Source organism: Rutidosis leptorrhynchoides, chromosome 2 (assembly GCF_046630445.1).
Source record: "Rutidosis leptorrhynchoides isolate AG116_Rl617_1_P2 chromosome 2, CSIRO_AGI_Rlap_v1, whole genome shotgun sequence".
Lineage (NCBI taxonomy): Eukaryota > Viridiplantae > Streptophyta > Magnoliopsida > Asterales > Asteraceae > Rutidosis > Rutidosis leptorrhynchoides.
Window position 1 is genome coordinate 13,827,715 of NC_092334.1, and position 72,089 is coordinate 13,899,803.

The 72,089-nt window shown below is 33.7% G+C and overlaps 2 protein-coding genes and 1 long non-coding RNA gene across 7 annotated transcripts; 1 reads left to right on the top strand and 2 right to left on the bottom strand.

Annotated features, from left to right (window-relative positions):
• Nucleotides 1-12,304: 12,304 nt before the first annotated feature.
• Nucleotides 12,305-16,030, top strand: LOC139890570 (uncharacterized). 3 transcript variants are annotated; one of them, XM_071873451.1, is made up of 8 exons: nt 12,305-12,458; nt 13,015-13,118; nt 13,750-13,876; nt 13,967-14,080; nt 14,360-14,558; nt 15,182-15,227; nt 15,378-15,453; nt 15,590-16,030. In XM_071873451.1, exons 2-8 carry the CDS (start codon nt 13,062-13,064, stop codon nt 15,856-15,858), a joined length of 888 nt encoding a protein of 295 aa, XP_071729552.1. In that variant the 5' UTR covers nt 12,305-12,458; nt 13,015-13,061; the 3' UTR covers nt 15,859-16,030. The 3 variants fall into 3 exon arrangements, with proteins under 3 accessions (XP_071729552.1, XP_071729551.1, XP_071729553.1); XM_071873450.1 differs by having other exon boundaries at nt 12,306-12,458; nt 15,545-16,030; XM_071873452.1 differs by lacking the exons at nt 12,305-12,458; nt 13,015-13,118 and adding an exon at nt 13,156-13,256 and having other exon boundaries at nt 15,545-16,030.
• Nucleotides 16,031-32,591: 16,561 nt separating this feature from the next.
• On the bottom strand, nt 32,592-36,180 carry LOC139890571 (uncharacterized). 3 transcript variants are annotated; one of them, XR_011773372.1, is made up of 4 exons: nt 36,106-36,180; nt 35,814-35,992; nt 35,195-35,305; nt 32,592-32,774 (listed from the first exon to the last, which is right to left on the bottom strand). It is a non-coding gene; the product is annotated as an uncharacterized lncRNA (long non-coding RNA). The 3 variants fall into 3 exon arrangements; XR_011773371.1 differs by lacking the exon at nt 32,592-32,774 and having other exon boundaries at nt 34,153-35,305; XR_011773373.1 differs by lacking the exon at nt 32,592-32,774 and having other exon boundaries at nt 34,153-35,315.
• Nucleotides 36,181-67,920: 31,740 nt separating this feature from the next.
• On the bottom strand, nt 67,921-68,544 carry LOC139887617 (uncharacterized). Its single transcript, XM_071870694.1, has one exon. It carries the CDS (start codon nt 68,542-68,544, stop codon nt 67,921-67,923), a length of 624 nt encoding a protein of 207 aa, XP_071726795.1.
• Between the last annotated feature and the right edge of the window lie 3,545 nt (nt 68,545-72,089).

Consider the following 72,089-nt stretch of genomic DNA (forward strand, 5'->3'; position numbering starts at 1 on the left):
GGCACCGACTACTCGACACACAGTGAATATGAATGAAGAGGAATTCCGTACTTTTCTAGCTTCAAACATAGCCGCAGTACAGGCTGCGCTACATACCAACAATAACCTTGGATCTAGCAGTACAGGAAATCGTGTAGGATGCACCTACAAAGAATTCACTGCCTGCAAACCTTTGGAATTTGATGGAACCGAAGGACCGATCGGATTGAAACGGTGGACCGAGAAGGTCGAATCGGTGTTTGCCATAAGTAAGTGTACTGAAGAGGACAAAGTGAAGTACGCTACGCATACCTTCACAGGTTCTGCGTTAACATGGTGGAATACCTATCTAGAGCAAGTGGGACAAGACGATGCGTATGCACTACCGTGGTCAGCATTCAAGCACTTGATGAACGAGAAGTACCGTCCCAGAACCGAGGTCAATAAGCTCAAGACAGAACTTAGAGGGTTACGAACCCAAGGATTTGATATTACCACGTACGAAAGACGATTCACAGAATTGTGCCTATTGTGTCTGGGAGCATTCGAAGATGAGGAAGAGAAGATCGACGCGTTTGTGAAAGGATTACCGGAAAGAATCCAAGAAGATATAAGTTCACACGAGCCCGCCTCCATACAACAGGCATGTAGAATGGCTCACAAACTAGTGAACCAGATTGAAGAAAGAATTAAATAACAGACTGCTGAAGAGGCCAATGTGAAGCAAGTCAAAAGAAACTGGGAGGAAAATGGTGATAAGAATCACCAATACAACAACAACAGCAATCGCAACAATTATCCCAACAATCGCAACATCAATCGCAACTACAACAAACGGCCCAACAACAACAACAACAACAACAACAACAACTACAACAATCATCCCAATAACAATAATAACCGTAACAACAACAACAATCAGAAGCAGCTATGCCAAAGGTGTGAAAAGTATCACTCGGGGTTCTGCACCAAATTTTGCAACAAGTGTAAAAGAAATGGTCATAGCGCGGCGAAGTGTGAGGTCTACGGACCAGGGGTTAATAGAACGAAAGGAACAAATGGTGTCGGAACGAGTAATGGCGGAGCAAGTAGTGTCGGAGCAAGCTATGCCAATGTAGTTTGTTATAAATGTGGAAAACCGGGCCACATTATTAGAAATTGCCCGAACCAGGAGAACACGAATGGACAAGGCCACGGAAGAGTTTTCAATATTAATGCGGCAGAGGCACAGGAAGACCCGGAGCTTGTTACGGGTACGTTTCTTATTGATAATAAATCTGCTTACGTTTTATTTGATTCGGGTGCGGATAGAAGCTATATGAGTAGAGATTTTTGTGCTAAATTAAGTTGCCCATTGACGCCTTTGGATAGTAAATTTTTACTCGAATTAGCAAATGGTAAATTAATTTCAGCAGATAATATATGTCGGAATCGAGAAATTAAACTGGTTAGCGAAACATTTAAGATTGATTTGATACCAGTAGAGTTAGGGAGTTTTGATGTGATAATCGGTATGGACTGGTTGAAAGAAGTGAAAGCAGAGATCGTTTGTTACAAAAATGCAATTCGCATTATACGAGAAAAAGGAAAACCCTTAATGGTGTACGGAGAAAAGGGCAACACGAAGCTACATCTTATTAGTAATTTGAAGGCACAAAAACTAATAAGAAAAGGTTGCTATGCTGTTCTAGCACACGTCGAGAAAGTACAAACTGAAGAAAAGAGCATCAATGATGTTCCCATTGCAAAAGAATTTCCCGATGTATTTCCGAAAGAATTACCGGGATTACCCCCACATCGATCCGTTGAATTTCAAATAGATCTTGTACCAGGAGCTGCACCAATAGCTCGTGCTCCTTACAGACTCGCACCCAGCGAGATGAAAGAACTGCAAAGCCAATTACAAGAACTTTTAGAGCGTGGTTTCATTCGACCAAGCACATCACCGTGGGGAGCTCCTGTTTTGTTTGTCAAGAAGAAAGATGGTACATTCAGGTTGTGTATCGACTACCGAGAGTTGAACAAACTTACCATCAAGAACCGCTACCCACTACCGAGAATCGACGACTTATTTGATCAACTACAAGGCTCGTCTGTTTATTCAAAGATTGACTTACGTTCCGGGTATCATCAAATGCGGGTGAAAGAAGATGATATTCCAAATACTGCTTTCAGAACACGTTACGGTCATTACGAGTTTATGGTCATGCCGTTTGGTTTAACTAATGCACCAGCTGTGTTCATGGACCTTATGAACCGAGTGTGTGGACCATACCTTGACAAGTTTGTCATTGTTTTCATTGATGACATACTTATTTACTCAAAGAATGACCAAGAACACGGTGAACATTTGAGAAAGGTGTTAGAAGTATTGAGGAAGGAAGAATTGTACGCTAAGTTTTCAAAGTGTGCATTTTGGTTGGAAGAAGTTCAATTCCTCGGTCACATAGTGAACAAAGAAGGTATTAAGGTGGATCCGGCAAAGATAGAAACTGTTGAAAAGTGGGAAACCCCGAAAACTCCGAAACACATACGCCAGTTTTTAGGACTAGCTGGTTACTACAGAAGGTTCATCCAAGACTTTTCCAGAATAGCAAAACCCTTGACTGCATTAACGCATAAAGGGAAGAAATTTGAATGGAATGATGAACAAGAGAAAGCGTTTCAGTTATTGAAGAAAAAGCTAACTACGGCACCTATATTGTCATTGCCTGAAGGGAATGATGATTTTGTGATTTATTGTGATGCATCAAAGCAAGGTCTCGGTTGTGTATTAATGCAACGAACGAAGGTGATTGCTTATACGTCTAGACAATTGAAGATTCACGAACAAAATTATACGACGCATGATTTGGAATTAGGCGCGGTTGTTTTTGCATTAAAGACTTGGAGGCACTACTTATATGGGGTCAAAAGTATTATATATACCGACCACAAAAGTCTTCAACACATATTTAATCAGAAACAACTGAATATGAGGCAGCGTAGGTGGATTGAATTATTGAATGATTACGACTTTGAGATTCGTTACCACCCGGGGAAGGCAAATGTGGTAGCCGATGCCTTGAGCAGGAAGGACAGAGAACCCATTCGAGTAAAATCTATGAATATAATGATTCATAATAACATTACTACTCAAATAAAGGAGGCACAACAAGGAGTTTTAAAAGAGGGAAATTTAAAGGATGAAATACCCAAAGGATCGGAGAAGCATCTTAATATTCGGGAAGACGGAACCCGGTATAGGGCTGAAAGGATTTGGGTACCAAAATTTGGAGATATGAGAGAAATGGTACTTAGAGAAGCTCATAAAACCAGATACTCAATACATCCTGGAACGGGGAAGATGTACAAGGATCTCAAGAAACATTTTTGGTGGCCGGGTATGAAAGCCGATGTTGCTAAATACGTAGGAGAATGTTTGACGTGTTCTAAGGTCAAAGCTGAGCATCAGAAACCATCAGGTCTACTTCAACAACCCAAAATCCCGGAATGGAAATGGGAAAACATTACCATGGATTTCATCACTAAATTGCCAATGACTGCAAGTGTTTTTGATACTATTTGGGTAATAGTTGATCGTCTCACCAAATCCGCACACTTCCTACCAATAAGAGAAGATGACAAGATGGAGAAGTTAGCACGACTGTATTTGAAGGAAGTCGTCTCCAGACATGGAATACCAATCTCTATTATCTCTGATAGGGATGGCAGATTTATTTCAAGATTCTGGCAGACATTACAGCAAGCATTAGGAACTCGTCTAGACATGAGTACTGCCTATCATCCACAAACTGATGGGCAGAGCGAAAGGACGATACAAACGCTTGAAGACATGCTACGAGCATGTGTTATTGATTTCGGAAACAGTTGGGATCGACATCTACCGTTAGCAGAATTTTCCTACAACAACAGCTACCATTCAAGCATTGAGATGGCGCCGTTTGAAGCACTTTATGGTAGAAAGTGCAGGTCTCCGATTTGTTGGAGTGAAGTGGGGGATAGACAGATTACGGGTCCGGAGATTATACAAGAAACTACCGAGAAGATCATCCAAATTCAACAACGGTTGAAAACCGCCCAAAGTCGACAAAAGAGCTACGCTGACATTAAAAGAAAAGATATAGAATTTGAAATTGGAGAGATGGTCATGCTTAAAGTTGCACCTTGGAAAGGCGTTGTTCGATTTGGTAAACGAGGGAAATTAAATCCAAGGTATATTGGACCATTCAAGATTATTGATCGTGTCGGACCAGTAGCTTACCGACTTGAGTTACCTCAACAACTCGCGGCTGTACATAACACTTTCCACGTCTCGAATTTGAAGAAATGTTTTGCTAAAGAAGATCTCACTATTCCGTTAGATGAAATCCAAATCAACGAAAAACTTCAATTCATCGAAGAACCCGTCGAAATAATGGATCGTGAGGTTAAAAGACTTAAGCAAAACAAGATACCAATTGTTAAGGTTCGATGGAATGCTCGTAGAGGACCCGAGTTCACCTGGGAGCGTGAAGATCAGATGAAGAAGAAATACCCGCATCTATTTCCAGAAGATTCATCAACACCTTCAACAGCTTAAAATTTCGGGACGAAATTTATTTAACGGGTAGGTACTGTAGTGACCCGAACTTTTCCATGTTTATATATATTAATTGAGATTGATATTTACATGATTAAATGTTTCCAACATGTTAAGCAATCAAACTTGTTAAGACTTGATTAATTGAAATATGTTTCATATAGACAATTGACCACCCAAGTTGACCGGTGATTCACGAACGTTAAAACTTGTAAAAACTATATGATGACATATATATGGATATATATATATAGTTAACATGATACTATGATAAGTAAACATATCATTAAGTATATTAACAATGAACTACATATGTAAAAACAAGACTACTAACTTAATGATTTTTAAACGAGACATATATGTAACGATTATCGTTGTAAAGACATTTAATGTATATATATCATATTAAGAGATATTCATACATGATAATATCATGATAATATAATAATTTAAAATCTCATTTGATATTATAAATATTGGGTTAACAACATTTAACAAGATCGTTAACCTAAAAATTTCAAAACAACACTTACATGTAACGACTAACGATGACTTAACGACTCAGTTAAAATGTATATACATGTAGTGTTTTAATATGTATTTATACACTTTTGAAAGACTTCAATACACTTATCAAAATACTTCTACTTAACAAAAATGCTTACAATTACATCCTCGTTCAGTTTCATCAACAATTCTACTCGTATGCACCCGTATTCGTACTCGTACAATACACAGCTTTTAGATGTATGTACTATTGGTATATACACTCCAATGATCAGCTCTTAGCAGCCCATGTGAGTCACCTAACACATGTGGGAACCATCATTTGGCAACTAGCATGAAATATCTCATAAAATTACAAAAATATGAGTAATCATTCATGACTTATTTACATGAAAACAAAATTACATATCCTTTATATCTAATTCATACACCAACGACCAAAAACACCTACAAACACTTTCATTCTTCAATTTTCTTCATCTAATTGATCTCTCTCAAGTTCTATCTTCAAGTTCTAAGTGTTCTTCATATATTCTACAAGTTCTAGTTACATAAAATCAAGAATACTTTCAAGTTTGCTAGCTCACTTCCAATCTTGTAAGGTGATCATCCAACCTCAAGAAATCTTTGTTTCTTACAGTAGGTTATCATTCTAATACAAGGTAATAATCATATTCAAACTTTGGTTCAATTTCTATAACTATAACAATTTTATTTCAAGTGATGATCTTACTTGAACTTGTTTTCGTGTCATGATTCTGCTTCAAGAACTTCGAGCCATCCAAGGATCCGTTGAAGCTAGATCCATTTTTCTCTTTTCCAGTAGGTTTATCCAAGGAACTTAAGGTAGTAATGATGTTCATAACATCATTCAATTCATACATATAAAGCTATCTTATTCGAAGGTTTAAACTTGTAATCACTAGAACATAGTTTAGTTAATTCTAAACTTGTTCGCAAACAAAAGTTAATCCTTCTAACTTGACTTTTAAAATCAACTAAACACATGTTCTATATCTATATGATATGCTAACTTAATGATTTAAAACCTGGAAACACGAAAAACACCGTAAAACCGGATTTACGCTGTCGTAGTAACACCGCGGGCTGTTTTGGGTTAGTTAATTAAAAACTATGATAAACTTTGATTTAAAAGTTGTTATTCTGAGAAAATGATTTTTATTATGAACATGAAACTATATCCAAAAATTATGGTTAAACTCAAAGTGGAAGTATGTTTTCTAAAATGGTCATCTAGACGTCGTTCTTTCGACTGAAATGACTACCTTTACAAAAATGACTTGTAACTTATTTTTCCGACTATAAACCTATAATTTTTCTGTTTATATTCATAATATAGAGTTCAATATGAAACCATAGCAATTTGATTCACTCAAAACGGATTTAAAATGAAGAAGTTATGGGTAAAACAAGATTGGATAATTTTTCTCATTTTAGCTACGTGAAAATTGGTAACAAATATATTCCAACCATAACTTAATCAACTTGTATTGTATATTATGTAATCTTGAGATACCATAGACACGTATACAATGTTTCGACCTATCATGTCGACACATCTATATATATTTCGGAACAACCATAGACACTCTATATGTGAATGTTGGAGTTAGCTATACAGGGTTGAGGTTAATTCCAAAATATGTATAGTTTGAGTTGTGATCAATACTGAGATACGTATACACTGGGTCGTGGATTGATTCAAGATAATATTTATCGATTTATTTCTGTATATCTAACTGTGGACAACTAGTTGTAGGTTACTAACGAGGACAGCTGACTTAATAAAATTAAAACATCAAAATATATTAAAAGTGTTGTAAATATATTTTGAACATACTTTGATATATATGTATATATTGTTATAGGTTCGTGAATCAACCAGTGGCCAAGTCTTACTTCCCGACGAAGTAAAAATCTGTGAAAGTGAGTTATAGTCCCACTTTTAAAATCTAATATTTTTGGGATGAGAATACATGCAGGTTTTATAAATGATTTACAAAATAGACACAAGTACGTGAAATTACATTCTATGGTTGAATTATCGAAATCGAATATGCCCCTTTTTATTAAGTCTGGTAATCTAAGAATTAGGGAACAGACACCCTAATTGACGCGAATCCTAAAGATAGATCTATTGGGCCTAACAAACCCCATCCAAAGTACCGGATGCTTTAGTACTTCGAAATTTATATCATATCCGAAGGGTGTCCCGGAATGATGGGGATATTCTTATATATATGCATCTTGTTAATGTCGGTTACCAGGTGTTCACCATATGAATGATTTTTATCTCTATGTATGGGATGTGTATTGAAATATGAAATCTTGTGGTCTATTGTTACGATTTGATATATATAGGTTAAACCTATAACTCACCAACATTTTTGTTGACGTTTTAAGCATGTTTATTCTCTGGTGATTATTAAGAGTTTCCGCTGTCGCATACTTAAATAAGGACGAGATTTGGAGTCCATGCTTGTATGATATTGTGTAAAAACTGCATTCAAGAAACTTATTTTGTTGTAACATATTTGTATTGTAAACCATTATGTAATGGTCGTGTGTAAACAGGATATTTTAGATTATCATTATTTGATAATCTACGTAAAGCTTTTTAAACCTTTATTGATGAAATAAAGGTTATGGTTTGTTTTAAAATGAATGCAGTCTTTGAAAAACGTCTCATATAGAGGTCAAAACCTCGCAACGAAATCAATTAATATGGAACGTTTTTAATCAATAAGAACGGGACATTTCACCCGGTAACAACAGATCATCAGAGTGACTTATCTGTTAGCAACGAGGTTTGGGCAAGTTGTACAATGTCTTTGTGAAGGATTACAACCCGAATATACTAAAACTAGAAACTTACTATAAGTGGAAGCTTTCCATAAATAGTAGGCTTCCAAAAATAGAAACTTCTGAGAAATAGTAACTTTTCTCGAAAATCGTCACTGTTAATATAGTTGCTATATTAATAAACAAACTTTATGTCTGTTAGACATTAACTAATCAAAGGTTATATCTCTAGGTTGAGATCTCCGATTACATACTCCGTTCATACTTCTTGCGTGGATAAACTTACTTGCTACTAAGGTGAACTTCATAGCCCCACTTTTTAACTTTCTCTATTTACTTATTTTAAACTTTGGGGTGAGACACATGCTTGCTTTTAAAACTATTTTACGCTTAGACACAAGTACCCGAAACTGTTTAACTGTGCTGCCATGCTTTGTTTCATGCTAAATCCCTGCCATGATATCGTTAATTAATACATTGAAACGCAAACTTAGTTATTGTGAGTAGGCCTATTGAAAGTGACGTCTCTAACCAGTTGACCGTTGGTCTTTGGTTACATAATAATGATTTCAACGACACTGACAGTTCAAGGTGTCATGGGGTAACTTTGTTTAGTTCGATATCATAACTTCAGCACTACTTTTGAACGATGTTGCTACATCAAACTTGACAACTAAATCTTGTGGTCTAAAAACTATATTAAACCTATGTTGTTCACTCAACCATTTTTGGTTGACACTTTAAGCATGTTTTGTCTCATGTGAAGACTGCTTGAGGTTGTTTGCTGCTTGGATTTTGCTGCTTTTGGAGTCCGCATTTTAGATTCATATTATTGCGTTAAAACATTTAAGTTTACATTAACATTTTGGATTTACATATGTAATGACTATTTATTTCCGCTGCTTTAAATACATTGGTTTTTTTTTAATAAAAACGTCTCATTTAGAGTCGTTCTCGCTTTACACTTGTGTTATGATATTGGTTAGTCACATATGACCCCCGGTCCCATTTAGGGGGTGTGACAGATGTAGTTTCTCTCGTATAGTAGGCTTGTAATTATCGTGACCGATGTAGTGTAGCTACTTTGGCTACCTCACTATGTACATAACTTTCATTTATATATAATATACCACAGTTGCTTTTCAAAAAAAAAAATTTACTTCATATAGTACATCATAAATTCTACATTATTAGGTTATACTGTATACCTAAATAATGCATATGTCTAGTTGGATGTAGTCATTTGAATGGTTAATATATGTTATTACCCAACAAATAATTCAAAGTTATTAATTATAAGTATGATAATGTATAGTTAAATATAAATATAGAGTTTAACAGGTGACTCACGAGTTGTTTAGCGGGTAAAATATATCCATGACCCTGCCCGATTATAGGTAGAAAAATATAACCTACCCGCATCTATGGGTATATTTTTTTACATTTAACTGGCGTAATAAAGAATATTTTAATCGATATATAATAGTTATACTAGCAAAAAGACCCGTGAAATCACGGGTTGATTAAATGACAAACTTTTAAATAGAATAGTAAAATATTTAGATGTACAATTCCAATTGAGAGATGAAAAATATTAGTTTCACATAATTTATGACATGTCTAGTAAAAATACCCGTGAAATCACGGGCTGATTAAATGACAAACTTTTAAATAGAATAGTAAAATATTTAGATGTACAATTCCAATTGAGAGATGAAAAATATTAGTTTCACATAATTTATGGCACGTCTACTAAAATCAATTTATTTTGCTAACCTGGAAGGAGTACATCCAATTAACCATATTAACGAATATAAGTACCAAGTAAACGTGACTTGCTTGACCTTTTAGATCTTTCAACCTCAGTGGGTTTGAAACAATCGATATCTCCTTAGCTGACCTTTAAGATCCAATCTTGCTTGACCTTTAAGATCTTTCAACCTATCATCTTTATCGTTATCTACGTCTTTAGAAGCTTTTTCTCATTCCTCCTTAATTGATTCCTTTAATTAGGAAAAAATGACTTGGTTCAAAATTTTATTTTAGTAAATAAAAGGAATTAGACATATACATACATGAAATCTGTTATCTTCTTCCAGTACTTCCATCGATAAGCAACAATCGAAGACTGAAGAAATAAAATAAGCATTTAGGATTAGACTTCCAGATCGCCATTAAGCCATTGGTCTAAGAGGCAAGCAGTAACTCCAACATATGCTAGACACCAAACTGATTACAACACCAGATAACATACTTCAAAAAATACTAAAAGTTCACAACTTGTTATAAAATCAAGTAACTAACATCTCAAATAAATAAATAAATATAAATAAAACAATAAAACTTATAAAGCCCGATAACAAAAATATCACTTTTCCAACAGAGCTCTGCTTTTTATCTCATGAATTTCTTTTCTTGAAGGTGGGTCAGCTACATAAATTGTCTTTCATTCACTTGTAATTAGCTGATGAATATCAAAAGCACTACTTTTAAAAGATAATACATTCATATTTAAATAATAATAATAATAATAATAATAATAATAATAATAATAATAATAATAATAATAATAATAATAATAGTAACAATTTAAATGACAAATTTTATGGAAAAAAGGTAATGGTCACATACGACAATGGAAAAGTTTTGAATTCTGAATAGATGTTGCACCATAGTTGTCCTACTTCCACTTCTATATATCATATGCATATTATGAAACCTGGAACAAAAGTAGAAGGAGAAATTTTGAACGCACATAAACTACACACGAAGACATCCAAAGTAAGTGATTCGATTTACAATTATCTGTTTAACTTCATTATATAATATATAGATGTAGGCCTAGTTTTACCTTATCGCAAAGCTTTTGCAGCTTAGTCATTTTAGCAGCTCACATAAATCCAAATGAGTAAACTCCCATAATTTAAATCGGAAAAGATCTAACCTTTATACCATTGACCAACAGTAGATGATACCTATATATATTTTATATCTGTAAAGTAACTTTCATCAAATAAACCAAAAAAGAACGAAGATATTCTACCTCACGAATGATGAATGATGAATAGGCATGCCATTTTTTGCAAAGTGACACCCACTTTTCTTGCTTTTTAGATTCACGAACTGTAAAGGAGACATAGAGAACTGAGTTGTTCGATCATAATGCTACAAATCCAAAAAATAAAAACAAAGCAAGTTTGCAAGCCGATTGCAAATATACACAAATAATCAAAAAGACTAAAAACAAAGTGTACAAAATTTACCTTGAACACAAACAATGGTCCAGGTTTAAATTGATGCCTGCAAGACAAAACATGATTTGATCAATGTAAAAAACCTTAAAGTTATACCAAAAGAAAACACTTAAAGATCACCTAACAAAAAAAAAAAAAAAAAAAAAAAAAAAAAAAAAAAACTATTCATTTGACATTTACCAAATACAAATCAAAAACACAAATCTTTGATATAGTTCATCAAACGTTCATTGATTAGGCGTAGCTTCATCTACTGAATGAGACATAATCACAAACACCTGGTGTGCAAAACAAACTTCAAAAGTAATGAAAAGTAAGCCTAAATGAAGACAATTTATGTAAACGATACATGATACATAATTGAAAACTACATACCAATTATTTGTTATATGCACTTACAATGTTCTTTGAGAACGAAGAGTTAAACAGATCATTCATCACCCTCAAACACCATTTTAAAAATCCCATTATATAATCATATCCGACCTTCATGTACCAAAATCAAAAACAAATCATAATCTACAAACACAAACACAAACCTCATCCCTCATACTTACAAAATCAAAAATCCGTGAGCTTCAAATCGTTTAATATGGATAGCGAGAGAAATAAAAGGTAAATAGAATCAAATAGAACATTTGATATGAAGCAATCTGCAAAAAAAAAAAAAAAAAAAAAAAAAAAAAAAACGATCGATGTGATGTTAGAGATAAGAAAAGTAGATGAAAATAAGTGGCCGGAGAAGCGTACGGAAAGTTTAGTTTTATGTTTATGAGCATGCATAAAGAAACCCTAATTTGGAACAAATACAGAGTATAATGTTTTAATTGTGAGTTTAAATTTTTTAAATAAAATTAATTAGTGTTTATGACATCATCAAAATATTCTCAGATTTTTTCTTTTTATATTTATTTTTTTTAATGAAAGGAAAATGCATATTTATGATGTATCATTTTAGCAATATAATAGAAACTATAGATAGATAGATGTATATCTTATACGTGAATTCTGACTTCACCTCTATATCTATTAGCCGCATGTGACTTGTCAACGGTTAAAAAAAGAATTCACAAGGTCAATTATACAAAAAGATGATTCAGCAAGTGAATTTGGCAAAAAAAGAGAATTTTTAGGATGAATTTCGATTTCGAATGAAATTGATTTCTCGGGGTAAATTCGGAAAATAGGTAAAAAAAATTCCTTCCCTGCGCAAACTTTGGTAAAAAAGTTGCTGCTGTATTTCATGAAAAAGGGGTTTTAGGTTGCCTGCTGTCTCCGGCGACGATTGCATAAGTCTAAATTTTCAAAATTTTGATAGGTTTTACTATCTATCCATCTTCTTATTTTCTGCGTTTGTTTACACTTTTATTTTTTAAAAGGATCACGTACTAGTTCGATGTCGTTGATATTAATCTATACGCTGCATAATTTGTCTATCGAGTCTGGTAGAACTAAATTGGTCAAAATTGATTGTAATTAAGGGGGAACTTTTATATAGTTTATATAGATATATAGATGCCTATTATTTAGCTGGATTCTGTTAATTTTTTGCTCTTGTAGTGTATACATAAGTTCTAGGTTTTGTGGAGTGGCTGTTATATTGATAATGAACACTAATAATAACCAATTGTTGTTTCTTGATTTCAACAGCTAGAGAAAACATTATCAATGAACAATGCTAATATTAGTCACAAGACATGAAATTCTAAAATCGGAAGTTAAATGTATAATTCTTCCTTGAATCGGTGATGCTTTTGGTTAAGCATTAATAGTTGAATGAGAACATCAACTTTCAACGATACTTATTATAGTTCATATGTAATTTGGTCGTTTTGTAATGTTATTCTTATTAGTGGATTTTGATTATCAGGTGACTTATGATGTACGTGTGAGGAAACTATTAAGTTTTTGGTACTATGGATCTGAACCCCTTTAAACTTGACATCGATGAGCTTATCGGCGAGTTTGCAGAGGTAGTCACGCCTTTTTCTATTTTAATTACTGTCTCTTTCGTTTTGTTATTTGTTAGTAGAAGTGAAAAAATTGGCAGGTAAAGCAGCAGTGGCGGAACTTGAACCCGACCGGAGATGGGGCGAAATTAATGAAAGGGGGTAAACACTTAAAAAAAAACTAAATTTTAGTAAATTTTTCTTTTTTTAGAGTAAATTTTTTTTCCCCGAAAATCGAGCCGGGGCGGATACCCCCTTTTGCCTCCACAATGTTCCACCTCTGTAAAGCAGGTTGGTTAACTGGGCAAATGGTTTTTTTTTTTTTTTGTTTTGTTTGGGTGGCGCTGATTGATGTCGGCTGCCAATTATATATACTACTCTGTTAATAATCCATTTTTTGATAAGATATTTTACAAGGTTTTATGCATTATTAATATGTTTTGGGAACCGTTGTCCTTTGTGGCTCATTTCTTTTTTGGCTATTTGGAATAAATTTTGCTTGTTTGACTCATTAAGCGATAAAACATAACTTGAATTGACCCATTTTTAGTAAACGGGACGATTTCTACCACTTATGTAGTAATAGTTGTACTATTTTGATGAACTTTTTCATTGCATATTTTTGATGTCATTGATTTTATTGGAATTATTTCAGGATGAAATGACTACATTAGCCCACATGAAGAGGATATGGCTTTCTAAAAAGTTCACTTGTATCTTTGAAGCTAAGCCTAACACAAAATTGGGATTTTTTATGCAATCTCTGTATGGTCATTGCATAGGTATACACTCTAAACTTCTACTTAGATCAATATTGGCTGTTCATAATTTTTTTTGTAATGAATGATAGTAATATATATGTTCTTCTGCAGGTTACATGACGTCTTCTGGTTCTATATCACACAGGCTTGGTGGTCTTTATTGCCTATACTGCCTACATGAAACACAACCATTCAACCCTCCCTTCAGAATTTATATTTCCATACGTAAGTTATCACATCAGGTTTCGTTGCTTCATACTGAAGGTGGCTAAATGGGCAGGTCTAGGCTGATTCGGCACGGGTTGAAACAATAAAATGGGAACTGGGAGTATGGGCTGAAACTGACAGGTGTGGTTGGGCTGACACAAATTAGTAAACTACTTTTTACAAAATTATTTGAATGAATGATTTTAGAGGTTTTATGCAACTAACTTTTACTGTCATTGACCTTCGACCCATTTTCTTTTATATCAAGAATAACATAATTAACATCCGATTTAGCAGAGGAATTGAAGAGACTTAAGGAACTTGTTCGTGATGCAAAGAAAGTGAATATAAAAGATGTTCCTCTTTTAGTCAATAATATGCTAAAAAGAAATTTTTTTCTTTACGGGGCTATCGACTTGAAGGAAGGATCTGTAGAAGAAAGGCTAAATGAACTAACGTCTCTACAGAATGCTCGCGTTCAACATGCCAATAAAAAGTAAACTATATTTTTACCAAACTTTCAATTTCATTGTTGTTTTGCATATACAACCACTAAAGGTTTCTTCTATTTGAGTTGGAGATTAGAGGTGGCAATCTCAACCCATTAAACGGACAATTCTGATTTTTTTATGTTCGATAACGGATTCAATGGATAAGATATAAAATAAGTAGTTAAATATGAAAATGGCCAAATGGGTCAAACGCATTAGAGGGTCAACACTTGTCTAATGTGTATTCGAATACTTACAACATTCTAACTTACATTTATTAAAAGAAATTATATCACTATATTAGTAGGATTTCTGTAGTTATATTTACCATTAGTTATTTCAAATTTTAATGGGCAAAAAAGTGTTGGTGGGTCCACCTGATCCGAATCTATTCATTTGGGCCTGAACTCAGTTAAACCCAATACTAAACCTTTTTTGGCTTGCTTTTTTTGCCACCTCTTTTAAAAAACCATAAACTTGGGTCATGTATATGATTTTTGTAAACTCAAGGAACTTGGTGCACCAAGTTGCTTCAAGGAACTTGGTGCACCAAGTTGCTTTTGCTTAACATGTGTTATAATACAAACCATAATTAGATTTACGTATGTTCCTATTTTGGGTGATATAGGTTATTTGCAGATACACAAATTGAGCATTACATCCATATGGACATGGTGAGTATACAAACTCACTTTATTTTTGCAGTGTCTTGGGGGTGTTTGGTTATACATTTTTAAGTGATTATAGCTATTTAAAGTACCGGAACAATGAACTATTTATACGTGTGTTTACGATGTCTTTATTATTACGTGTTTGTGATCCAGGGAAAAGAACTTGATGTCGATTCACTGAAGAAAATTTCAAGAGAATATGCCATGGCCAAAGAGCTAGCCATCAAAGGTTCTATTTTATACGGATTATGAATTTACTTCTCTAAACCTTAGTCAACTATTTAATTATTGATCCAAAAAAAAAATTTCCTTGATAAAAGAGGCTGAAAAGGTGGTGAGCACTCAAGATATAAAGCACATTGCAGTTAACCAGGCATTGATTGGAGATGTGATTGAGAAAACGACTCAAGATTGGAACAATCATAAAGAAGCGTTTTATCAGCAAACGGGACTTAACCAACATCAGCATTTCATTGAAAAGCCGAGCTCTGAGCAACCAAGTATCAATGAAAACGCTGAAGCAGATGACTTCATTGAGAATTCAGGAATGCAAGACGGAGGAGCATATGCAGAAAATGATGACAACTTTTGTGATGAACTAGAGCAACAACTACTATCTTTGGAAGAATTGTAGTTGTACAATTTGCATGGTTGGTTGTACTTTCGGGTGAAGGGTAGTTTAGTCTTATAACGTTTATGTGATATTGCTTGATAAGCACAACTCGTGGTATTTGGACGTGTGTTTCTTGAAAACATATTTCATGGCCCTAAAATATAGTTGGATTTATTATACAAACGAGGATATATGTGACTTGTCATAAATGTTTTGATGCGTAGAAGCATGATTTCTGCATTCAATTCTAGCTATTTCTTCACCTTTTGATCGACATGAACAACATATATATGCATTTTGATCATTTGATGCAATATCCATATGTGTGATTGGTTGTTAACGAAAATAAAAGAAAAAAAAAAAAAAAAAACAGAAAATGACCATAAAAACCAATTGCTACGCTAACCACCTTTTATCTTTTAGAATATTTGATTAAGATTAATTTTAAGTACTATTCAGAACAAAACGCTTATTTTAAGTGGACAAAATTAGGCGAACAGTCCTTTTGGTTTCTCAATTTTCACGTTCAGAAACCTTTTTTGCTTGAGTCTTTGTGATTTGCTCGTTTTGCGCGAATCATCCGTGACGTTAAAAAGTTCGTTAAATTGCATCATGTATATTCGTCATTTTCGTTTTTCATTTAACTCACTCCATTTCAACTTCACATTCCTCAAAGTTTATAACCCCTAAATTTGACCGAATCAAAACACGCGAGGAACACACAAAATTTGAAATCCAAAATTTGTAAGTGTCTTTTAGTGAAAACTGTGATTTTCACAAGGTTTTATAGTTGACCCAAATGCTTTTAAAATACTTTGCAACTCAGGTTAAAGAAAAGGAAAAGAAAAAAATTGGTAGTTAATATTGCTCTTTTATACATATTTATATTTGCAATATCATTTCTTCTGTCGTTGTATTTGAACATGTTTTGGATTCGTTATCACTTGTTTTTCATGGAGATTGTTTCAGGTATATATGTGGATTATAAAAGTTTTTGTAAAGAAACAGGCGTTAAATTGCGATTTTTATGAGGCTTGACTGCACTATCTCTCCTAAAAAAGATAGTGTACGCGTCACCCACCTTACTCTTCTACTTTGTAATGTTTTTCATTAAGCATCGCTCAACGTCCGGAGGCATATGTTCCGAGGATGAATGGAAATCCTACGAATTCACAAGGTATTCTGTAGTTCACGTGTTATTCATTTTATACGGAGGTTGCATAGCATGGTCAGAAACCAGACTATGTGCCAGACTAAAACCACTAGGGCATGTATGCACTATTTCTCCTTACAAGAAGTGTATGCGCCCAACCACCTCACGCAACTAATATGCATGTCACCGAGACATTGCCTTAACGCTCACATATATAATCTTAAGTTATTACAATAACCTGAGCGGAAATGGTATTCTAAATAGGTCACTCGAATTATATTCAAGTGTTAACAATTTCTTGTTTATCGCTTTCCTTTGCACCCAGGAAAGTAGTTTACCGAGCACGTTAACAGGTTAGTGTCATTATCCAATACCAGGTTAGCAGTAGTTGACACATACATTTCATTATTACAATTGCTTGCTCAACGCTTTACTTTTTGCTCGGAAAGTTGTTAACTGAGTAAGTTAATCGTCTTGTGTCGTGTAGTGACCCGTCCTAATCCATCTGGACGAATACATTACATTTGGTTACATCGCGAGGTACTTGACCTCTATATGATACATTTTACAAACATTACATTCGTTTTTAAAAGACAAACTTTCATTATATCGAAAGTTGATGGCATGCATACCATTTCATAATATATCCAACTAAAATTGACTTAGTAATAATCTTGATGAACTCGACGACTCGAATGCAACGTCTTTTTGAAATATGTCATGAATGACTCCAAGTAATATCTCTAATATGAGCAAATGCACAGCGGAAGATTTCTTTCATACCTGAGAATAAACATGCTTTCAAGTGTCAACTAAAAGGTTGGTGAGTTCATAAGTTTATCATAAACAATAAAAATTCATCATTTTGATAGACCACAAGATTTAAATGTTGCATGGTACAAATGGGCCCGAATCCTATACCCACCTGTAATGTACATGCGATATCTTTTAAATACAGTACACCTTTCTTGTGTACGAAACCATTTTTCATAATCTTAGTAACCGTACACATATCTCGTGTACAAAATCTCTTACACATAACCTGTGTATAAAATCATTCTCTCGATACATAACATTCATATTTCTTTCATAGCTTGGCTTGGTAACCGACCTTAACATATAATGCGCATCAATAATATCCCCAAAAAAAAAGAACATCTCGTCTGTATAATATCATATAAACTTCGAAGTACTAAACACCACGCCCACTAGCCCTTCCGTCTAGTGAACATTCTGGGTGAGGGTGTTAAACCCGGTAGCTACCTTTAGGATTCGCGTCAATTAGGCGTGCTCTAATTCTCAAAATTAGTGATGTTCCCTAATTCTTAGGTTACCAAGCAATAATAATCAGGGGAAAAAATATTCATATCAATTGTGGCAATTATCACGTCCACATAATTCAATGGTGGCAATTATCACGTCCACATAATTCATTCGAGGAATGTTTTACTTGTGTCTATCTCGTCAAACATTTATAAAAGCATTTCATGTATTCGCAGTTAAAAATGTATTTCAAAAGCATTTAATAAAGCAGTTGTAAAAGTAGCGCATGTATTCTCAGTCCCAAAAATGTAAAGAGTAAAAGGGAGCAAATGAACTCACAGTAACGTATTTTGTAGTAAAAATACATATGACGGTATTGAACAACTGAACAATGCAGGGTTGGCCTCGAATTCACGAACCTATATCAAGTATATATATATTAAAACATATAATCGTAATTAATTAATTTATATGTATTTATTATGCATTAATATTAGTATCCTTATATAGGTAATTTTGTTAATATTTATAATATGTTATAATACTTATTTGATATATAATTTAATTAACGTTATATTAGTGTAAATAATATTAGTTAAAACATATAATCAATTAGTATTGGTATACTTATGTAAATAATACATTTTCATATAAATTTCATTTGTTTGCAAAATAATAGTTAATAATATTACAAAAATAAGGATAATAATAATAATTATAATGCTAATAATAATAATGATAGTAATAATAATGTATTTTGATGAAATGATAATAATGATAAGATAAAATGATAGTTTTCATAAAAATAATATTTTTTAATAATAACGGTAGTTTTAATAATAATAGTTTTAATAATAATGTCAGAAATCATATTGATAGTATTAATGTTTAAATGATAATTCCAACAATGATGTTTAATAATACTTGTAATGATCTGATAACATTAATAATAATGATATTAATAATGATAATACTAGTATTTATTGACAATAATAAATCGTAATATGATAGTAATAATAATACTTAACTTAACAACAATAATAATAATGTTCATTTTTGTAATTATATTCATAATCATAAATTATATTTATTTCATGTATTAGTACTAATAATAATAACCATAACAATGATAATAATAATAAAAATTCTAATTGTAATTATAATACCTATGCTAATGATAACGATAAGGATAATATTCTTAATTTAATTAATAATAATGATATTTCTACTTATTAGAGGTGATAACAATCATCATTATCATAATCATAATAATAATAAAAATGACGATATTAATAATATTAGATATGTTAATGATAATAATACTCATAATCTTAATATTAGTGATAAGAATAATTATCATAATAATAATAACATAAATACTAATAATAACAATAATATGATAATAATAATAATAATAATAATAATAATAATAATAATAATAATAATAATAATAATAATAATAATAATAATAATAATAATAATAATAATAATAATAATAATAATAAAAGTAAAAGTGTATACCCAAAAAAAAAATGTTTCTAAAAAGATTTGCACGAGACCGGGCTTGAACCCGTGACCTTCCGTTAACCGACCCAACACCCAAACCATCCAAGCTACACTGTCTTTCTGTTATTATACGACCCAGAATTTATTATAACCCGAATATAATTTGTTCCCTTTTCTTGTTCTTCCTTCAAACTAAACGAATTCAACTCAAACCCAAAACTATAACCGCGAATTTCAAAGTTGATTTAGGACTTAAAATTAGTTAACCAGTGTTGGATTCTTCCATAAAATCAAACAAACAAATAAAAAAAATATAGAAACAGAAAAAAATACACATCTGTTGTCGCAGCTTTTTTAAAAAAAATATATTGATTTTCGATTTTAAGGCTGTTTAGTACAAAAGTTCCTACAAGAATTATATTTTAAATTGTTCCTAGAAACTCTATGAATCATCATTTTATCCTAAAACATAAGAACAAACACGAATTTTACCATGAACCAAACTGTTGACTTTTGACTTGAAAAGCTTTGACTTGAAAATTAAAGTTCGTTATTAAGAATTGGGATGTGAAACTTTGCAGAAAGTTTTAGTAAACGATTCCTAACTACTTCCCATTATTACATTTTTAAAAACTTTGCAAAATCGAGCTGTTGATGAAAATAGACACGAACAGGGGTATAAGTTTGCTTTCTTATATTATTTCTTTGATTTTTTTTCGAATGGCAGTGCATAAATGTGATGTGCAATGAATGATTGATATAAAAGCAGATATTAATCGAATGTTGTATTGTGGTACAGATGGGTTTCGACAGAATCACCATCAGGTAAACAGAAAGAAAGAAAAAATATTAAAGTAGATAGTGAAATCTAACTAATTCGTACCTTTTTATTGTTTTTATATAATTTATATAATTATTTTTTAATAAAAATAAATATATGAGTCATATTATTAATACTAATTAATAATAATCATATTAATTATTATTACTAAGATACATATTTGATTATAGACAATTATAAATAATAATAATAATAATCCTATTAATATTATTAGCAAATGATAACAATAAAAATAATATTAATAATACTAACAAAAATAAAAAAATTTAATAATATTATTATGATAATAATAATATTAATAGTATTAGTATAATAATTCATACATATCAGGTTTCATTTTTAAATCATAATACTATTATTACTGATATTAATATTAATGGTTATAATAATAATGAAATACTAATAATCATATTAATTAACTACATTTTAACTTGTATTATATACTATAAATTATATAACATTATATAACATATCATATAATAACTTTTCTTGAATATTTATTATTTATAAATTTTATTACAATATACATATAATAATAATTATACATAGAAATCATATATAATTATATATAAATTCATTTTAAATTACACTTAATTATTTTGTACCTTATTTTTACATATTTAATTCTAGTGTTTAAAATTATATTTTTATTATTTTCAATTATCATATATTCTTACATCTATATATATATATATATATGTATATATATATATATATATATATATACATAAATAATTGTTCGTGAATCGCCGGGAATGGTCAAAGGGCAAATGCATTCATGTAATCTATTTCAAAATTTTGAGACTCAGCTTTACAGACTTTGCTTTTCGTGTCGAAATCATATAAAGATTAAGCTTAAATTTGGTCGGAAATTTCTGGGTCGTCACAGTACCTACCCGTTAAAGAAATTTCGTCCCAAAATTTGATTGGGATGGTCATTGCTAACAATAAATATGTTTTTATGACGCATATGAGTTGGAAATTAGAGTTTTATCACCATTGAGTAATAAAGATAAAATAATTCGATTATTCGAAGAGTACGAGTGAAGTTATCACAAAAGAGTGATATGAAATAATGCAGGTTTGTTTTAACTGATGACGTAGTCATGGGTGAATTCCGGAATTCAAGGGATTTAGAGAAAATTTTCGTAATAAGATTTGATTCTTCGATAATTAAGGAAATTAGAATCTTCTTTGTTTAAATGAAATGATTTGTCTCGATTGTTCTGTCTGATACTTCACTATAAATCCACCCTCATCGTTTCCTTTATATTGGAGTTCCATACTTTTTTTTTCCTCTTTCCGACTTTAAGTCAAGCGAATAACGGTCTAGAATTCGTAGATATGAAATTTTGATTGATCATAATGTTCTAAGCAGGAAGGATCGTAATAGCATGATTTAATTTGGTAAATTATCAGAATTACAGAAGATAGAACTATCAAAAATATATTTTCTTGATGTGTTCAGAGGTTAAATAGAATGAAAGAGTTATGTAACATGACACATGATGATGGTATGATCTACTGTGAACCATCATCACGTTTCATTAGAAACTCAGCATAACCTACTGTAATATAAGCACGTTGGCCGGGCGTCATTATATTATACTAACCCATGCTTCAATTCCCAACACTTCTCCACAATTCATTCATAATTTATACTTAGATTTTACAGAAGTTTCCAATATAATGGAATACAGAAAACACGAAGAGGTAGATAATTTCGGACAAGAATATTTATGAAAATATCCTCAGAAATATCGAAGATATTTATGATGATATTTTGGAATTTCTAAGTTCGAAGGTTAATGAAGAAAAAATTTCTGCAAGATTTTAACATGACTTCGGATCAAGATATTCTCTAAAGATTTCAACGGATTCAGAATTACTTGGATTCTTTGAATATAGGGTATGGTCCTTGTATTTGTCCTTGGTCTCCTTCGTGGTTAGCTCAATCCGTTTTCCAGTTCCAACTTTTCTGAGCTTTTCCAACATACTATTCTTTATCATCAAACTTCCGAAGATTAAGGTCGTTTATGGTTGCCTACGGTTTCTGTTGCTTCATTCAGCTTTTTCAAAGTTCAATGTATTGATTCGTAGGCTGGGTACTTTTCAAAATTTCAGAATTGAAGATCGTAATTCTAGGAGATAATTGTTATATGTATACATATAACTATTGATGTAGAAATGTTACTAGATTCGAAATACTGATTGCTGATCCTCGGTAATTGGCATGGAAATTATTGTTACAGGGTATAGATGAATACACGATGGGGTTTCAATGAATATAATGATTTTTCGGAAAGTCCAAATTCATTGAAGTTGCTGGTAAGTTTTCTGCTAATGTGGTGGAATATAAACGGTTCCCCGGTAATGATGACGACAGGCAAACTTATATATCGAGGTTATAATAAGGCTAATTCGAATGGAAGTCGAAGTTGATTTGCTGAAGCTGTGACAAAATTGGCTAATTTGAAAAAGAGTTGCAATGTTATTTTCGGTAATAACAATGCCAAAGGAGCTAGCACAGATACTTGTTAAACGTTTACTCAGGTTTCGAGTGTTTTCTGGTGCATAACTATATGTATAAATCTTTTCTTCCGTAGATGAAGTGCGGTTGGTTCATACTCTCGATTGAGATGTTTTCAAGAATCATGAAAAGTTTGCACGTAGATTGTAATCGTCAAGATACAAATGAGGTTTAGGATGAAATCAAGTGGCAAACTTGAAGAATTGTTTAGTTTCATATGTTATTATCAATATTTTAATTCATTTTAATTGTCCAATGTTGGTAGTCCTCAGTTGATAGTTCACAGTTAGCAATTCAATAATTCATATATAGTTTATTATATAATATTCGAATTAATTAATACATGTCGTGACCCGTGTACATGTCTCAGACTCGATCACAACTCAAAGTATATATATTATTGTAGAATCACCTCAACCCTGTATAGAGAACTCGATCATTACTGCATATAGAGTATCTATGGTTATTCTAAATAATATATATAGATGCATCGATATGATATGTCAAAACCTTGTATACGTGTCCCGATATTTAAAGTACGTAAAATAAATAACAGAAATTAAATGACGATAAATAAAGTGCGTAAAGTAAATAACAGAAATTAAATGACGATAAATAAAATTGCGATAATTAAATTGCGATAAATAAAATGTAATCAGTTAGCTAGGAACAGTTAGCTAGGATTTTTGTTAGCGTGGATTCTTAATAGAATTTCTCATAGTTAATTCGTTTGTTTCTAACAAATTTTATTTTGTCCAATATTTTCTTCATTATGGCACTTGTTGGATTCTGATAGGTCAAAATCCAAATATGAAATTGAATGAAAATGATTATTCTGTGGTGAACGGATTCGTATATCTGTGGATGTAAGTAGGATAGTAAATGACCGTTAAATCAAGTTTGAAGAATGTACAGTGTAACTTATTAGTGTGAAATCTAAATATTCCTCGGGTATTACCTACCCGTTAAAATATTTTCACCATTAACAGTTTGTACAAAAGAATTTTTAATTACAACCTTTATGAAAACATATATACATATATATTTTCTTCAGATGTAATCATGGATTTAAATGAGTCAATATGATATTAGACTCATTTGATTAAGGTTGAAACTAGAATGAATAATCTCTAAAACTTTAGAGATTACATGATCGCCATGAAGAACGAAGGTAATTGATATAAAACGATTCGTAGATCGATGATTATGCTCGCGGTACAAAATGAGATGTTGAGGCGTGTGGTGTTGAAACTTGGGTTGTTGGTGGTACTGGTGTTGCTGGTGCTGTTGCTGGAATTGTTAGGTTTTGCACCATGTTTTTCAAATTGATTACTCGAGCGCGAAGTTCGTTGACTTCTTCTATTATTCCGAGATGATTGTCGGTCGGGACGAGCAGATGAATAAGGTTTAGAATTGTGAATAGAATATAATCGTGTCAAGCTACTCTGAAAATGAGACTGAAAATGGTGTTTCGGATAGGTTCTCTGGCAAGTGCTTCAGGTTCTTCGCCAAGAGGTGAATTCGGTTGGTGGAAGGGATCGCCTTCTTCGCGTCTCCATTGATTAAGTCAACTACGAACCCATCAGATGAATTGGGGATGGATGATTGGTTGATTCATTCTGGTGACACTGCTTTCGGAGCTTAGGTGAAACTCCATATCGGAATAGCTGTCGGAATTCGAGGAATTCGAATGGTTGAGGGATTCATCTCGTACGATCAGATGAAGGATTTTCGATAAGAAATAGATTATAGGATGTAGATTAGTACCCTGCAATACATAATTTACATATGCATATATAATACTAAAATCCCATAAGTTACGGAGGAATCTACGGAAGCTGTCAGGCAAAGCTAACAATAACAGATACGCTAAGATATGAATTTATCTATACACTGTCTATGCAATAGAGGCAGTAAGACGTGTCTAGACTTTAAGGATGATAAGTAAATAATTTTTGACACTAAATGATAAGCAAAACTTTTGACATGCAGACACGGTCGAAGTCCAGACCCACTAATGCATCTAAACAACTATCAGTTAGACACACTAATGCAAGACCTGGTTCGCTAAGACCACCGCTCTGATACCACCTGTAGTGACCCGTCCTAATCCATCTAGACGAATACATTACAATTGGTTACATCGCGAGGTACTTGACCTCTATATGATACATTTTACAAATATTGCATTCGTTTTTAAAAGAAAAACTTTCATTACATCGAAAGTTGACGGCATGCATACCATTTCATAATATATCCAACTAAAATTGACTTAGTAATAATCTTGATGAACTCGATGACTCGAATGCAACGTCTTTTTGAAATATGTCATGAATGACTCCAAGTAATATCTCTAATATGAGCAAATGCACAACGGAAGATTTCTTTCATACCTAAGAATAAACATGCTTTCAAGTATCAACCAAAAGGTTGGTGAGTTCATAAGTTTATCATAAACAATAAAAATTCATCATTTTGATAAACCACAAGATTTAAATGCTGCATGGTACAAATGGGCCCGAAACCTATACCCACCTGTAATGTACATGCGATATCTTTTAAATACAGCACACCTTTCTTGTGTACGAAATCATTTTTCATAATCTTAGTAACCGTACACATATCTCGTGTACAAAATCTCTTATACATAACCTGTGTATAAAATCATTCTCTCGTTACATAACATTCACATTTCTTTCATAGCTTGGCTTGGTAACCGACCTTAACATATAATGCGCATCAATAATATCCCAAAAAAAAACAGAACATCTCGTCTGAATAATATCATATAAACTTCGAAGTACTAAACACCACGCCCACTAGCCCTTCCGTCTAGTGAACATTCTGGGTAGGGGTGTTAAACCCGGTAGCTACCTTTAGAATTCGTGTCAATTAGGCGTGCACTAATTCTAAAAATTAGTGATGTTCCCTAATTCTTAGGTTACCAAGCAATAATAATCAGGGGGAAAAATATTCATATCAATTGTGGCAATTATCACGTCCACATAATTCAATGGTGGCAATTATCACGTCCACATAATTCATTAGAGGAATGTTTTGCTTGTGTCTATCTCGTCAAACATTTATAAAAGCATTTCATGTATTCGCAGTTAAAAATGTATTTCAAAAGCATTTAATAAAGCAGTTGTAAAAGTAGCGCATGTATTCTCAGTCCCAAAAATGTAAAGAGTAAAAGGGAGCAAATGAACTCACAGCAGCGTATTTTGTAGTAAAAATACATATGACGATATTGAACAACTGAACAATGTAGGGTTGGCCTCGAATTCACGAACCTATATCAAGTATATATATATATATATATATATATATATATATATATATTAAAACATATAATCGTAATCAATTAATTTATATGTATTTATTATGCATTAATATTAGTATCCTTATATATGTAACTTTGTTAATATTTATAATATGTTATAATACTTATTTGATATATAATTTAATTAACGTTATATTAGTGTAAATAATATTAGTTAAAACATATAATCAATTAATATTGGTATACTTATGTAAATAATACATTTTCATATAAATTTCATTTGTTTGCAAAATAATAGTTAATAATATTACAAAAATAAGGATAATAATAATAATTATAATGCTAATAATAATAATGATAGTAATAATAATGTATTTTGATGAAATGATAATAATGATAAGATAAAATGATAGTTTTCATAAAAATAATATTTTTAATAATAATGGTAGTTTTAATAATAATAGTTTTAATAATAATGTCATTAATCATATTAATAGTATTAATATTGAAATGATAATTCCAACAATGATGCTTAATAATACTTGTAATGATCTGATAACATTAATAATAATGATATTAATATTGATATTGATATTGATAATACTAGTATTTATTGACAATAATAAATCGTAATATGATAGTAATAATAATACTTAACTTAACAACAATAATAATAATGTTCATTTTTGTAATTATATTCATAATCATAAATTATATTTATTTCATGTATTAGTACTAATAATAATAACCATAACAATGATAATAATAATAATAAAAATTCTAATTGTAATTATAATACATATGCTAATGATAACGATAAGGATAATATTCTTAATTTAATTAATAATAATGATATTTCTACTTATTAGAGGTGATAACAATCATCATTATCATAATCATAATAATAATAAAAATGACGATATTAATAATATTAGATATGTTAATGATAATAATACTCATAATCTTAATATTAGTGATAAGAATAATTATCATAATAATAATAACATAAATACTAATAATAACAATAATATGATAATAATAATAATAATAAAACTAAAAGTAAAAGTGTATACCAAAAAAAAAAAATGTTTCTAAAAAGATTTGCACGAGACCGGGCTTGAACCCGTGACCTTCCGTTAACCGACCCAACACCCAAACCATCCAAGCTACACTGTCTTTCTGTTATTATACGACACAGAATTTATTATAACCCGAATATAATTTGTTCCCTTTTCTTCTTCTTCCTTCAAACTAAACGAATTCAACTCAAACCCAAAACTATAACCGCGAATTTCAAAGTTGATTTAGGACTTAAAATTAGTTAACCAGTGTTGGATTCTTCTATAAAATTAAACAAACAAATAAAAAAAAATATAGAAACAGAAAAAAATACACATCTGCTATCGCAGATCTTTTAAAAAAAAATATATTGATTTTCGATTTTAAGGCTGTTTAGTACAAAAGTTCCTACAAGAATTATATTTTAAATCGTTCCTAGAAACTCTAGGAATCATCAATTTATCCTAAAACATAAGAACAAACACGAATTTTACCATGAACCAAACTGTTGACTTTTGACTTGAAAAGCTTTGACTTGAAAATTAAAGTTCGTTATTAAGAATTGGGATGTGAAACTTTGCAGAAAGTTTTAGTGAACGATTCCTAACAACTTCGCATTATTACATTTTGAAAAACTTTGCAAAATCGAGCTGTTGATGAAAATAGACACGAACAGGGGTATAAGTTTGCTTTCTTACATTTTTTCTTTGATTTTTTTCGAATGGCGGTGGATAAATATGATGTGCAATGAATGATTGATATAAAAGCAGATATTAATCGAATGTTGTATTGTGGTACAGATGGGTGTCGATAGAATCACCATCAGGTAAACAGAAAGAAAGAAAAAATATTAAAGTAGATAGTGAAATCTAACTAATTCGTACCTTTTTATTGTTTTTATATAATTTATATAATTAATTTTTAATAAAAATAAATATATGAGTCATATTATTAATACTAATTAATAATAATCATATTAATTATTATTACTAAGAAACTTATTTGATTATAGACAATTATAAATAATAACAATCCTATTAATATTATTAGCAAATGATAACAATAATAATAATATTAATAATACTAACAATAATACAAAATTTTAATAATATTATTATGATAATAATAATATTAATAGTATTAGTATAATAATTCATACATATCAGGTTTCATTTTTAAATCATAATACTATTATTACTGATATTAATATTAATAGTTATAATAATAATGAAATACTAATAATCATATTAATTAACTACATTTTAACTTGTATTATATACTATAAATTATATAACATTATATAACATATCATATAATAACTTTTCTTGAATATTTATTATTTATAAATTTTATTACAATATACATATAATAATAATTATACATAGAAATCATATATAATTATATATAAATTCATTTTAAATTACACTTAATTATTTTGTACCTTATTTTTACATATTTAATTCTAGTGTTTAAAATTATATTTTTATTATTTTCAATTATCATATATATATATATATATATATATACATAAACAATTGTTCGTGAATTGCCGGGAATGGTCAAAGGGCAAATGCATTCATGTAATCTATTCCAAAATTTTGAGACTCAGCTTTACAGACTTTGCTTTTCGTGTCGAAATCATATAAAGATTAAGCTTAAATTTGGTCAGAAATTTTCGGGTCGTCACATGTCGTTCATTAGTAGAACCAGATGTGGGACACACACTACACAATTTACACAAACTCTTGTATCTTGCTCATCTTGCTCCTTTTAACCCGGAGTGATTTTGTTATTGCTTGATACTTGTACCGTGTCGCAATCCTAAAATCAAGACTTTGTAGTGGGTGACACATTTCATTACCTCAAGTCACGTGGGACTTAAACCACGCACCTCCTTTCTACCGTGCATCATATTTAATGTCACATTAATAGCCGAGGTCAGCTCATTTAATCGAAAATACACTCCCAAGCCCGGATGCGGCACACTATACCTAGATTTCAAATGATTGGATTATGTGTCTAGTCGGTAATTGAGTTGTTTTTAAACATAGTCGTGTAATTACTTCAAGTGATCATTGTGGTTTGGGTTTTATCTGAGTAAATTTGAATTGAGTCTCATTAAGTTAATCGGGTATAATTTGGTCTTTTTAAAAAGATTTATGTGAGTTAATCATATTTAATTGATTGACATTTTGTAAATATCGACGGGTAGTTATAAGACTACATATTTCTCAAACAGTTAATCGGTTCTAAGTACCCCGTTTTCTACTATTGGTTATTCGTTTGTGAATATCGATGGATAGTCATAAGACTATATATTTCTATTCATTTTTTTTAATTTAATTTAATTTCATTTTCTTTTAATTTCCTTTAATTTTCTTTTGTTTTCCTTTTACTTTCTTTTTGTTATTCTTACATTTTCTTTCATTTCCTTTATAAAATAGATTGACAAACATAATGCATTTTCATTTACCCTCTTTTTTTTATATATAAAAAATCTTGAGAATATAACTAAAATTATAGGCGTTGTTTACGACTTGGTTATATTATTAATTTATTTATTAATGATTATAAGTATTAAAGATTGATTATTTATATACATATGCAAGATCTTAAAATGGAACATGAAAGGAACAAGCAAATTTCCGGTCAATGGTAGTCCGGTCGTCGGAAAACTAGTTAATGATACGCTTACCAGATACCATATCCGATGGCGGTAAAATAAACCAAACGTACCATCTACCGAATATATTATCCAGGTCACGGCTCACGTATATGTGACGTCACTTAGTAAGAAGGTCAACACGACAAATAACTTACTAATCGGTTCTCGAGTCACGACGATGTTTACACATAAGCCTAGTACAAGCCAGTGCACACGTAAGCCCTGTAAATGGCACTGTGCTCATGTGTCATTAGTGTTCTACGTAAGGTTGACAAGTTAGGCCTAAGCCTAATTCCCAATGTTGGCTAGCCCAGAATTAACTGACACGTTAGCATGTTAAGACCATGACAACACAAATTCTAGTGTTTGCCTATAAATATGCTATGCCATTTCCAATAAATACACAATACACAAGTCACATCACAATCATTCGGACATCACATTCATTAAATGAAAGTTGATAATTTGTGGTAACCGGACCGTAGAGCGAACAACCAATCGCCAAACATCCGCCCACTCTTTTGCACTCAAGTTTGTAGCCGGATACCAGGTCACGGACCGGCTATGCAAATACTCATGATCAATCGGATAACTCGTCGCATAGTAAAGTCGAAAGACTGAGTTATCTTCGTCCGAAAGTGTGGATGCTAGTAAATATCCAGATACATGACAGATCGGATGACGGACAATCAATTGCGGCAGTAAGTGTAGCTTGGTGGCGCGTTGGTGGTCCATCGCCGTTAAAAGTCAGTGAGTTAGATTCATAAAGGATTACAAGTTTATTGGCTGTGGTGACAACTTCCAGCTTACAATAGGCTGTAAGAATTTATGCTTAAAGACTTTAGATGACGGGGAAGAAAAAGACAGAGAAGTTTGAAGGGTAGGTGACTTTTAAAATACTCCGTATAAACCCTAGATTCGTGAATGAATATCAACTTCAACTATTTTTTTCTGTTTATGGAAGTGGACAATTACTTTGGGACATTTCAAAATGGAATACTGGACAATAAATTAGGGACAGATGGAGTACTATTTTTCATGAGAAAGTACAACATCGGCGAAAACAAAAATACCTCTAACTTTAGGGGTAATTTGGTACATCCGATATCCTTTTTTTTTTTTTTTTTTGAAAAACCTTTTTTCGTTACATTGTTTACTTCCCTTTTTCCTTCCTTTTTCATTTCTTTATTTTTTAAATGTTTAGTTAACCTACCGTTCTTGTTTTAGTTGTTAAATTAACCGACCGTTAACTGGAAAAAACCACCCCAATAAAGTTATTAATTTTATAACTTTCTTTTACTTCTTTTTTCTTTCCTTTCTATTCCTTTTGTTTTTAGCATTTAATTACCCGACCATTAAACGACGAAAACAACCCTGCAACCACATACGAATATTATGTGCAACAACTATATAACCCAACTAACTTTGTGGAATGAAAATGTGGCATAGTTTAATACGAAAAGTGGGTAAACATAAGTTGGAATGTTGGTTTTATAATGGTAACTTTTTTTCCTACAATCCGTTCTATACATTTTGACTCTTTGTCTAACTGTACGAATTGTTTAAATGAGACCACGAAGGATGTTGAGATTATAATATGATAATTCAAGTGAAAGACAATTAAAGAATGGTATGAAGTTCAAGAAATTGAAGGAAGCATTTGTAAATAACATAGGTTGTTCCAGTTATTTGAAGTCCATTTTAGAGGTTACTTTTACTTCTCTCAGTCAAGCTGTACTACTGTAGTACTAAATTTTGGTTGTCAATAATATAGTTATTTGTATTTTGATTATTTTGTAAATTTCTGCCAAATGCATATTATTTGTATACTCATTGTATATATAAATTAGATAATAATGGTTAAATTATAAATAATCTTTTGAGCATATAATATAAGAGGGATGATTCTCACACACACTTTTTTGATCCTCACACACCAACTGAGTATTATTAGAAGAGTAAAAAGTTAAAATAGGTGTGTGAGGATCAAAAAAGTGTGTGTGAGAATCATCCCCCATAATATAACGCCTGTTGAAATCTTGGTATTGTATATTGTATACTTGAATTGTTTTTTTTTTATTAACTAAGTGGCAAGGCTTGATAAAAAAATCAAATATATGTTTATTTTGCTGTTACGAACTCATTATATAATATACTAGATTTTAAGAACCTGTGCGTTGTACGGTACAGTAGCTCTAAAAGATAGTGTTTTTAATCGTTAATATTTGTACCGCATTGTTTATTGATGATAGTAGTTTTTGATGAAACATTTGAGTAGTGTAGGTAAAAGTAAAGAAATTACAAAAATTAGGTGTGTTAAATTCTATGAATCAATATCATTAGACCGCAATAACGATTTATTGATAGTAGTTATAAAGTAAAATTGGAAAAAAAAAAAAAGAACGATAAAATGATGTCAACTTCTTTATCAAAGTCGAAGTTAGTTAAGCATACAAATAGAGATAATACTATCAATTGACGTGATCATAATTAGGAGTATAAAAAATAGTCTACAACTATAAAATTGTATATGCCACCATATACATCCCTTTAGTACTTGGAAACACAAAGGAAAAATTAGCTAATTCTAAACGGCTTCAAGCCACTCCAAACCTCTTCTCGTTAAGAGCTTCGAGCCTATTGACCAGACATAAACAGATAGTCATCAAGAACTTAGCAACATTCAATATGTAAATCGATTTTAGTAAGATAACAGAATCAAATGGATCTAAAGCTATCAAAGGTATAGTTAAGTCTTCACAACCTACTAAATTTCTTTATTAAAAAAAATGCATTAACATTTTGATTAGGTTTAGGTGATGAGATAGATTCAAAAAAGGTGAGCACATAAATTAGAATATATGTGGGTAAACTCAACCCGTTATACAATTGCTGACTAACTCAATTTTTCCTTAGAACATTATAAATCAACAAAAACCAACTGTTAACATTGTATATAATAAGGATCACTTCTATTTCAGTAAAAGCAATTAAACAAAATAGTTGAATTGAAGTCAAAGCGTTATTATCATAGCTACACAATGTATTGTGATTTTTATGGGAGATAATGTAGTTCTAATGAGGCTTATAGATAAGTTGAAATAATTATAATCTTTATATGTTGGCTGAATCAAATTGGTGGTTTGATTTTGATCAATTTCTGCAAATAAGAGTAACCTCAGTGAACATAAGAGTAACGTTTATTACCTCTATATATATATATATATAGGGGCAGGATTAATGGGGAAGTAACCAATCGGGGGGAAGCGGGGGGAAGCAAAAGAAATTTTTTTTTTTCGTTTTTTTTTGGAATTTTTTTTTCCCGGCATCAAGATCACACGAAAATATGAACATTTAGAAGAGACACTTCGTGATGAATGTTATTATTTAGGCGGGAAAACGATCCACAAAAATAACATTCAAGATAATATTGTTCGTGAAGAATATGAACGTTTTTTTTCCCCATGTTTTGTGAAGTAAAATTTAGCCCGATTTAGAGTTTAGGGTTTAGGGTTTAGAGTTTGGTGTTTTGGGTTTATTCCATAAACCCAAAACACCAAACCCTAAACCCTAAACCCTAAACCCTAAATCCTAAACTCTAAACTCTAAACTCTAAACCGTTCGTGTTAAAAACTCAATCTAAATCCTAAATCTAAACCCTAAATCTAAACCCTAAACCCTAAATTTCTAAACCCTAATATCTAAACCCTATAAACCCTAATATCTAAACCCTAATATCTAAACCCCAATAGATAAAACCTCAACATACGCTCGAAAAACACGATAATTGTTATATATTACTTCTTCGAGCGTTTTCCCGCCAAAATAGAAAGATTTATCACAAAGTGTCTCTACTAAATGTTCATATTTTCATCCCATCTACAATGTTCGTGAACAAAGTTTTTTCAAAAAACGAAAAAAAAAAAAAGTTTTTGCTTCCCCCGATTATATATATATATATATATATATATATATATATATATATATATATATATATATATAATATTAATCCAACACATATAATGTATTTAACTGCTTCTTATAATGAAACAATAAGAAGTTTTTTGTATGGGCAAATGAATATGATGAAACAATAGTTGTAGATACACAATAGCTATTAATATGGTGACTTTTTGGTAGATACACAATAACTGAAGAAAAACATAATACCTGAAAACTTCCAGAATTACTTTTTGACCAAAAAATTACATGGCCCATTTTGACCAAACCCAAGTTCCAATTAAGCGTTTGACCTGAAAATTTCCAGAATTACTTAAAAACATATTTCGGGAACGCTCGCAGAATATCTTTACAATCGGGTCAAATCTGACCCGAATTTGACCATGTTAACACCTTTTGACCCGTTACTTATTTCGAACCCGAAAACACATCCAAAAGATCTGAAAATTTACATAGATACTTAATAATATATTTCGGGCCTACTCACAAAATACATATTAACATTCGGGTTAAATATGACCCAAAATTTGACCAAGTTGACACCTCTTGACCTGTTACTTATTCCAACCCGAAAAAAAATAATCTAAATGACCTGAAAATATGCAGAGATACATAATAACACATTTCTGGCCTACTCACACTATTTTTACAATCGGTTCAAATCTGACCCGAATTCGAGTTGACCTAAAAAAACTACTATGACCATTTCGACACTTGACCCTTTCAATACCTACAAACAACTTTCTCATTCTTAGCCTCTCAAAAACATGGTGAAAGTGGTCTGGGATGATGCCGAACACTTCCCTTGACATACATTCGAAAATCATCCAACTAAGCTCTTGTAACTTTTATCATAATCATACAACTTGTTAAATTTCATACCTTCTTAACATACACCTGACATCAATTTGACCCAAAACTTAGAAACATATAAACGACTAATTGGGCGATTTACACAATCAAAATATCAAAAGCGAGTTTCTTTCTTTGAGTTTAATTTAAATACCATACATGTCACTTCTGAGTTGCCATTACGAGCTTATTGACTTATGAAAGAAGTCAAACATTATTATTAAAGAACAAAAAAAAAAACTTACATGTAGCAGCAGTATAAATCTCCTCTTCAAACCTCTCGGCCTTTTTTTAGAGTTCATGTAGCCCCTCATGTATAGAGAGTATGGAAATTGCCTCTTAAAGGTATACATTCTCTGCAAGAGACTATAACATAGTTAATAGAGCAAAGAAAAAATATAAAATTACATGAGCAAAGTTATTTGTCTTGAACACAATCACAAACAAAAACATCAAATAAACACAATATAAAAAGATAACTGCCAGAACACAATTCAACAATTTCTTTGGTTTAACTGTAGTCATCTATACTTCTAACTTAACAACCTTCAAAAAGAGCCATTCCATTAGTATATCCCACATATATTATCATCTTATGAATCAAAAAGCTAATCAATTACAGATAAACATTTCGGTCCAAGATACATGTCATAGTCTCCACTTCATGTAGCCAACACACAGGTGATATAATAGAACCTCATAAAACACCACCAAAAAAGATATGTTCAGACATGTCGGAGTAATTTCATCACTAACTTTTGAAATATATATATTTAAAAAACATAATGAATCATATATTTACAAACACCAAATTATATTTCTTGAAAAATCAAAATAAAGAAATATAAAAGCTAGAAAAATTACCACAAGGAACAGCACCACCAATCGCTCCACTGATAAACTTCATAATTAGTAACCTCCGGGAGCATAATCATCATCAATAATAATGGGTTGTGAAAATTTAGAGAGGTGGATCACAGTTTTGATCATCATCAGTTATGCACGATCTGATGAAGTACGAAAGATATTTGGTGCAAAACATCCTACAAATTGATCAAAATAGAGATATTAACTATATATATTCGGTGTTTTGCTCGAGATAATTCATGGATATGCAGTTATGTATGTGACCCAATCACAGTAGAGATATGTGTACCTCTTTAGCGCACATTTACAGCCCTTTGTGCTAGCCCTTTGTGCTGCCCAAAGCGCGGTCTGCACTGTCCTAAATGTGGCCTTTTGTTGCTCGATTAAGCTCAATTATCGCCCTGAAAACACCGGCCTTTGCGCAATTGTGAGGTTGATTTACAACAACCTTTGCATAGTATTTTGCAACTGTGATCACAATTAAGATATAACTAAACAAAATCAAGCATTTTTTATTCATTCAAAGAATTGGTGTGCTATCAAGATTTATAACTAACTTCAATCAGTGTAATCCTAACACCAAAAAAGCTTATATTTTAATCAATTAGAGTCCACGGAAATTGATCCGATATGCTATCACCGAACGATAACTTGAAGCAGATGATACATGAGATGATAACTTGATGGTGTGCAAAAGACCGATCAATTTTGTAAGCAGAGCTTTGTTCACAATGCATATCGATACCGGCGATTAGGGTTTCTTGGTATGGTACACGAAAAGTGGGTATAGACATAGTATATAAAAATTATACCGTTCTGTTTATAAAATTGTTACGGATTAGATATGGGTACCGGCGTCGTCTATTAAGGCGGCCTGAAGCCATAATCGCCTGTTGGAAGGAGGTGTTGTTTTCAGTTTTGAAGAGAGAGGTAAAGAGTGGTTTTTGGCCGGTTGGAAGAAAACATCGATTGTTTATGGTTAAGTAATGCTCTAATTTATTAGGGTGTAAAGATAAGGGGATAAGAGTAGGTGCTCTAATTAATAAGTTTCAAATTCAGTGGATACATTCGGTGGATATGAAATACACGGCTGCGGAAGGGGTTCCTTCAAGATAGCCTTTTTTTCATTGGTTATGGTTAAGTAATGCGAAGACATACGCGAGTTAGCAGCTACATATATGGAATTCTTAACCTTCGGCTCTTATATAAGATTTGTTTTCTTTTGTCTATTAATGTGGATTCTTAAATATAGGCTACTGTCTCCAGTTTGTAGCTTGTAATTTTTCAAGTGGGTAATGTAATGTAAGCCCAACTTGTTTATGTATGATGTATTCTGCCTATTTGACTATTTTGTGAAATAGAGGCTTATTAATGAATCCTTTTTTTGCAAAAAAAAAAAAAAAAAAAAAAAAAAAAAAAAAAAAAAAAAACATCGATTGTAGGGCTTTTTTATTGGGACACGCGGCATTTATTTGATGACTAAAAAAAGTAATCCTGACTGATCCTTGATTAACACGTGGATAATGAAACTGAGGTAAAGGGTGGGTGTGACACGTGGCATTTTTGGTTTCACTCAAGCCTTTTGGTTTATTGTACTTTGATGTAATGTGCTCTTTAAGGTTTCTCTATCTTTTTGATGGAACTCTATTTTAATATATCAAGTTTTTTCGCTAAAAAGAAAACTTAAATAAGACAAAATTACATTTTGGTACCAAAACTTTACATAAAAGTGCATAGGAGGGACTAAAGTTTTTATCAACATGGTTGGTCCCAAGATATTTATAATATTATGTGATTGGTCCAAATATTTAACTTCTGTTAAAGTTGGGCGTCAGGTTAAAAACACGTGACAAGCACGACCAGGGTGTATACGTCCTTTAACTTCAAAGTCTTAACCCAAGATATATAACGTTAATTCTCAAAAACCCTTTGCTTCACCCCCATTCAATTTCTTACGTCATAAATCCCATTTTTTTTTTAAAGCAAATTATCTATTAGAATGAAGTATGTACAGGGTAATGAGGTAGTCGAAATAGCTACCACCACCGGACACGAGAGTTACAATACAAGATACACGAGGAAACAAAAATACACGATACAAAAATCATTACTACGAATGCCTATGCTATTCAACCCGGGTCAAAGTTAGGATCTAATGTGTTTGGTCTCGTGAGCCATTGTTGCCAAGACGAAAAGGATTTTCTCGAACGATTTTGAATCCACTCGAATGATTTCACTTGTATTTCGCAAATGATCTTCGGAGGCGCCCAAGAATCATTTTTGAAGACCTTGAGGTTTCTATTTTTCCAAATCAAGTAACATGTTACCCACACAACCGCTTGCCAAACTTTCCACTTATTTGAGTTCAATGTTGGAAAGCTCGAGCCCTTGATCAATTCTTCAAAAGTGGCCCCCGAAGGGAGGGAAAGATTCCACCATTTAAGGATGCCAATCCATACATCTTTAGCGGATTTGCATGAGTAAATGGCGTGATCTACCGATTCAACCACATCATTACATAAAGGGGCATAATAATGTGTCTAGATCGATCCCCCTCCGATCAAGTTCCACTCTCACCGCGATTCTTTTCCTAAGAACTCTCCAAACGAAGATTCCGACTTTTAATGGAACTAGGTTATTCTTGATAGTCTCCGTAGGATTAGACTCTCTTGAAATTAATTTGTCATCTATTGTTTTCGCCATTGATTTTGTAACAAACGATCCACTTTTATCACCCGAAAATTTCCACTTGTTTGCGCCACTCCCTGATATCGAAACTGTTTTGATGATGTCTATCATGTTATTGATTTCCCCTTGTAACCTGCCTGTAAGAACTCGTGACCAATCCCAATTGAAGCTCCACGTGTTATTATCGAATGAAATTATGCTCTGGACGTCTATTGATGGTTGCTTTTCAAGTCGAAACAAACGGTGGAATGTGTCTTTGAGAGGCCCAATCGAAGCCCACTGATCGAGCCAGAATCTGATGTCCCTGCAGTCGCCTATCTGCCTTACGAATAATTCTTTCGCGTTGATGCCGAGATTAGCTAAGTCGTATCCAACTTTGATGATATTCCGCCATACAGTGGTATGCTTAATGAAGTCATTAACACGATTAGCACCCAACCCCCCATCCCGCCCATAAATGCTTTTAATCGTTTTAACCCATAATGAATCGGGTTCGGTATAAAAGCGCCACCACCATTTGATAAGTAGTGACCAATTTTTTTGCTTTAAGACTCCCAATGTTCAACCCGCCCTCTTTGTATGGTAGGAGAATTGTGTCCCATTTGACCCAAGAAAGTTTATTTTCAACCCCCGACCCGCCCCAAAAAAAATTTACGTCTCATACCTTCAAGGAGATTAATGATGCAACCCATAAATCCCAAATTTGCCAATTTCAAACCCCTACAATCGAGTAATTAATTATCAACTGCTATTTTCAGTCCCTTTTCAACCGTGCGGACGTATATGATCAACGATCACATGCTACTGCTACTGCTACTATAACCGCCAATTCAACCCCTAAGTAAAGTTTTTGTAAAATGTTACTATCTGTATGTTTTGCTTCACTAAGAACTGTATTAAAATATGAATTGAAGTTGTATTAACTTGTTTGCAGGTGCTTCAATTCTCGCGAATTTCCGCCATCAATTAAGGTGAACCGCAAATTGTTTACTTTAGAGATAATATTTGGTACCTGGATTGCTGGAGAAAAAATGAGCTTGAAAGTAGAGTCAAACTGGCCGAATCTAAATCAAGAAGGATGTAGTTGATTGTGGTTATTAGTTGGCTAGTTTTTGCAGTATATGTAATCAGGGACGGATGTATATTTAGATGAGTGGTAGCACTTGCAACCACTCAACTAAGCTCATATAGTGTAAAATTTGATGGGTTTTGTTAGGTTTTCAATGAGTGACACCGATGAATTTTATTGTTGCACCCTCTTAGCCCAATTTATTATTCTTTAAAGCCTACTAAATGTAAAACAAAGAAGTTAATTCTCAGATCTTTCGAAGTTGATGTTGATTCATAGATCTGGATATTTTTGTGTTGAATAAAAGCTCGAGTTTCTGTTTATTAATGGATGAAAGTTTATTGGTAGGTGAAAAGTATAGAAGATGATTTATTCTCATCCGTTTCTCTAATGAAATGTTACATAGTTAGTCCCTCATATTATACATATATATTCAATTTACATTCAATTTGACCTTATTATTTTGTAAGATTTGTAAACCTATAATGTGACACTCCAATTAAGAGAGCACTTAATTTATCAACTATTTTGTTTTCCGATTATTACTACTTATATTATATTGATAAAATCTGACAGTGTAAATTTTCTAATGCTTAACGAATTAGGAGTATATTAATTGTGTAAATTAGTGTTTTGCATTAGTAGTTTATTAACTAATTATCTAAAGGTTATGTAAGTTAATTTCTCTCCACATTTCATTATTTATTTTTTGGATTGTCCCATTATAAATACTCTGTATTCCTTTTCTTTTTTAACCAATCAAAAAAGAAGTTATGTGATAGATGCCTAAATTCAGCTATACTGTGCACTGCACAGATTTAAGCACGCCACGCAGTACAATAGGATTTCAGGTCAGTCCAGAAAATTCTAAAAAAAGTACAAGTCTAGAGCGTTTCAGTGCTACCAGTGACTAAGACTTCTAGATCCGCCATTGTATGTAATGTCGAATTAGCTTTTGGTTTGTTAATTGGGTAGGATTCGGTTGGTTTTATCATTTTTAGCTTGAATGCACTCTGTTTTCTATTGAAGCTTGTAACATCACGTTAAGTATCAATGAAATAGTCTATCAGTTTTAAATCAGTTTTGTATTGTATTGTTATAGTAATTGTTGAATTACAATCTGCGTTGAACTTCATTCGATAACTGTGTTATAGTCATTAAAGTTCCAAGCTGGGTCAACAGTATCATTATAGAGCTGGTTTAGGACAAAATTACACTTACTGACTTACAACACTAATTTGGGTATAGATTATTACATGTTTCAAAGAATGGGTCAAATGTACCACTGCTTGATTTGTATGGGTCAGGTCGATATGCTATTCTATATATGATATGGGTCAAATTTATCATGACAGATTTGAAATGGGTCAAAGTTACAGCTATAATTGTGGTTTGGTTCATTACGGTCACTATGCGAAGGGAAATGGGAATGGGTCAAATTATGATGAAGCTGCATTATTTGGTTGAACTATTTTGTGATGGACAATTTTTTCCAAGTTAAATGACAGTTGCTTATCGTTTTGCATTCTAACACAGTTGACATAGTTAAAATGTGTCAACTGTTTGACTCTTCTAATACCATTTGGTTTTGCAATCTTAACATAGTTGACACACTTTAATACAGTTGCATACCAAATGGTTTGACACTTTAACAGAGTACCACAGTGCAGTTTCATAGTAATGGCTAAAAGGCACACTTTAACACAGTGCAGTCATAGTGCAAAGTCCACAAACATGCAGTCAAACTGAATATGTAATGGTCAAATTGTCAAACTTTGTCAACTGTTTAAATGTTTAACTGCAGTTGACAAAGTTTGAAAAATTTTAACAATTACATACAAATTTTGACCATTACAAATTTTGACCCATTACATATTCAGTTTGTCAAACTTCGTCAACTGTTTAACTATTTTTTTTTTTTTTTGGTAAAAGGGGACGGTACCCCGGAGAAATTTTATTAATCACCAAAAAATAAGTACAGTGAGCGGATGTTTTGAAGTGACCATCCGAAACACTTTGACAAAATTGCCTACTCTAGGAAATTAAAATCTATACATAGATCAAAAAATCCTATCAAACAAAAAACTTATGTCTAAACAACCACCAATACCAATATCTAGCATCATAACTAAACCAAATGACGAACAACATAACCTGCAAAATAAAATCACAATATATAAAAATATAACAGTGGATATAGTTCTTCAAACTGAACCATGTCTTCAAAACTGCATCAGAAAATTTAGCACATTGCACTTGACAACTGCACCACTTCATCACTTTAAACACTGTCTTGCACTTCAATAAACCTTCAGCTTGAATCTTCAAGAAAACTGCACTTGGATCCTTTAATCTGCTACAGCTTACGTCAGCAACCATGCAGTACCATTCCCAGCTTACGTCAGCAACCAGAAATAACCCCCAGCTTACATCAGCAACCAGAAATAACCCCCAGCCTACGTCAGCAACCAGCAACAACCCCCAGCTTACGTCAGCAACCAGATTACAGCTTACATCAGCAACATACAATGACATGTCACACAAAACAGCTACAAATCTGCCATAACACTTTATTTATTTTTTTCTTCTTTTTCTTTATTTTTTCTATTCTTTTATTCTTTCTTTTTTTTCTTTTCTTTTTCTTTTATTATAACCAACATTGCCTTTACAACCCACATAACCACCATACCAGCAAAACTCCTGCCACCAACATGTGCTAAGCACCCCAAAGGCCAATGAAACTGTTTAACTATTTAACTGCTGTTGACAAAGTTTGAACCAGTTAAACAAAAAATAACAATCTCATTCATTACATCTAGACGTAACAATAATGACATGTTTATCACTAAATGGGTCTATTTGGGTTCTGATTTATCTAGAGTAGTCTGATGGGTCTATTTGTGTATTCTGGTTCCCTATGACCTCAAGCTCTGATATCAACTGTAACGACCCGTCAAAATCGCTATTGACGCGGCACGTTAATCATTGATTCCACAGTGAGGTTTTGACCTCTATATGATACGTTTTGATAAAATATTGCATTCATTAAAATAAGTGACTTTCTAAACATAGAAAGTTATAAACATGTGGGCGAGTGCTTAGGTATAAGCAAAACCCCGAAATACATAAGTCTTTAATTTACAGGTTGACATCACAGTCCAATTATTTATTACACAACGCAGTTTTATTTTGAATGCAATAAACTTTGTACAAAGCATGAGAGACTCCATGCAGGCAACAAGCACATCACAGCGGAAGCATTCTAAGGACCTGAGAATAAAACATGCTAAAAAGTCAACATGAATGTTGGTGAGTTATAGGTTTAATTGCTCGAGTCATAAACATATATAAAGATAGACCACAAGATTTCATCAAAAGTTTATCAATAGATTCTACGTAACAGAGCACCCTGGTAACTAAACTTAACGCTATAGTGATAACTACCCCATTCGTTTTAATACACGCAAACCAACGTGTCTTAAACTCAAATAACATACGTCCGTTAAAAGGCTAGTGCTCTAGCTCGGACGGGGATGTCAAGCCCTATGGATCCATATACAATTATTCGCGCCCACCAGTCCATATCCTATGTACTAGCAGCTACTAGTTACCAAAGCTAAGGGATTTTCGGCTTAACTCAGTGTAGAATTTAGTATGTACTTGTGTCTTATCGCGTTTAAAATAAATTACATATATTCTCAGCCCAAAAATATTTAAAGTATTTAAAAAGGGAGACTATAAACTCACAGTTCAATATTGAGACTCAATATTGTAGGCAAATTGCGTAGACGTAATGATGGTAGACGACTGTATGGTTGGCCTTGGATTCAAGAACAATACCCCGAACAATACCCAATATTTCCTTAGCTTAAAGTGGTTTAAAACCCGAATTAAAACACCCTCGAATATACCTTATTATTATTAAACTTAAATTTAAAATTATAATTATAATTTAAATATAAATTTTTATTACTGAAGAAAAATATATGATAATTCGTCGAGCAAAACAGGCGTATTTATATTACTTTTCCGTTTACTGTAGCTCATGCGATCGCATGAGTTTTCAGTGTTTTTGCCATGCGATCGCATGGCCGCCTTTTCTGTTTTTGTTTGCTAGTTCGTCGACATCAAATAGTGTACTGTAGCAAATAGTGTTTTACTGTAGCAAATAGTGTGTACTGTAGCAAATAGTGTTACTGTAGCAAATAGTGTTTTACTGTAGCAAATCACTGTAGCAAAGTCGTTTTCACTGTAGCACTGTAGCAAAATACGGTTTCACTGTAGCAAATAGTGTTTTACTGTAGCAAATAGTGTTTTACTGTAGCAAATAGGGTTTTACTGTAGGAAAGTCGTATTTACTTGTACATATATATATACATACATATAATTGTTCATGAATCGTCGAGAGTAATCAAAGGTAATTGTATATATGAAACAGTTCTAAAATTTTGAGACTCAATCTAACAGACTTTGTTTAGCGTGTTAAAATAATAAATCGTATAGAGAATTGGTTTAAATAAGTCAAAAATTTTCGGGTCATCACAGTACCTCCCCCTTAAAGAAAATTTCGTCCCGAAATTTTGAGTAGTACCTGTTTCATGAGCGATATCAGTGAACAAATGTGGATACTTTTGCTTCATCTGATCTTCAAGTTCCCAAGTAAACTCGGGTCCTCGTCTTGCGTTCCAACGAACCCTAACTATCGGTATTTTGCTTTGTTTTAATTGTTTGACCTCACGGTCCATGATTTCAACAGGTTCTTCGATAAAATGGAGTTTATCATTGATTGGTATTTCGTCAAGAGGAATTACGACATCCTCTTCAGCTAAACATTTCTTCAAATTTGACACGTGAAATGTGTTGTGAACACTACTAAGTTCTTGCGGTAGCTTTAATCGATAAGCAACTGTTCCAATTCTTTCGGTGATTTCAAAGGGTCCTACGTACCTAGGACTTAGCTTTCCTCGTTTACCGAATCGTACAACGCCTTTCCAGGGTGACACTTTCAACATGACTTTGTCGCCCACTTGAAATTCTAGCGGTTTTCTTCTTACATCAGCATAACTCTTTTGGCGACTCATGGCCGTTTTCAATCGCTGTTGTATTTGAATGATCTTTTCGGTGGTTTCGTGAATAATTTCTGGTCCAGTAAGTTGTCTTTCTCCTACTTCACTCCAACATATAGGAGATCTGCACTTTCTACCGTAAAGTGCTTCAAATGGTGCTGCGTTGATGCTCGTATGATAGCTGTTATTGTATGAAAATTCTGCCAACGGTAAGTGTCGATCCCAACTGGTTCCAAAGTCAATCACGCATGCCCGTAACATGTCTTCCAATGTTTGTATTGTTCTTTCACTTTGACCATCTGTCTGTGGGTGATAAGCGGTGCTCATATCTAATCGAGTTCCCAATGCTTTTTGTAATGACTGCCAGAAACGTGATGTGAATCGGGTCTCGCGATCAGATATGATAGAGATGGGTACACCATGCCTGGAAACTACTTCCTTCAAATATAGGCGTGCTAATTTCTCCATACTGTCTGTCTCCTTTATTGGTAGAAAGTGAGCTGATTTAGTTAGACGATCAACTATCACCCAAATAGTATCATGACTACTTGCAGTCCTTGGCAATTTCGTAATGAAATCCATAGTTATTCTTTCCCATTTCCACTGCGGAATTTCTGGTTGTTGCAGTAATCCTGACGGCTTTTGGTGCTCAGCTTTGACCTTTGCACACGTCAAACATTTGCTTACATAAGTAGCAATTTCTGTCTTCATATTAGGCCACCAATAAAACTTCTTGAGATCGTGGTACATTTTTTCGTTTCCTGGGTGAATTGAGTACCTCGTTTTGTGTGCTTCATCTAGTACTAGTTGCCTTAGATTACCATATTTTGGTACCCATATCCTATCAGCAAAATACAGGGTTCCATTGGCTTTTACCTCAAGCTGTTTTTCTAACCCTCTGCTCATTTCGCCTTTTTCATTTTCTTCTTTTAAAGCTTCTAACTGTGCTGCTTGAATTTGCTTTGTGAGATCGGTACGAATTGTAATATTCAAAGCTCGGACCCTAAGAGGTTTTACTCTTTCTTTTCGACTTAGGGCATCAGCTACAACATTAGCCTTTCCGGGGTGGTAACGGATTTCACAATCGTAATCGTTTAACAACTCTACCCAGCGACGTTGCCTCATATTGAGTTGTTTTTGATCAAAAATATGCTGAAGACTCTTATGGTCAGTGTATACTGTACACTTGGTGCCATATAGATAGTGTCTCCATATTTTGAGTGCAAAAACTACAGCTCCAAGTTCCAAATCGTGTGTTGTATAGTTCTTTTCATGAATTTTTAGTTGTCGTGAGGCATATGCGATAACTTTTGTGCGTTGCATTAATACACATCCTAAACCTTGGCTCGAAGCGTCACAATAGATCACGAAATCATCATTTCCTTCTGGTAATGACAAAATGGGTGCAGACGTTAACTTCTTCTTTAACAACTGGAATGAGGATTCCTGTTCCGTGGACCAATCATACTTCTTTCCCTTTTGAGTCAATGAAGTTAAGGGTTTGGCGATTCTAGAGAAATCTTGAATGAATCTTCGGTAGTAACCAGCAAGACCTAAGAATTGGCGGATTTGTGTTGGAGTCTTCGGTGTTTTCCATTTACTAATGGCTTCGATCTTGGCAGGGTCAACTTTAATTCCATGTTTACTGACAACAAGTCCCAAAAATTGTACTTCTTGTAACCAGAAATCACACTTCGAAAATTTTGCGTACAATTCTTCTTTCTTGAGTATCTCTAGTACCAGTCTTAAGTGTTGCTCATGTCCTTCCTTGTTCTTCGAGTAAATCAATATGTCGTCGATAAAAACAATGACAAATTTGTCTAAATACGGTCTACAGATGCGATTCATTAGATCCATGAATACTGCTGGAGCATTAGTCAATCCAAAAGGCATGACTAGAAATTCATAGTGACCGTAACGGGTTCTGAACGCGGTTTTAGGAACATCTTCTTCCTTCACTCTTAGCTGATGATATCCGGAGCGTAGATCAATCTTGGAATAAACACTTGATCCTTGCAATTGATCAAACAAATCATCAATCCTCGGTAATGGGTACCGATTCTTGATCGTTAATTTGTTTAATTCTCGGTAATCTATGCACATTCTCATAGATCCATCCTTCTTCTTGACGAACAGAATAGGAGCACCCCAAGGTGAAAAACTAGGACGAATAAATCCACGGTCCGATAATTCTTGCAACTGGTCTTGTAATTCTTGCATTTCTGAAGGTGCAAGTCTATATGGAGATCGGGCTACAGGTGCAGCTCCTGGTATGAGATCAATCTGGAATTCTACACATCTGTGTGGAGGTAGCCCCGGTAATTCTTCTGGAAATACTCCGGGATATTCTCTTACAACCGGCATGTCATTAATGCTTCTTTCTTCAGTATCGATCTTCTTTACATGTGCCAAAATAGCATAACAACCTTTTCTTATAAGTTTCTGGGCCTTCATACAGCTGATAAAGTTCAGCTTTGAGTTGCTCTTCTCCCCATAAATCATTAATGACGTTTCATCCTTACGAGGGATGCGAATTGCTTTCTCAGCGCAAACAACTTCCGCTCTTGTTTTGGACATCCAGTCCATGCCAACAATTACGTCAAAACTTCCTAATTCTACGGGTATCAAATCGATTTTGAAGGTTTCACCAGCGAGATTCATTTCGCAACCATGGCAAATTTTATCGGCTTTTATCAGTTTACCATTAGCTAATTCGATAGTATATTTATCGTCTAGAGGTAATGATGCACATTTTAGTTTAAAACTAAAGTCTTTACACATATAACTTCTATCAGCACCCGTATCAAAAATAATAGAAGCTAGTTGATTATTAACGGTAAACGTACCCGTGACAAGATTAGGATCCTCACGTGCTTTACTGGCACTAACATTAAATGCCCTCCCACGTGCGGGTTCTTTGTTCTTCTCCTTATCAGGGCATTGATTTATAAAGTGATCAGACTTCCCGCATCCAAAACATTTCTTGACATCGGTCAGTTTTGTCTTTACTTCAGAAACGGTGGCATAACAATCTTTCGCCACATGTCCTTTCTTGTTGCACTTATCACAGACCACTTGACAATAACCTGCATGATGTGTGTAACATCTTTTGCAGAACGGATGGGGTCCCTTATAGTTTGGACTTGCAGTTGCCCCATCTTGTTTACCTTTAAAAGTTTCTTGTTTCTTCAGGTGAGTACTTTTGCCCTTATAGTCTTCCCATTTCCTCTTTCCTTCAGTTGTCTTGACTTCGGTAATTGGTGCCTTAATCGAACTCTCTGTGATCTGGTCCATGAGTTGGTGTGCCATTGTCATGGCTTCCTGCATCGTATTTGGTTTGGACGATGTAACATTTCCTTTGATATTGATCGATAAACCGTCAATATACATTTCTATCTTTCGTTTCTCGTTTGGCACCAATTCGGGACACAACAAGGCTAGTTCCATGAAACGCTTTTCATAGTTATTGAGATTCGCGCCGATAACCTTCAGATTACGTAACTCAGATTCCATTTTTCTGATCTCGTTTCGAGGGCAGTACTCCTCGATTAGCATCTTTTTCAGTTCTTCCCAAGAGATATCATATGCCGTATCTATTCCTTCTGCTTTAGCATAATTGTTCCACCAAGTAAGTGCACCATCTTGCAACGTGCACGAAGCATACTTTGACTTGTCTCCGTTCGCACAATTACTGATTTTGAAAACGGACTCCATCTTTTCAAACCATCGGGTTAGACCGACTGGTCCATCGGTTCCACTAAACGTCTGTGGTTTGCATCCTTGAAAAGTTTTGTATGAGCATCCGTTTCGTGAGTTTGTGTTTACGGCTGCTGCTTTGGCTGCTGCTTCGGCTGTTGCTTTTGCTGCTTCGGTTGCAGCAATTCTTTCATTCACACGTTTCTCGACTAGTTGCTCAAACTCAGCATCCGACATTTGAGACATGTTTCTTCAATAAACACAACAGATATAATTTAATCATATAGAATATTATAGGTAAAATGAGTTGTCAATAGTTAATCGTAGCATATTAATAATATGAACCAATTATTATAAAAGCCTTTTCTTCTTATTAGCATTTTATAATTATTTCTAGGGTATTACCTACCCGTTAAGTTCATACATAATAGCTAGTACAAGGAATTAACTACTAAAATCCTAATAATATTCCACTATAAAAAATTATAGCGAGTTACTACATTATTATGTAATAATAATAATAATAATAAGTAGTAATAATACAAATAATCATTCCATGCATTTATTATTAATAAACCAAAATAATACAATACCATACAATACTGATATTTTACATATGCTTATTTTACATAACAAGATAGAGTAGCACACATAAGCAATAAAATAGCGCATGGAAGATTTATGGTTGCGAGGTCGTTCATTCAGAACTATCAGAAACTTCTTCCCATTTGGTTCTCTCTGCCAATTGTTTGTGTGCACATGGTCCGACAGACATTCTGGCAGTGTATTTTATTTTTAGTTGGGGTTTTGAGGTACCCGTTGCCTCAGTGGGTTTAATACAATAAGGGTGGTTACGGATCGAATGGTCCTGTTCTTTTTTAATAATTAAGGACATTTTATTATTGTGGTTGTTTTTATTATCTATAGCAAGTTGGAATTTCTCCTTAGTGATCTCTTTTATTTCATTAGCGAAATCCTCCTCCTTACTGATCTCGTCTGATGACGAACTGTCTGAGTCATGTGTAGGAGAATATGATGACGAACTGCAAGAATATGTACCGGTGGTCATGAACCGAAATCTGCCAGGCGTAATCGGCACAACCCGCCCGTCGGCGGTATATCTGGACCAATGTCCATATTTGTTTAGAAATGGACGATCCCCTTTTACTCCAGGGATCATGGGTCCATGCCAACGATACTGTGGCTCCGGAAAACTAAAGCTGGGTGGAGCTGGAACCTCCTCTGGGTTTACCGGGAGTTGAGATTCCCCGGCTAACACAATTTCTTCTTTAATAGGTATTGGAACGCCCTTTTCAGTTGTGGATAGAATAGATTCAGTGTCCGATTCCGAGTCGTACAAAATGATAGGATTAGAAGAAGTCATCTATCACATAATTGAAACAACAATTACGTTAGCATATAAATATATCACATATAATGTTTTTGACCAAATAATAAGCAAAAATCAGGAAAAACAGATATGGTCATAGTCCAGACTCACTAATGCATCCTAACAATTACCAGTTAAACACAATAATGTAATTTCTGGTTCCCTATGACCTCAAGCTCGGATACCAACTGTAACGACCCGTCAAAATCGCTATTGACGCGGCACGTTAATCATTGATTCCACAGTGAGGTTTTGACCTCTATATGATACGTTTTGATAAAATATTGCATTCATTAAAATAAGTGACTTTCTAAACATAGAAAGTTATAAACATGTGGGCGAGTGCTTAGGTATAAGCAAAACCCTGAAATACATAAGTCTTTAATTTACAGGTTGACATCACAGTCCAATTATTTATTACACAACGCAGTTTTATTTTGAATGCAATAAACTTTGTACAAAGCATGAGAGACTCCATGCAGGCAACAAGCACATCACAGCGGAAGCATTCTAAGGACCTAAGAATAAAACATGCTAAAAAGTCAACATGAATGTTGGTGAGTTATAGGTTTAATTGCTCGAGTCATAAACATATATAAAGATAGACCACAAGATTTCATCAAAAGTTTATCAATAGATTCTACGTAACAGAGCACCCTGGTAACTAAACTTAACGCTATAGTGATAACTACCCCATTCATTTTAATACACGCAAACCAACGTGTCTTAAACTCAAATAACATACGTCCGTTAAAAGGCTAGTGCTCTAGCTCGGACGGGGATGCCAAGCCCTATGGATCCATATACAATTATTCGCGCCCACCAGTCCATATCCTATGTACTGGCAGCTACTAGTTACCAAAGCTAAGGGATTTTCGGCTTAACTCAGTGTAGAATTTAGTATGTACTTGTGTCTTATCGCGTTTAAAATAAATTGCATATATTCTCAGCCCAAAAATATTTAAAGTATTTAAAAAGGGAGACTATAAACTCACAGTTCAATATTGAAACTCAATATTGTAGGCAAATTGCGTAGACGTAATGATGGTAGACGACTGTATGGTTGGCCTTGGATTCAAGAACAATACCCCGAACAATACCCAATATTTCCTTAGCTTAAAGTGGTTTAAAACCCGAATTAAAACACCCTCGAATATACCTTATTATTATTAAACTTAAATTTAAAATTATAATTATAATTTAAATATAAATTTTTATTACTGAAGAAAAATATATGATAATTCGTCGAGCAAAACAGGCGTATTTATATTACTTTTCCGTTTACTGTAGCTCATGCGATCGCATGAGTTTTCAGTGTTTTTGCCATGCGATCGCATGGCCGCCTTTTCTGTTTTTGTTTGCTAGTTCGTCGACATCAAATAGTGTTACTGTAGCAAATAGTGTTTTACTGTAGCAAATAGTGTGCACTGTAGCAAATAGTGTTACTGTAGCAAATAGTGTTTTACTGTAGCAAATCACTGTAGCAAAGTCGTTTTCACTGTAGCACTGTAGCAAAATACGGTTTCACTGTAGCAAATAGTGTTTTACTGTAGCAAATAGTGTTTTACTGTAGCAAATAGGGTTTTACTGTAGCAAATAGGGTTTTACTGTAGGAAAGTCGTATTTACTTGTACATATATATATACATACATATAATTGTTCATGAATCGTCGAGAGTAATCAAAGGTAATTGTATATATGAAACAGTTCTAAAATTTTGAGACTCAATCTAACAGACTTTGTTTAGCGTGTTAAAATAATAAATCGTATAGAGAATTGGTTTAAATAAGTCAAAAATTTTCGGGTCATCACAGAAAGCCATCTCCATTGATACCATACACCGCTTAAATACGTTTTTATCTAAAAATCTATATTGTGATATGTTGCTTTTAAAATTTAAATCATGGATAATAATAAGCATTTGTAGGTCATCCTGACACAGCCCAGCCCATTATGACTACTACAAAAATGATGATTTTTTGTGCATAATTAACCCGGGTCTGCCTCTATTTCTCTTTCGTGCTTCTGGATGTTAAGGATAAAAGTTGAAAACTGATGACGTTTGTGATTAAAATTAGACGCAACTGATGACGTTTGTGATTAAAATTAGCCCTCTCCATTGAATGCTAATTCGATATAATTGTACTTTCACACAACTGATGACGTTTGTGATTAAAATTAGACGCAATAATAGAGATCCATGGTAAGAATTTTAAAACTTAATTTGGCATTCAACGGTCATTTATTATCTGAACCCAACCCAATAATAGAGATCAACGGTAGGGATTAAAACTTTGAAAATATGTCTTAGATAAACCCAACCAATATTGATGCACATAAGAAATCTCCTCTTCTGACCTGTTTTTTATCTGAACCAACCTATCCATTTTGCCACCACTAAGGTGAACTTTGTGGCCATAATTTCACATGTATACAAAGCATAGTACTACTTTTGTGTTCGTCAAAGAAATGTAGTTTATTTCCAAAGACTATAAATTATAAGTCGATGCTTTTACTCAAGTAATTACCCATTTTTATTCCATTTGGGTACCAAAAGCTCAAACTAAAGAATCAGGTTATACAAAATAATTTTTTTTTATTGATCCGCATCATCACAAAATAACCTACAAAATAAAATCACAATATATAAAAATGGATATAGTTCTTCAAACTGCACCATGTCTTCAAAACTGCATCAGAAAATTCAGCACATTGCACTTGACAACTGCACCACTTCATCACTTTAAACACTGTCTTGCACTTCAATAAACCTTCAGCTTGAATCTTCAAGAAAACTGCACTTGGATCCTTTAATCTGCTACAGCTTACGTCAGCAGCCATGCAGTACCATTCCCAGCTTACGTCAGCAACCAGAAATAACCCCCCCAGCTTACATCAGCAACCAAAAATAACCCCCAGCCTACGTCAGCAACCAGCAACAACCCCCAGCTTACGTCAGCAACCAGATTACAGCTTACATCAGCAACATACAATGACATGTCACACAAAACAGCTACAAATCTGCCATAACACTTTATTTATTTTTTTCTTCTTTTTCTTTATTTTTTCTATTCTTTTATTCTTTCTTTTTTTCTTTTCTTTTTCTTTTATTATTATAACCAACATTGCCTTCACAACCCACATAACCACCATACCAGCAAAACTCCTGCCACCAACATGTGCTAAGCACCCCAAAGGCCAATGAAACTGTTTAACTATTTTAACTGCTGTTGACAAAGTTTGACACTATTTGACCATTACATATTCAGCCAATTAACATTAAGAATAAACAAAAGACTGATATATGCATCAGTTTGACTTTTAGCTTCTTTTTTTACTTTTCAACCAGTTAGCAATAGAGAAAAGACTGATATATGCCTAAGTTTGACTTTTAAAAGTCAAAGTCTGAATTTGACTTTTAAAAAATCTTAAAATACATAAAAAAAAAAAAAAAAAAAAAGAGAGAATATCAATAACGGCTTCATTATTGTTATTAACAATATCAATATCAATATCAACATATAAACAAAAATATAATACATAAAAGTTGACAGTAAATAATCGAATATTGAAATTGTAATTAAGAAGTGATTTGATTTGGGATCAAATAAACCTAATTACATACAATTGATTTGATATAATGAAGCTTAAAAAGTTATTTTTGTGAATAAACAATAAAATACGAAAATATAGAAGAGAGCCTAACCTTGATAATTGATACGATATTAAGGTGAGTGATTTCACGATCGATGACAATATGCAGTCGGCCAGAATGAATGATTAACCAAGAGCATCTGAATTTGAAGAAATAAGGATGATACTCGTGAAAAGAGCTGCTGCTTTTATCTGATATTTTTGTTTGCCCTAGCTTGTTAGATCCAAAAAAGAATACCGGAAAAAGCAAATTTCCAGTTAATGGTGGTCCAGCAGTCGGAAAACTCGTCATATCAGAAAACTCGTCCCATCGTAAAGTCGAAAGACTGGGGTAGCTTCGTCGTAAGTGTGGACGCAAGTAAATAGCCGGAGACAGGACAGATCGGACGGCAGTAACGGGTAAGTGTAGCCTGGCAGACCGTTGGTTGTCCATCGCCGTTAAAAGTCTGCGAGTTTATTGGTGGTGGTGACAACTACTGGCTTGCACTTTAATTTGCAATAGGCCGTAAGAAATCTATGCTTAAAGAGTTTAGAGGGCGGGAAAGAATAAGTGGGAGAGAAGTTTGAAGGGTAGGTGACTTTTGTAGTATACTCTATATCGTCGTCATCATCATCATCATCATCATCATCATCATATAAATTAAATATATAAATATAGTTCAGATCCAAGGGACCAATTTCGAATTTTTTTTTTTCAATCACGACATGCAGTAAATCACATGTGATTCTTCATGCCAATCACATGTGATTGTAAAACCCAATCACATGTGATTCTGCATGTCAAATCCAATCACATGTGATTGAAAAAAATTTATTTAGTAAAATGACGAATTTCAGTAAATTTGTGCTAAAACCTTTAAACACCAAGTTTTTGATCAAAACTTGATCAAATCCAAGTCTAAAATTTAGAAAATTAAAAAAAAAAATTTAGAAAAAAAAAATTGTAAAAATTTTTTTTCAAAAAAAAAGTTTCAATTTTTTTTTTTTAATTTTTATCAATCACATGTGATTGCTGCGCTACATGTCGCACTCTGATTGGTCCGTTCGATTTCAAGCAAATTATTGGATTCAAGTGATTACAACTCTATAAATATAAATAAATCTATATATATATATATATATATATATATATATATATATATATATATATATATATATATATATATATATATAGTGGTAGGATCAAGAGGGAAGTAACCAATCGGGGGGAAGCGGGAGGAAGCAAAAACTGTTTTTTTTTTCGTTTTTTGAAAAAACCTTGTTCACGAACATTATAGATGGGATGAAAATTTGAACATTTAGTAGAGACACTTTGTGATAAATGTTTTTATTTTGGCGGGAAAACGCTCGAAGAAGTAATATATAACAATTATCGTGTTTTTCGAGCTTATGTTGAGGTTTTAGCTATTGGGGTTTAGATATTAGGGTTTAGATATTAGGGTTTATAGGGTTTAGATATTAGGGTTTAGAAATTTAGGGTTTAGGGTTTAGATTTAGGATTTAGATTGAGTTTTTAACACGAACGGTTTAGAGTTTAGGGTTTAGGGTTTTGTATTTTGGGTTTATGGAATAAACCCAAAACACCAAACCCTAAACCCTAAACTCTAAATCGGGCTAAATTTTACTTCACAAAATATGGAAAAAAAACGTTCATATTCTTCACGAACAATATTATCTTGAATGTTATTTTTGTCGATCGTTTTCCCACCTAAATAATAACATTTATCACGAAGTGTCTCTTCTAAATGTTCATATTTTCGTGTGATCTTGATGCCGGAAAAAAAATTCCAAAAAAAATGAAAAAAAAAAATTTGCTTCCCCCCGATTGATTACTTCCCCATTGATCCTGCCCTATATATATATATATATATATATATATATATATATATATATATATATATATATATATATATATAGTAATTGAATCCTAGAATTATAAATATGGTGTATTAAATACGTTTAACTTATCAAAATTACATATGCAATTTAATAGACTGGTAAAAAAGGTTAACAATGGGAAAAAGTAAAAAAAAAAAAAAAACATATTAAATAAAAATGTCATAAATACATCTTAAGTAATTAATAATCAATAAATATATAAACCTTTCATCTTCTAAGTAATGTAAGTTATTTTTTGTAGCCTATAAATATGTCATCTTCATTTCATTTTTTCATATCAATCATACACAAGAGTACACCATATTACTAATGTTGTATTCTCGATTTTGTTAACAAAGAAGAAGAAATGATATATAGAATATTATAGTAGATATATATATATATATATATATATATATATATATATATATATATATATATATATATATATATATATATATATATATATATATATATATATATATATATATATATATATATATATATATATATATATAGGGTCAGGATCAATGGGGAAGTAACCAATCGGGGGAAAGCGGGGGGAAGCAAAAAAATTTTTGGTTTTTCGAAAAAACTTTGTTCACGAACATTATAGATTGGATGAAAATATGAACATTTAGAAAAGACACTTCGTGATGAATGTTATTATTTTGGCGGGAAAACGATCGACCAAAATAACATTCAAGATAATATTGTTCGTGAAAAATGTTAACGTTTTTTTTCTTCATGTTTTGTGAAGTAAAATTTAGCTCGATTTAGAGTTTAGGCATAAACCCAAAACACCAAACCCTAAACCCTAAACCGTTCGTGTTAAAAACTCAATCTAAATCCTAAATCTAAACCCTAAATCTAAACCCTAAACTCTAAATTTATAAACCCTAATATCTAAACCCTATAAACCCTAATATCTAAACCCTAATATCTAATCCCTAATATCTAAAACCTCAAAATACGCTCGAAAAACACGATAATTGTTATATATTACTTCTTCGAGCGTTTTCCCGCCAAAATAAAAACATTTATCACAAAGTGTCTTTATTAAATGTTCATAGTTTCATCCGATCTATAATGTTCGTGAACAAAGTTTTTTCAAAAAGCGAACAAAAATTTTTTTTTTGCTTCCCCCCGATTGGTTACTTCCCTCTTGATCCTACCACTATATATATATATATATATATATATATATATATATATATATATATATATATATATATATATATATATATATATATATATATATATATATATTAAATATAATATATGTATGTTTGTTTTTGTAGGTATTGAAGATACACCAATTCAAAAATATTGTAAACCGCAGACAAGGCAAGAAGAAACGTGGTTGACTCTATGTTGGATCGATTCGTCTGAAGCTTCTCTTTTTAATGTTAATATTATGATTTTAATATTATTATATTCTATATTTGTATAACTTATATAATTAATAATTAAGATTATGATTATTATTATGATTATAATTCATAATTATAATTATGAATATGATTACGATTATTATTTTTATTATCATTATATTTTAGTTATAGTTCATACAACTATGATTATTATAGGTGTAATGTTTCTTATACATGTAAATATATAGATAATGTTTATTTAATTAATTGATATAAATAATTATTCATAATTATAATTATGAACATGATTACGTTTATGATTAATAATAATAATTATTATTATTTTTATTATCATTACATTTTAGTTATAGTTTATATAGTATGATTATTATAGGTGTAATATTTTTATCATATAAATATATAAATCATATTTATTAATTAATTTTTATAAATAATTATATATATATATATATATATATATACATATATATATATATGTACGTATATATATATATGTACGTATATATATATATATATATATATATATGTATATATATGTGTGTGTATATATATATATATATATATATATATATATATATATATATATATATATATATATATATATATATATATTATAGATATATGCAACGATATCTATCAATGTAAATATGAAAAATGAAAAGTTTGAAACTATTGTCATTATTTATATCATAGCTTAATTTCAAATTTATGATAAGGATAATGAAAAGATTGAAACTAATCATATAATTTATGACATATAAATTTTACTTTTTTATGAATGAATGTTTATAACTAAAGTTAAATTAAGGAAAATAAAAAGATAACGGTTATTGAAAAGTTTATAACGTTTATTACTCTTGATGATGTTATATATATTTATTATAATAGTTAGTAAATAATTGCTAATTTCATATCGATTGTTATTCAATGTTATGAACCTTCAGTTTTATTCTATTCACAAATTTCATATTGTGTACTGTAGTAATACGTAACGGTTTATTTTTATATTTAGAAGTTTTTTATGTACTCCAATTATTATGTAAGTAGTTATTGTCATATATGAAGTCATAAAGAGAGACCTTCAAAAAGTTAATGGTAAAATGTAAAGGTAATATAGGTTTTAATATTATAAGCCGCACTACAATATGTATGTTTTATAATGTATTTTGGCATCATTTGTTAACTCATTTGACCACCTTTAGTAAACTTTTGTTTATATATAGTTTCATCATATGTTAGTACATATGACTCGAATGTGCAAATTTCTATAGTGGCAAACAAAACATATGCACAGTATCCTACTTGACCACTTGCATAATGGGACCAACATCAACTTTCACTTCAAGGTTAATATGTTTCAACCAACTTCCGCCATGACTCTAACGGAACACGAATTTCAAAATAGTGAAATTTGAAAAAAGTCATGCAATGCACGGGCATTGCCTTCTAGTTTTATATTTATAATTAGGATTTTAATAAGTATGCCAGAGAGACATACATTAAAATGTTGTTAATGAACTCTGTGTTTACTAATATATCAGAATTTGTAATTAATGCACTTGTAAAAATAATAAAAATTCGATTAATTAAATGTGCATTAATTACAAATTCTGATATATTATAAAGTATCGTGTTTATTAAATGCATTTTAACGTATGAATCCGTGACATACGTTGTTAAAACCCATATAATTATGTCCATTATTATATTTTAGAATGTTTCAGATTAATTGTCCACTACCGATTATGAAGTATAAACTTTTTTATATTCAAGTTTATCAAAAAAATATATATTATATTGTACCTAATAAATAATTAAATTACAAAGGTGAGACGGTTTTTATTTACTGTAAGATAGGTCCCAACGGTGCTCTCCTGCACCCCGCCTAGCCAATCGCCCAGGTGGGCACCGTTGGCAGCGGCTAGCCCAGGGTGCCGCCCTCCTTTTTGTCCCTTTGCTCGTGCTTTTCTGAAATATTTGTGGACGGATGGTGATGACCTTTTTTAATTGTTTTTTTTCTAAAGTCTAAGATGGTGATGGTCATAAAAAAATTAAATATTATTATTCTGGGTCTCAAAATTTGTGGCCAAAATTATTTACATAGTACTTTATTACATTTTTATTTTATTTTATCTTTTGTTATTTTATTAACTTTTAAGTCTTAATTAGATGTAATATTGTTTAGAAAAAAAATAAGAATTAATTAAAAAATATGAAATAAATGTGCAACTGTTGGGAGTGTTTAATCCTCTGAATGAAGCGCTGATGTGGTGATATCGACAAAACGGACACGTTTTATACCCGATATCAAGCCCTAAAATACAATAAGGTAATCGACTTTATCGTAGAATATTGCGATTTATCTCTTTATTTGGTAGATTTAGTAATTACAAGGGCATTGCAAGAAGAATCAACTAAAACGGACTAAAAAGGAAGAAACTAGAGCGAAAACGATGAAAATCAAGTTACGACCCGGAAACTGGTCTAGACGGGCTGCCAATCCATTGAACACGGGCTGCCATTTCACTGGACACGGGCTGCCACATGGCTTGAACGGACTGTCAAAAGATCTCCTACACGGGCACTTCTCACGGGCAAGCTTTATACACGGGCACCTCACATGGGCCACCAGCCCTTCCCCACGGGCACTCTACACAGGCTGCCCACAATTACATGGGCAGTGCACACAGGCTGCCACTGCCAGATTTTTCTATAAATAGCTTCATTTGTTGTCCATTTCAACACACACGTCACTTATTCTCTCTTCACACTTTTCACTTCACACTTAAAATTGAGTAATAATTTCGAGGCCTTCTACTCCGAGCGGGAAATTAAGTACCCGGAGGTGAACGCTGAAGATCGTATACGGAGTGAAGTCCGTAGTCCGGATTCGAAGTTGTCACTTTTATACTTTCAGAGCTCGATTAATATTACGGTACTCTTATCCTTTGATACTATCTTTTATAATGTCTTTCATTATTATATTGATAGATGCTATTATTACCATGATTAGCGAGTAGTTATATTTTGAGTGTATGTTATGCCGTAGTTAGTTACGATGCTGAAATGCTGAATGTGTAATGAGATGTTGTTAAGATGCTATCTGATTATGACTAAACTTGATCACTTTTCCAACTAATCGAACGTGGTTATAGGCTCTGTTATTGGGAGGTCGCGAACCCCGATTCAGAGTACACTATAAGTATTCACCCATTGGAAAGAAAACTGTGCCAGATACGTAGTGCGTTTAACAGAGGCACACCGGTTGTAGTACGACAACCGACACTATGGATTCTGATATGTGGTCTTTTGTGAATGGAAACTCTGATTGACTCCTCGGAGTAAACGGTTGGCCTCAGGTTATGCCACTGTAGTCAGTGACATTTAAACATCGCATGTATATGAGGAGGCACACCGGTTGTAGTACTCTATACCTCTGCCATGTATGGCCATGGACACAGTTTCAATATGGATAATGTACATTTACACCATAACGCGGTCTCAAGCATTGCACCCCGCTTGAGGGATTCTTTAGTTAATTCATGAATTGTTTGTTTAAATCATAAAGAATTGGACCGTTAGGATAACTGAACGAGTTCATGGAGTTTACACCTGTAAATCTGGCCATGATTTTCATCATGGTTGACTTTCTTTTAAATAAGAACCTAACTACCATTTTTACCAATCATGAACGAAAGCATCAGAACACATCTAGTCTTTCAGTTACTGTATGCCCTTTATTCTAGTTATGCTTAAGAAAGTTTAGACCTTAAGGAACGTTAATACACCATCTCACTGGGTCGCTCCTATTGATGAGCCGTCAAGGGTATACACGTAGTCGTGTTGCTCTGGCATCGGGAGTATGTGGTGTTGCTGTATTCATAATTCGCCTTTCGGTATTACCAGTGACATGTCTTTAACAGGGCTGTTAGGATTAGTATAGTAGGTAATTGACCATAGGTACCTGATATCGCAGAATTGGAAGGTTACGTTTGTCGTGTAACGAGGTCGTCCACACGGTTCTCAAGAGGAGGTAAGATTTATTATTTGTAAGAGCGGGGGCCTAAATCTACTCTTTTAACTTTCTAAGGGTAGAAAGTGTAAGTTGACCTAGTTTCATATTTTTAAATGGATTAACGAATTGAATTTCAAACGTATAAAAGTTCTGGTTTGAACTGACTGGATAGAAGATAGAAGTTTTGGTTTTATATTAACGATCCTAAATGCGAAAAAGTAAATAAGGTGGAGGATTATCTGGAGTATACGAATCAAGGAAATGGTGTCCAATAAATACGCTTAGGCTAGCAGAAGGTAGTTAAGCGATAGTTAAATCATTAGTTAAAGTATAGAGGTCTGATCGGATGAGCCAATCATGTAATGTTATGACTCTATAGCTCTCGGAGGTCTCGTTGAGGGAAGACAGATATGTTACTTAGATTACACTACCGGATTGCGCCTAAACTTCAGAGGTTATCCTCAGTAGAGCCCTAGGAATGCAGTGGTTGAGCTCTAATCCTAACCCTAATTATCTGTTCGGAGGAACAGAATAATACCGCGCTGTGTTGAGTGAACACAGTCACTAGCAGGAGGAACCTGTCGGGTTAAGTTGGAAAAACGAGAAGGGATACTAACAAACTTGTCATCATAATATAGTAGACTACAATACCTTAACTATTATAATGCATTACAGTGTTAGGCTAATTATGAAACAGATAGAAACATGCCGAGGGTATACTCTATCTAGTACTAGCAATCCTAGGCAACAATTAAACAAGAACATGCACTAGGGTTGGTTCACACTAAGGGCATAGCTAAGCAAGTCGTAACAGATCCTAAGAGGTCTCTTGGGGTTAGTCACTAAGTGTGCTAGGTCATTCATGTCTCAATTCCTACGTTCCGTGCCCTAAAAGCGTACTAGGTACCTTCCGGGAACAACAACCGCACCGAGTTCATTGAATCGTCAGATACAGTATAACTGAGGGTCTTAGTCCTATGAATTAGCTAAGTTCATATGGTTGGACAAGTCTCAATCATAACCTAAGTTGGTCAATCCTCAAGAGTCTACCCTACAGATATATCGGGGTCACAGATCCAGCGTAACAAATCGTACTAAATAAGAATAACTACACTAGCCTAAGTTTCTATCATGGCAACATACGAATATCTTACGCAAACATGATAATATCAAAACGTATATTCAAACATAGGTAATAAGAATACATGTTTAAATAAAAAGTAACGTTTAGATAATAACCTGAAAAGTGGTGTGTACAGAAGTATCCGCCCGAGATTGTAGGGACTCCGAAATATCCTCCGTAAAAAGCTACTTCTAAACTACTAACTAACTACTAATGTAAATAATATATTTTTGTGTGTAGTGAAGTGTGTTGAAATGAGATGCAAATGGGCCTATTTATACTAAAATCTGGGGTGGGCAGCCCCCCGTGTACAGTGCCCGTGCAGATGTGGGTCGACCTTGGCGAGTGCCCGTGGGGAGGCCCATGGTGGCCCGTGCAACATGGCCGTGCACCATTCTTACCCGTGTACAATGCCCGTGTCTTGGATCGGCTGGCAGCCCATGCTCGACAACTGGCAGCCCGTGTAGGCTCATTTGGGCAGCCCGTGTTCGACAGTGGCAGGCCGTGTATCCGATGAATTATTGATTATTCATCGTTTTGGCTCTAGATTCTTCATTTTAAGTTCGTTTTCGCTTATTCTTTTTGCATTGCCTTTGTTTTTACTAAACCTACAATATAAAGCTGATAAATGCCTTTTTCGTCGATAAAGTTTGAATCTTATTGTTTTTAGATAAGATATTGGGGGTAAAAACATGTCTTTTTAGATGATATCAAATATCACACGCTTAAGCTTTGCTTGTCCTCAAGCAAGTTACCATTACAAAGGTCCTTTACTAGATTTCTATCTCGCCAAACCTCATGTTCTTTTATTATGCTAGAGTTTGGAAATCAAGACATTGTTCGAAGGTAGTGGAAGAAGTTTCAAACTTTATGTTTTTATCACCGGATTTAAATTCGTTCCTTGTTTCAAAAAGGTGTACTTTCCAATTCTCAATAGTAGAATATACATGATCGGGCTTCTCACCGATGGATCACTCAAATCACTCATGTTTTTAGGGTGTCCTACTCTAATTGTATAGTCTCTCAGAAGCCAAACGTGTAACGATCATTGTCATAGGCTTGGTTAAGAATCGACATCTCCACCGGTTGAATAAGAACGGCACTGATCTTCTCCCTAGACATTCTTTCAAGAGGAAGGCGGGTTTTGGTTGGCGGAGAAATGTGAAGGTTTATGTGTAAGACCCATATATATATATATATATATATATATATATATATATATATATATATATATATATATATATATATATATATATATATATATATATATATATATAGAGGTATATACATTGTATAAGTGAAGTGTGCGAACAATCGAACGAAGCGTATATATGTTGCATATAAGGTATGAAAAAGACTATATAAGAAGTACATTGCGTATCGTGAGAGTTTAGTGAGTTGGCGAGAAAACTCCACGGATCAGGCTACGGTCGCGTCGTGGAGGGTGCGAGCCGCGCCGCAGAGTTGGTCATGGTTGAAGGTCAGCGAAAAGAGAAATTGGAGCTGGAACAGGGGACGAGTTGCACTAGTAATCGCGCCGCGAGAAGAGGCAGCCGCGCCGCGGTTTGCCTGCATGTCTGATGCATTTTCGGCCCCAAGAAACGTTAAGTGAGGGCATTTTGGTCATTTTGTGCGTTGGCCAGCTTTTAACCACCAAACCTCATTCACTTATTCCATTTTATTTTATCTTTTTCTTCTTCTTTTCTCTCAGATCTTCAAACCCTCTCAAGATTAAAAAGGCAAATTGGAAGGGAAGAAGCGTGAACCGATCCTTGAAGCAAGAGTTAAAGTTAATCCTCTTGTTCAAGGCCACGTTTTGATAGTGGTGGTAAGTCTTCAATCCGGAATTCGTTCTCTTGATTATTGTTCATAATTGGGGTTTTGATTTGTGTGTTCTTGAGTAAACCCCACTAGTTGAGAAATGGGTGTTTAAACTAGTAATCGAGTTTGTTGTTGATGTTGGCGGGTTTTGGGTTGGATAATGAAATTGATTAGTTAATAATCATGTTCGGGCGTGAAATCACTAGTTAACTTGTGTTAAAAGTGATTAGAAGTGTAAGCTTACAAATTGGTGTTTTGACTTGAGTTTAGTTCAAAATGGTTTTTTGTACAAAATTCGTGCTAGTGAGTGTTTAAGGGCTAAAAGCGGTGTAATTAGGTATTTCGGGAACGCGGGAACTAGCCTTGATAATTTTGGACCTTCGGGCATCGTTAAAAGTGCAAAAAGGTGTATATTGCACTTTATGTTCATTTGGGTGGGTCGAAAGTTCAAGTGGGAGATTGGGTGATCAAACCTCGTGTAAAATGTGCTAATAGAACATAATCACTAGTTGATTGTGATTATGGGTGGTTCGGGTGAGTTTTGACTTGTCAAAGTTAGTGCAAGTGTAAATGGGTCAAAATTGCACTGGTGATGTTTTGGGTCAAATGAGCTTAAGTCGTAGCTTATTTATATGTATAAATTGCGTAGGCGATTTACAAGAAGTCGATTAGGAAGTTGAAGCTTGCGGGTTACGTTCTTCAAGAAATCGAGGTGAGTGGAATATTTATACATGTATGTATGTAGTTTATTTACTCGTGTCCGATGTGGGTCTTTGGTGACACATCGTGAGCATTGTGTATGTTGTGAGTCACAAGTCAGTGACTCATTGTTATTTTGTGTGACGAGAACTACAAGGCGGTAGTGTCTTAGGAAGTGACTCACAAGTCGATGACACTTCATAGTGTTTCACAAGTCGGTGACACTACATGGTGTTTCACAAGTCGGTGACACCACATGGTGTTTCACAAGTCGGTGACACTACATGGTGGTGCACAAGTCGGTGATCCCATATGTATTGGCGGGTGATTCACAAGTCGGTGACACCTAATGGTGATTCACAAGTCGGTGACACCTTATGATGATTCACAAGTCGGTGACATCATACGAGTGGGACTCGACGTTATTAGTTGACTACAAGGCGGTAGTGCCATGGCGGGGAATGGTTTGGCATGTTTATGTATTGTTATGTTTTGTATATTATTGTCGTGATTTATATACTAACGTTGTTACTAGTTGTATGTGGTGTGCTATATTGCTTATACGTTTATATGCGTGTTATGTGTAGGTGGATGCGTGTAGGTAAACTATATATGTATGTGTATAAGTATTGCATTCACTAAGCAATTAGCTTACCCTCTCGTTGTTTATATTTTTATAGGTTGCAAGTGGCGGCTTGAGTTTGCTTGGGGACTAGTGCTTTACGGATTGCTTTAGACTTTTGATTAGGATTGGGTAGCGTTCTCAATCACCATGCTCGGTTTTGGTTGTAAAGTAAACTAGTCAGGTCAAGATCTATCTTTTGGATACGTCAAATGGGTCCCGGGTTGTATTCCCGTTTTGTAAACTTAATTCATGTATTGTATGTTTTAAAGATGTTTAAACTTAATATTGTAATGATGATGTTTTCGGAAACATAAATGGACTAATGTTGTATATATTATTATGTTAAAAAGGATAAATTTTTATGGGCCGGAAATACGACGGGTTGGGTCGTTACATTATGAAAAGGGTGTAAAATGGAAGTGTAAGAGAATTGATAGATTGGAACTCTTTCGGAATACATCTCTTTTCGGATAAGGTTGGCTTTGAAAAATCATGAGTTTATTGGAAGGTAGCGGATTTCGCGAAGACTTTGTCTAGAATTTTCTTAACTTGTCCGGGAATCCTTCTGGGTTACTCTTTGGGTTTCTTTGCCTTTATTTAGAGACTTCGCTCTACACATGTATATATATATATATATATATATATATATATATATATATATATATATATATATATATATATATATATATATATGTATGTATTTTTTGACATATCCCTTTTCTTCATCACTTTTGTTTTTCGTTCCTGGTACCCAGAGAGGAAGTGATTTCTCACCGGAAATAGGTCTTTTACCTATCAAAAACTATCAGGGATTCGGAATCTATAAACAAGTGCTTGTGAAGTTGGCTTGATCAATCTATCTCCCTGTTTAGTTTAGGTGGAATGAAATGAAAATGAAGGGATAGTATGTTTTTGAAATGGGTGAATGTTTCATCAACTCTTTTTAGGAAGTGAGCTTGACAGTTTTCGGGTTTTGAGTGGAGATAAAAGGTTTTAGTCTTCTCTATTCAGAGTGTTTTTAGAAGAAGTATCGCACCTACACCACATATGGCGCTTTTCAACCATTGGCCTTGAAACGTATGTCAGAACCAAGTTCTAACGCAGATCGTACACCGGCACGGTCATCAAATGAAGTAACAAAGTATTGTAGATTGATGTTCATACAAGTACTTTGGGGCCCAAGTTCCTCACTTTTTTAGTAGGGGTCGTGCTAGGTCATGCTTAGCGTTTTTGAACAGTCATTCGAAAAGAAATCGTTTGAAAGAAAACATAAATTTTAGCTTAGTCGTTCAGTTGTACTAGATGTTTGAAATCAAACTTTTTGCAATTTTGTAGAAGCTTTGGTAGAATGAAATATGAAATTTTTTCAATTTTCCCATGTTTTGGCTAATCGCTATGAGGACTTAAAGAATTTTTGAATAATTTGAGCACGATGATGGCCTTAATATACCTTGTCCAGATACCACCATCCCACACTTAGAAGAACATTGTCCCTAATGTTCTCTTTAAAAAAAAGTTCTTATCATTTGTATATTAAGTGCAATATCTTCTAGAATCTCTAAGTTAGCAGTGGGCATCGATCCCACACTTAGAGATTTTAGTGAGTTCTAATATTGTAAAAACACCTAAGTTGGCAAGGATCCCACACTTAGAGTTTTTGCTATAGGAATATAAATACGGGTGTTAAGGACAGAGTTACTCCCCTTTGGTCAGTGATCATTTTAGCGGGGAACGCCCAGAATTTGTGCTGGAGTAATCCTAGATTTTCCTGACTACGATTCTGCATAACAAAAACAACACTTTCCACTACAAAAACCTTTTTAGTACAGTGCATATCTAAAAATAAAATACTGAAAGTAAACTAAGATAAACTAGAAAAAAGAGTCTAAGATAAACTATCATGTGATGTCATGCCCTTTAAAGATTGAATGAGTCGAAGTTCAAATCATCAAGGCTAGTGATATCCCTCAGTCCAGGCTCTCTAGGTCCAACTGGTGTGAGGAGTGTATCAAGACATAGCTCTGAAGGCATCTCTATCTGAGATAAGTCTATAAGTGGCTCGTCATCTTATGTTATGGTGTTGTTGACCTCGAAAAGTTGAGCAACTGCAGTGGTTGGTGGAGTAATCAGCTCAATAGTGATGGGAACAGTGACAAGATGATGCTCGGCAGTGATCTCCTGACGGGTGATGTCAGGTGTGCAGATAGCAGTAGCAGGTGGAGTGATCTGGAGAGTAGTGTTTGGAGTGGCAGCGGATGCGGAGGACACAACAGGTGCTGGAGCGGGAGGTGGATGCGCACTCCATCGTACAGGTGGAGCGGTGTGCTCTAACCTGAATGAGGATGGCCTCAGCGTACCATTGGGCATTCTGAGATAATCAAGCAAAGCCCTAAAACTACTGTGTCGGCTCTGATGGTCCTGAGCAAGGCACCATGTAAAAGCGGTATCTGAACTGGTGGCTCCATAATGGAAAACCATCTGGTCTGGCTCTGTAGTGGCTCTCCTGGGCACCGATCGTGGAGCGAGATGAGGCGATCGTCTCGGTGGTGCCACAGGTATGTCACTCTCATCTAAACTCTGCAAAATCAATCTGTGTGGGGCAAGTTGCCCCGTACTCGGTCTGTGATGTCCCATGATGGAACTGGAAGTATAAACTACTTCGGTCCTCTTCCTCTTAATAGGAATGTCAATGGACGAACCGGTACTCATCTGTCTAAAGCATTCAACAAACATGTAAGTCTTAAGTATTTCACATACACCGTAAAGGAGGTCTTAGAGGCCTTCTTGTGTCACAGTTTAAGAATAAGTGAAACATTTTAGGGTTAGTACACAGGTGATAATAAATCTTAAATGAAAATAATTGAAATAAAATAAAGAAATAAAGAAAAGAAATACTAACTAAGATAGGTTTTGGGTGCCTCCAAATAGCACTTTGGTTATGAAGTCGTTAAAGCTCGACTTTCCAAAATACCTGGTTGACTTAAAGTCAAGGTGGATCAAGGGAAACAAAATCTTCTTTCCTGGCGTGGTCTTCTAGGTAGACTTTAAGACGGTGTCCGTTGACTTTGAAATTCCCGGTGGGTCCTTCTAATTCCATGGCTCCATGTGGAAAGACGTGTATCACTGTAAGTGGTCCACTCCATCTTGATTTAAACTTACCAGAAAATCTCTTGCACCACGAATTTAAGAGTAGAGCTTTATCTCCAGGAGCGAACTTTGAAGGTATAAGCTTTGCATCAAGTAAAATTTTGGTCTGTTCATTGTAGATATAATTGGTCTCATAAGCTTGGTCTCTTAATTCGGCTAATTCGTTCATCTGCATTTTGCGATGTCTACTGGTTTCTAAAGGATCGAGTTTACATGTCTTCAATGTCCAGAGAGCTTTGTACTCTAATTCTATTGGAAGATGGCATGCTTTACCGTAGGTCATCCAATATGGTGTAGTGCAAAGTAGATTTTTATATGCCGTACGGAATGCCCATAGAGTATCGTCTAGTTTCTCAGCCCACTTATTTCCATGGTGGCCGATGGTATGTTCCAGGATTCTTTTAAGCGCTCTATTCGTGACTTCAGCCTGTCCATTGGTCTGCGGGTGATAAGCAGTGGACATCTTGTGGGTAACTCCACATTGTTGCATCACCTTCATAAATTACGTATTGCAGAAGTGTGTGCCTCTATCGCTTATGATGGCGCAGGGAGTTCCAAATCCGCTAAATAGTCTTTTGAGGAAACTGGTGACGAACTTGGCATCGTTTTTTGGAAACGCTTGAGCTTCTACCCATCTGGAGACATAATCAATAGCTACGAGGACATACTTTTTCCTGTTTGACTTGGGAAAAGGTCCCATGAAGTCCAATCCCCATATATCGAAGATTTCACAAGCCTGGATGTTGGAGCGTGACATTTCATTTTTTGTTGAGATAATACCTTGTCGCTGGCACGCATCGCATCGTCTTACGAGGTCATGGGCATTTCGAAATATAGTTGGCCAATAGAAGCCTGAATTGTAGACTTTTCTAGCAGTGAGGTTTGCTCCGTGATGATCCCCTGTTGGTCCGTGATGACATTGCTGGAGAATGCCCATAACTTGTTTCTCATCTATGCATCTTCATATTTTCTGATCAGGACATGCCTTAAACAAGTAGGGATCATCCTAATAATAGTGTCGGGCATCTTTGAAGAACTTCCATCTTCTAGTTGTGCTCATTCCTTTTTGGACAACTCCGGCCACTAGGTAATTGGCTATGTCAGCGTACCAAGGTGTGTCGGTAAATTGTGATCCCATCTCGGCTTCTCCTAAGCTCATAAGCTGTTCTTCCGGAAATTTATCTCTGATATCTTGTTCAACAAGTTTTCCCATCGCTGGATTATCCAGGAGGCTAAGATGATCTGGTGCGACGTTCTCTACTCCCTTTTTGTCTTTAAATTCTATATCGAATTATTGGAGTAGCAGAATCCATCATAGGAGTCTCAATTTTGAATCTTTCTTAACGAACAGTTATTTAAGGGCTGAGTGATCTGTGTAAACCGTAGTTTTGGACAAGATGAGGTATGATCGGAATTTTTCGAAGGCGAATACTACTGTTAGTAACTCCTTTTCTGTGGTTGTATAGTTCTCCTGAGCTCCGGTCAGGGTTTTACTAGCGTAGTAGATCGGATGAAAGTGTTTATCCTTCCGTTGCCCCAATACAGCTCCAACTGTGAAATCGCTAGCATCACACAGAATTTCGAAGGGTAGACTTCAATCTGGAGCGATCATTATAGGTGTGTATGTGAGTTTCTCTTTTAGATAGTTGAAAGCTTTCACGCATTCTTTAGTGAAGACAAACGGTACTTCTTTTCCCAAAAGGTGAGTGATAGGTCTTGTGATCTTTGAAAAGTCCTTTATAAAGTGTCGATAGAATTCGACATGCCCTAAGAAAGTTCGAACTGCTTTTACCGTGGTTGGTTGAGGAAGATAGGATATGGTTTTGATCTTGGCTTTATCTACTTCGATTCCTGACTTAGATATCTTGTGTCCTAAAACTATTCCTTCTTTCACCATGAAGTGACATTTTTCCCAGTTCAAAACTAGGTTTGACTCTTCACACTGGACTAGCATCTTGTCTACATTAGAAAGGCATGCCTCAAAGGTACTTCCGAAAATAGTGAAGTCATCCATGAAGACTTCCATACAACGTTCGATCATGTCGTGGAATATGGCTACCATGCAGCATTGAAATGTGGCGGGGCATTGCAGAGCCCAAATGGCATACGTCTGTAGGCGAAGATTCTGTACGGACATGTGAAGGTTGTCTTCTCTTGGTCCTTTAGGTCGAGAAGAATTTTGAAGTATCCAGAGAAACCATCAAGTAAACAATAGAACTCGTTTCCTGACAATCTCTCCAACATCTGGTCAATGAACAGAAGTGGAAAGTGATCTTTTCGGGTTGCATCATTTAATATTTGATAATCTATGCAAACCCTCCAACTGGTGACCTCGTGTTGGAATCAGTTCATTGTTTTCATTTCTAATAATAGTAGTTCCTCCTTTCTTTGGTACTACTTGTATCGGACTAACCCATGGTGAGTCGGAGATATGATAGATCAATCCTGCGTCCAGAAGTTTGATGACTTCTTTCTTGACGACTTCTTGAATATTAGGATTCACCCTTCGTTGTCTCTGAACTGATGGTTTGAAATCATCTTCCATGAAGATCTTATGACTGCAGTAGTTTGGACTAATTCCCTTGATGTCGAAAATTTTCCAAACAATCGCTTTTTTGTGTGATTTCAAAACTTTGATTAGCTCCTCCTTTTCCTTTGGCATGAGTTCTTTAGAGATGATAACGTGGAGTTGCGATTCTCCTTCTAAGAATGCATACTCTAGATGTTCGGGTAATTCCTTAAGTTCGAGATCTGGCAGCTCTTCAATCGATGGTTTCTTTCTAGAAATTTCTTCTCTATCCAGAGAGTCATATCCTTCTTGAAACTCTTATTCTTTTTCTGCGTGTAGAGCGGCTACTGATGATATCTGCTCCTTTATTCATGAAATCGTTCTTCGTAACGATTCTTCTTCAGAAACTTCTTCTTTAGTTTCGAAGGCCGGTTCATGAATTTCCGCACAGTCCTCAGTTAACTAACTGTGGTTCCTGATCTACCTGGATGAAGTCTAATTCTTCATCCATTCTTCTCCGTGATAGAGGTATATGAATGCCTTATCCTAGAGGTGCTATGACAGTAGTCGTGCCGTTAGGATTACTTCTTTTGGAGAGTAGAGACTGGTTTTCACCTAATCCAGATGGTGCATATGAGCCGAGATCATCTTCTGAGAGTTGATCCTTACTACATATTGCCATGGATTCTTCCATATATTCGTCGATAATTTCTTGGATAGAGTCTGCTAGACCGATGTCTTCCTCCCAGGGATACTTCATCAGCTGGTCAACTTTGAAGGTGACTTCTTCGGTGCCGACTCTTAATTTGAGCGATTTTTCGTGCACATCAATTATGGCCTTGACAGTATTCAAGAATGGTCTGCCAAGTATGAGTGGGAACTTCTTATCCTCCTCAATATCCATAATGACGAAATCGACGGGGAATGCTAACTTATCTACTCTGACTAGGACATCCTCAGCAATTCCGCTGGGGAGTTTAACTGATCTGTCCACGAGCTGGGTAGTCATTCTAGTAGGTCTTAAATCTTTAAGTCCTAGATTTTTGAATAGGGAATAGGGCATTAAGTTTACACTGGCTTAAAGATCTGCCAAAGCATTGCTGATTTGGACATCTTGTAGGTAGCATGGTACAGTGAATCTTCCTATATCTCCTAACTTAGGGGGAATTCCATGTTGTAAAACTAACTAACATTCCTCACTTAAGGGTAAGCTAAATGCTTCTCTTAATCTCTCTTTGTGTGAAAGTAATTCTTTGAAGAATCTAGCGCAATTTGGCATTTCGACTAAAGCATCTACTAGTCATACATTCAGGTGTAGATTTTTGATAATATCCCAATATTTAGTGAATTGAGCATCCTGCCTTTCCTTCCTAAGTCTACCAGGAAATTGTACTCGATCCCTCAGAATAATTTCCGGAGCTTTAGGATTTACCAGTTCCGGGGGTTTGACTGTGGTGTTAACTGGAACTAGTTCTGTGGTGGAAAGGCTTGGTGTGGAA

Coding starts and splice junctions, on each gene's coding strand:
- LOC139890570 (XM_071873450.1), top strand. CDS start 13,062: ATGGATCTGAACCCCTTTAAACTTGACATCGATGAGCTTATCGGCGAG. Junction 13,119..13,749: donor TTATCGGCGAGTTTGCAGAG/GTAGTCACGCCT, acceptor GAATTATTTCAG/GATGAAATGACTACATTAGC. Junction 15,228..15,377: donor ATTACATCCATATGGACATG/GTGAGTATACAA, acceptor TTTGTGATCCAG/GGAAAAGAACTTGATGTCGA.
- LOC139887617 (XM_071870694.1), bottom strand. CDS start 68,544: ATGTCCACTGCTTATCACCCGCAGACCAATGGACAGGCTGAAGTCACG.